At 50.7% G+C, this 71,019-nt stretch overlaps 1 protein-coding gene across 1 annotated transcript; it reads right to left on the reverse strand.

The window, feature by feature from the left end:
- Nucleotides 1–3,829: 3,829 nt before the first annotated feature.
- ALX4 (ALX homeobox 4) lies at nt 3,830–60,578 on the reverse strand. The gene is made up of 4 exons (XM_007946520.2): nt 60,122–60,578; nt 16,456–16,766; nt 7,946–8,074; nt 3,830–4,159 (listed from the first exon to the last, which is right to left on the reverse strand). The coding sequence occupies exons 1-4, from the start codon at nt 60,576–60,578 to the stop codon at nt 3,830–3,832; spliced, it is 1,227 nt and encodes a 408-aa protein (XP_007944711.1).
- Between the last annotated feature and the right edge of the window lie 10,441 nt (nt 60,579–71,019).

Genomic DNA, 71,019 nt, shown 5'->3' on the forward strand with positions numbered 1-71,019 from the left:
GCCCTCTACTCCTGTACCCTGGGAGTAGTGATGGCATCTTAAGGGTGGTAGCAGCACCTTAGTGTTAAGCCTTGGCATGCTGACATTTCTTCCCTGCAGGGAGGAGAGGCTCTCAGTGTTGGGGAGGCCGCCTACGGATCCGCCAGCTACCCCTCACTTCACGTTTGCATTGCCGTCTCTCTTGAGAATGTAGGCAAAGGAAATCCTCACCTCTTTTAGCTTATTTGGTCAGCAGTGAACCACATAGCAGGCAGATTATCCTCATCACCTGCCTTCATGAGACTGAGCTCCTGAGGAAGCAAGACAGCCATGGGAGAGATGTCCAGGCTGCTTGGTCCATAGGAGCTGCTTCAGTGGATGCCTCCTGCCCTAGAATGTAGGAGGACGGGGCCTGGCCACCAGCTGCGAAGGAATCAGGGTCCACCAAGGTTCTCTTCCCAGAGTGAAGGCTGGGGAGAAGAGGACAATCAGAGAAGAGTTGGCGAGTGGATGGACGTGGATCACAGGGCGCTCAGCACAACACCAGCTGCCAAGAGGCCAGCCAAGGCTGCAGCCATCAGGGCTGGGACAGGCTGTCCCAGCTGCACGGTTAGCTTTGCCTTGGGTCAAACATAAGCCAGGACAGTCACTTATCCACTTGGGAGTGGGGTCTTTTCATCTCTTGTGAAGGGGTTGGACTAGCTAGAGGGTTTCTAAGCTCCCTTTCAGCTCTGTGGTTCTAGGAGTCTTAGATTGGCAGCAGGCCCTAGAGGCTGGGACAAGAGGAAAGAGGACAGGCCTGGGATAACTACCTTTGGAGAGATGAATAAGGATGTGTTACACCTGTACGTTTCACATACCCATTCTTGGCTGTGAAGGCCACAGAGCCTGCTTCTACAAGAGGCTTTTTCTTCTCAAGCTTTTGGGTTGAAATTTGCCAGACTTGGGTCTACTGTAGTCAGAAAGCAGGCACATAGAGGAATTGAGCATCAGGGGTCCCTTCCAGATGAATCCACTTAAAACTCTCTCCCGTCCTTCCTCTTTGAGGGAGTGGGACCTATCTTGGTTCTCTCTCTTTGTACTAATTCTCTCCTTGGTAAGAAAATACCTCTGAAAGTTGCTCCCTTGTCCTTCCCCAGCCTCTACTGCATTTAAGAAAGAAACTGGTGGACCATCCCTGCCTCAAGTTCTTTCTTCCTTTCCCTTCCTATATTTTGGGGAGTCTAAGTTATTTCAGTGAACTCCAGAACTCAAACTTCCTGAGAATCATTCCAAAATCCTCAAATAAATGGAACACTTAAAGCCAAGCCTTCAAGAACATTTAATTCCATGTCCAAGACCTTTTTAACCTCTATAAGATCAATTTTAGAGCTACAGTACACAAAGAAGTCTGACTCTTGTTAAGGGAGGCCAGTGCCAGATCCCTCCCTACTCTTGTTTCTGGAGCTTTACTTGCCATGGGAGGCAGCTAGCCTCCAGATGCAAGCTCCAGGCAGAGGTGGGCACCTGGATTCCCTCTGAAGCCTTGAACAGCTCAAGACAAAGGGTCTTACTCCTCTCCACCATGATTTTGATTCCACCTAACTTAAGGGACTGTTCTGGGCCAGGAACCTGAACCTGGCAGACCTCCACACTGAATCAAAGAAGAAGGAAGAAAAGCCAAGAATTTCTCCCCACAGGAACCACCTGGAGGACTTCCCAGGGGTCTGGAAGACCTTTCTCAGAGAACAGTAATTGTGTGCTACAGGCTTAGGTAAGGGCTGGGACTTGGCACCACAACCCAAGCTGTAGGTTCCAAATCAGGCATATATCTGAGGGGGAGCCACCCCTAGAAGCAGGCTACTGAGGGAAATGTGGCCTCAGGAGGGCATCTTGTCAGCCATTTCTGTAACACAGCAACTGACCCCAAGAAGCTCAGCCCCATGAACCCTTCCAAAGGCCATCATGAGCTTGAGAGTGTTTGAGATTTCTAGTCCCCAAGGGAAAAAATATAAGGGTAGGCTCTCTAAGAACATGCAAAAGGCTACAAGAACACTCTCCTCTGTGACTGGAGGAACACAGACACCCGCCCCCCCATCCACTGTGGGACACTGTGGCAGGGATGATGCCGGGTCAGAGAGGGCTGAAGAGGGGAGGGAGTCAGATTGAGGCCATGTAAGAAAGACTGTCTTGCCTGGAGACATGGGCACTTGTCCTCTAGCAAATCCTGCAATGCTTTGGCCCCTCTACCACTGTGACCCTAAGCACTAGCTTATGTGCTCTGAGTTGTAAGGCCTTCCATTCCAGGACACTGCTGAGCAGCCCCAGTGAGTGGCCAGGGCAGGGCTGCGGAAGGGACAAGCATCTCCACCTCCTCCTGGAGGGGCCTGGCTGGGCTCGAACATGGACTGCACAGAAAGCAAAGCTGCCCAGACCTCCCACTTGGAGTCTGGGCTTCAAACTGGTTCTTCATGGTTCAGTCATGGCTGAGGAAGCTAAACTGAACAGATCACAGTTTTTTCAATTTGGGTGAACTGGAGCGATAACTGGAATGGGAAAATGGCAGGTTGAAGCCCTGCTAGAAACTTAATCTCCCTCTTAGAAAACAAGGGCAGCATATGTGTTGCATAGCAACCAAATCTCTTGCCCATGGGATTTTGAGCAGAGTCAGAAACAACGGTGCCCTGCTCAAAGATGGCAGCCGACTGCACCGCTTTGATTGTGTGTCTCTCTCCACAGTCCTGCCAAAATTGAATCTCACACATCAGGCTTCTGAGAAAGCTCATGACACCTCTTCTGAGTCTTCCATTCCAAGGCTTTGACCCATAATTTTTCCCATTCTGGTTATCACTCCCCATCACCCAAATTTTAAAAATTCGAGTCTGTTCCAGTTTCACTTTGTCAGCCATGACTGAACCGGTTCAAACCAGTTCAAAGCCCTGCCTGAAGCCTGTCACACCTGCCCTCTGCTGGATGGCTGGGGGAGAGCGGAAGTGTGTGTTCCCTGACCCATCCCACCGTGCAGCTACCCCTTCCTGTCTCCTAGATGTTTTTCTTTTTCTAGCAGCACATATGCCCCTTGGGGAACCTGTTCTCTCAGCCTCCTTCAAGGTCTGGCTCCTCCCCCAGCCAGTGTTCACCCAGAACCAGAGTCTCTGGAGTTCGAGGGAGCTGGCACATGTCTTCTCTGGGGACTGTCTGTCCTTCTAGATGCTGGATGGCTGCAGATTCTTCAGCAGCAACTCCTCTCCCTCTGGGTGTATCCAGCCCAGGCGGCACTGTTGCCACAGTGCCTCGTGGGTGAGGGCGAGGCATCGCCTTGGCCTCGGTTCTGGCAGGTCGGGTTCCATGTGCTTTTAGGAAGAGAGAAGGAGGAGACAGGGCAGGAGCAGATTCTGGAGCAGCCTTTTCTTCAGACACACTGTCATTGGCCTGGTGACCAGGGACCACACAGAAAAGGGAAGATGGGTATCACCAGATGTTGGTGCTGCTGGATGGGGATGGGAATCTAACTTTGACCCAATGCTCACACTGGGCAGGGTGAGGAGGAGTGGCGAGGAAGGGTGTTCAGCTTATAATAGATGCAAAGTTGCAAACCATGGCCACCTGGCTCTCTCCGCTGTCTTCCCAGGAGCAGGGCTCTCAGGACCCATCACCAAGGAGGGGCAGGGGCCCACTGCTCCCTTCCTGCCAGCAGTCCATGGGGCCTCAGACTTGGGGCGGCTGAAAGTGCTGAGGATCAGGCCCCTGGGCCAGGCAGGCCAGGTTCCTAAGAGGAAAGTCGAGTGGGAGGCTGGGGGCCTGGAAAGCATGGGTGTGGCCAGTGCCCCGAGGTGGGGGAGGGCACAGGGATGGGGCAGGAGGGGCCCTGTCATGTGGCCCAGGAGATGGCTGCGCTGTGCTCCTTGGCCTTCATGCGGAGGGCCGCGATGCTGGAGGTCTTGCGGTCCGGCTCACCGTTGAGCTCATAGCCGTTGAGGCCCGGGCTCAGGCCAGCGGCTCCAAACAGGCTGCCCACATGTGTCTGGCTCACATGACTGCCGGTCCCGGAGACGCTCAGGAAGTCGGTGACACCCCCGGCCCCAGAGCCAGGGGGGTGGGCGTGAGGGGACATGCAGGCAGGCACTGGGTCACAGGGGACCACACAGGCTGGCACAGGTGAGGCAGCCCCATTGTTGCCAATCCAGGACGGGTTCTGAATCTGGGGAGAGTGAAGGGAGAGATGTCACCACCCAGCTGGGGGAGAAGACAGCCCTCTAGTACGTAAGGGGCTCTCCCCTTCCCTCAAATGACCACTTCTCACTAAAGAGCCTATCATTATAATGACCCCACTCTTGAGCATTTACATGGGAGGCTCACAAAAGCTTCATGAACACCAGACACCCCTAGAGGGTATGGCTTTATGCTTTGGTGGTGCCCTGTTCCCAGGGCCAGGCGGTCAGCAAATGTAAAGGGAGTTTTAAGGACTAAACTTCTAACTTCATCAACCAAAATAAATAAATAAATACACTGCCATCGAGTTGGGTCCGACTCATAGTGACCCCTCCTTGAGTTTCCAAGGCGGTATCACTACGGAAGTAGATTGCCCCATCTTCTTTCCAAGGAGTGGTTGGTGGGTTTGAACCGCCAGCCTTCTGGTTAGCAGTCAAATGCCTTAAGTACTACACTAACAGAGCTCCTCAACTTCATCAAACCAAAAAAAGCCAAACTCACTGCCATTGAATCGGATTCGATTCATAGGGACCCCTCCTTAGGTTTCCGAGGCGGTATCACTATGGAAGTAGATTGCCCAACCTTCCTTCCAAGGAGTGGCTGATGGGTTTGAACTGCCAGCCTTCTAGTAAGCAGTCAAATGTCTTGGGCACTATACCACCAGAGCTCCCTCAACTTCATCAAGGGTCCAGTAAAAGGATTGCCCAGGGCACAGCTAATCAGCTTAGTACAGCTGGAGCTGCTCAGCAAGGCCCTGACTCCCTAATTTCACACACGGTGGTAGGCTTTGTCTCTCGTCTATGGAGTCCTGAAGGGCAGGACTGGGTCTTAGGCACTTCTGACTCCTCCACCAGGCCTAGCACATAGTACCCACTGCCATCGATTCTAACTCATAGTGACCCCCATAGGGTTTCCAAGGCTGTATATCTTTGGGGAAGTAGATTGCTTCATCTTCCTCTCTTGGAGCAGGTGGTGGGTTTAAACCACCAACCTTCTGGTTAGCAGCCAAATGCCTTGCCCACTGTGCTACCAAAGCTCCTAGTGCACAGTAGGTACTTGGTAAATGTGAGCTAACCTGAACTCTGAGCTTCGGCATCCGGACTGTGGGGCTCTGCATTTGCAGGTTGTGGTGGTGGCAGGGGTGGAGGGTGAGGTGGGTCGTAGTGGTGCCAGGGGTCAGGGGTGGGGGGTGAGGTGGGTTGTGGTGGTGCCAGGGGTCAGGGGTGGGGAGTGGGGTCTCAATTCTCCCAGGAGCCAAGGTCAGTGGCTGTGGTTCCAGGGGCTGAGCCCTTAAGCATTCAGAACTACCTCACAATGAAAGGAACCCCTGGGTGGTGCAAATGGTTCAGGCTTGCCCACTAGCCAAAAGGTTGGTGGTTCAAACCCACCCGGAGGCACCTCCGAAGACAATCTGTCTTCTGAAAGATGAGTTTTGAAAGCTCTGTGGAGCGGTATTACTCTGACACATGTTCACCACAAGTTGGAATCAATTTTCTGGTAACCAACAGGGCTTACCTCCCTATGGAAGGGGCTGCCTCAGGGAGTGGCAAGTGCCCAGAACTGAATGGATGGAGGCCCAATCGATGCCCTAGGGCAGAGGACACTCGGGTATCCAGTAGGGAGTTCAACAGCTTATCTTCCACCTGTGCAACTGAAATTCCTTCTCCCTCTCCAGCTCAGGACTCCAGGCTTCCTTTTTCCTCCACTCTCTAAGCATTGATGAGGGGTCGACCTTAGGTGTGGAGCAGGGTGAGCTTTGAAGAGGAGTGCCATCCTATGCCTCTCATATACTGAAGGGCTTATCGCAACAGACTCCTGCTGGCCTGCCTTGCCCACCTGCAGGCTGCACTCTGGGAAGCCGTTTAGGAACAGAGTTGTGTACAATGGTGCCCCAAGTCCAAGGTACATCTTAATGGCCACAGAAGCTGTTTGCAGGTTGGCATTCCTCTGCCCTGGTTTAGGGAGTGGAGGTGGTTGGCTTTCCATACACCCCCTTTGAAGAGATCTGGGGCTGTGGGTATGAGCTGTCAGCCTTCTGGTTAGCAGAAGGGCTACAGGTGAGGGGAAGGAAGGTAGCTCTGTTTCCTCTGTTCCCTCCAACTTGTGAACACACGCAGCAGAGACCAAGGGGGGCGGAGCCAGAGCTAGAGATGAGGGAGGGCAGAGAGGGTGGGGAGCATGGGGAGACAGAGATGAAAGCATGTAGCAGGAGCCAGTCCAGATGGTGCGTGTACCAGACACCTCACATTCCTCAGCCTCACCTCCAGGCCTGACCCCCGACCCCCTCCACATGAATCCTGGGAGAGGGAGGTGCAGACCTGGTCTGGGTGGGCCGTTTGCTAGCACAGCACCGGGGCAGGGAGAAGTAGAGGAGACTTAGGGATGCCTGTGCAGCTGGCTGGCCTTGTGCAGGGCCGGGTTTGAGGCCATGCCAGGGTGAGGCTGAGCAGGGAGGGGACAGCCACCTCTGCCCAACGGTGGAGAGGGGTCAGGCCTGGATTCACCCAAAAGTCCATCTCTTAGTGCCCTGGGTGTCTGACATTACTAACAGTATTTCTTGTCCCTTTGCATCTCACTGAGGATTCAAGTGCCATCAGAGCAGGGGACTGGTTGACAGACATCTAGGAAGATGCTCTAAGGGGACAGGACGAGATGGGACATGGAACCAGGGAGAGCGGAGAGCCTGAAAAGTAGCCTTTTTGAAACTGTATAATCCACAGAGCACTTTATCTAATTTAGACCTTCCACTGTCCACCGGTGAGCTTGCATTGTGGTGGCTTGTCTGTTGCTATGATGCTAGAAGCCACGCCACTGGTATTTTGAATACCAGGAGGGTCACTCATGGTGGAGCTTCCAGACTGAGACAGACTACAAACAGAGACTGGGAGATCTACTTCTCAAAATTAGCCCATGAAAACCCAACCAATGAATACTGTCCAACTAGACTCAAATGTGCTAACGATCATGACAGTGACAAAGGACCAGACGGTGTTTTACGGGTCAGAGTTGACTTGATGGCCGCTAATAACAACACATGTAGACCTTACAAACCCACTAAAACCCACTGCCATCAAGTCGCTTTCAACTCATAGCGATCCTCTAGGACAGAGTAGAACGGGCCCCCATGGAGTATCCAAGGCTGTAAATCTTTACAGCAGCAGACTGCCTCATCTTTCTACTGCAGAGCTGTTGGTGAGTTCAAATCATTGAAGCCTTTTGGTTAGCAGCTGAATGCTTTAACCACTGCACCATCAGAGCTCTTCACAATACCTTCCAAAAGAGTTGTGCAGATACGTTTAAATGTCCAATTTACAGATGAAAAACTAAGGCTCACAGAGCTTGTGACTTGCCTGAAGTGAGAAAGACTTGGAGCTGGGATGACAACCCAAGTCTTAGGACTCATACTTCCATGTTCATTCCAACTTTGCTACCAGATTTCAGGAGTCCCTTTCCTAGGAAACATTCTCTTGAGTGTTTCCTGCTTGCCTGGAGGTCCCTGGCCTTAAGCTTGTGTCAGTTCTGATGCCCATCGTAAAACTAGCTGAATGATGGAGGAGAAAGCCATTCTTATTGCATTTTCTAGGGTGGTGGGAAAGGAGCCCCAACCTCCCCTTCCCTAAAGTTCAGTCAAGCCTGGGCCAAAAATTACACTGGACAGGAGTAGTTCATGGCCTCCCACATTCTGGAGCCATGAGTCCCCTCTGAGGGAGTCTAGGCCTTACTGTGGTACCCACTGTCAGAGTGCTAGGGGCTGAGGATGAGAGGAGGCACTCACCTGGGCGTAGTTCTCAGCTCGGGTGAGGAGGGGCAGCTCATAGGCAGTGGAGAAGTGGGTTCGAACCTGCTGCATCTGCCCAAAACGCTCCCTCTTCCTCCACTTGGCCCGCCGGTTCTGGAACCAGACCTACAGGACAAAGCAGATGTCTTGGGGTCCAACCTGACCTAGGAAACTTTCGAGGCCTTACCCTCAAGGCCATGCAAACCTTGTCCTAGAGCCACCCCTGATCTGAAGGGCGTGTGTTGGTGCTGGTGGGGGGAGAGAAAAGTGTCATACTCTGTGTGGTGCTCCGGAGCTTCCAGTCTGGAATCATCAATGCTGAGAGTCAGGAAGGTAGCTCACCACCAACCACTGGCATGACCTTGGGCCAGTAACGTCATTTTTCTAACCTTCAGAATCTAGAGCAGACAAGCTCTACACACATAAAACAAGCCACTGACCATCTTTCTAGCCATCATCTAACCAACCCTAGCACCAGTGCAGATTTACCTGCTGGGTCACAGATTCCTGTTGAGAATCTGACAAAAGCTATGGACACCCCTCCAGAATACTGTTCTCCTAGACAACCACATACACAGTTTACTAGAATGTTCATGGCTTCCTGGGGCTTATCAACCCAGATTCAGAATTCTGACTCAGAACCTCGAGGTGTTAAGATGGGTGAGGCCCTGTGGAATAAGGGGTTCAGCTTATCAACAGAGGCTGTGGCAGTCTGCGAAGGCTCCATGGAGGAGAGGATGGGAGCTGGGCCTTGAAAGGTTGGCGGGAAGGAGGAAATCAAGGCCTGAGCTTAGAAACACCAAGGCTCATTCAGGGGACTTGAGGAGGCCATGCTATTCAGTTTTAGAGAAGTAACGCAATGCAACGCACTGCCATGGAGTCAGATCCAACTCATAGCAACCCCTCCTTGCGTTTCCGAGGCAGTATCACTACAGAAGTATATTGCCCAACCTGCATTCTGAGGAATGGCTAGGGGAAGAGAAAAAAGCATGGACTCTAGAGTCAGATGGTGGAGGGCCTCAAATGCTGAGGAAGTGGTTTGTCCTCAGTGCTATCAATAGAGGCAGCCCCTTGCAAACTCTGGCCAGATGTAGAAGAGGACTGAGACCCACCTGCCACTGAGCATGGGTGGCTGGGATAATGACTTCTAGGAACTCTAACCCCAAATACCAAACCTACTACCATCAAGTCAGTTCCAGCTCATGGTGACCACATGTGGTACAGAGCAGAACTGGTCCATAGCGTTTGGCTGTAATCTTTATGGTGAAGAATATTGACTATGCCCTGGACTGCCAGAAGAACGAACAAATCTGTCATGGAAGAAGTAAAGCCAGAAAGCTCCTTAGAAGTGAGAAGTGGCCAGACTTCATCTCTCTTACTTTGGTCATGTTATAAGGAAGGGTCAGTCTCTGGAGAAGGACATTATGCTTGGTAAAGTAGAGGATCAGCAAAAAGAGGGAAGACCATCAATGAGATGGATCAGCACAGTGACTGCAATGATGGGCCCAAGCATAGCAAAGATTGTGAGGATGGTGCAGGACCAGGTAGTGTTTTGTTCTGGCTCATAGGTCACTATGAGTTGACACCGACTTGATAGCACCTAACAACAACAATCTTTATGGAAGCAGATTGCCAAGCCTTTCTTCCTCTGTGCCACTGGGTTTGAACCACCAACCTTTAGGTTAGTGGTCGAGCGCAAACCATTCACGCCACCCAAGACCTACTGGGACCTCTAGGAGAGGAGACATCTCTGAGATAGGTATGTGTGCTGGGCAATTTGGTGGTGGGTAGTGTTGGGGCCTCTGGCTTTGCAAATGTATTTCGGGCAGGCTGAGAACTTTCCCAAGGCTGGTGGGCAAGAGCTGGTTGTGGAACCTGCTACCCACTTCTATGACTTGAGTTAAGGCAAAGTGGTGATGGGGGTGTGGGAGGGTGAGAAAGGGAGAGTGAGGAAGGACCAGCTTCCAGGCCCGGTATGGCTTTAGGTTGAGTCAAAGACAACCCTGGAGCCCCGCAGAGGATGATTTCTCTCAGCCTTGTGTAGACCTGCTGGCTGACCTTGCAGACTCAGATAAAAGTAGGTACATCCCCCAAAAAGCACTCTGATAGCAGCCTTATGGACCAGGAGCACAAGCAGTGTCAAGATGTTGGCTGCAGAGCCACCAGGAATCTTGTGAGGTGCTTAGCAAGGCTGAGACATTGAGCAAACATTGAGTAGGCTGACTGGTGTCAATCCCTGCTCTGCCAGTGAATGCACTTGCCATCCATTGTGACCAAAGCCACTGCAGAGGCAGAGTCTCTCTGTCTCTCCACACTCCTCTGACTGGGACCAGCATGAGGCGCAGAAGGACCTGGTCCTGGGGAATGGATGGGCCAAGCAGCCGACCAGCCTTATTGGGTTTCTAGTTAAGCTGGGGGTTCAGAATTGATCATGGGCTTTACCAATGGCCTCAGTTTCTGCATCCATAAAATGGGGCCATTTTCTGGACTGCCTCATGTGGGTGGAGATGAGCAGCAGGTGAGATAGCTGGGAAATGATGGTAGAATGTTTTCAGAATACTTCACATGGTTTAAGAAGCCCAGTGACTCAGTGGTTAGCTCAGCTACTGACAAAAAGGGCAGCGGTTCAAACCCACCATCCACTCTGCGGAAGGAAGATGGAGCATCTATTTCTGAAAAGATTTATAGCCTCAGAAACCCAATGGGGGTCGCAATGAGTCAGATTTGACTCAATGGCAGTGAGTTTGTTTGTTTTCACACTGTTTAAGGAGCCCTGGTGGTACAGTGGTTAAGCACTTGGCTGCAAATCAAAAGGGTGATGCGTCAAACCCCCAAGCCACTCTGTGAGAGAAAGATATGGCAGTCTGCTTGTGTCAAGATTACAGCCTAGGAAACCCTATGGGGTGTTTCTACTCTGTCCTAGAGAGTTGCTATAAGTCAGAGTAGATCCGGCAGCACATAACCATAACACACTGTCCATTTGTAGTTCCTGAGACCCTTCTCATTGCATTTTGTTAGAGGAGAGATGTCAAAAATGATGGGGTATCTGTGTTAGTGTGGGCTGCCTGCTAGTATGTTCTCCACTCTTGTTCTAATTCCATGTTCTTCCCTCCCTAATCCTAAATAAAAGGAGCTCTGGTGGCATTGTGATTAAGGCATTGGGCTGCTAACCAAAAGGTTGGTGGCTCAAACCCACCAGTTGCTCTGCAGGAAACAGAAATATTTACAGCCTTGGAAACCCTATGGGGGTCGCTATGAGTCAGAATCAACTCGCTGGCAGTGGGTTTTTTAATCCACGTGTGGGATGGGCCTGAGCCATTTCTTCCCAAGTCACCCCATCTTCTCACCCTACCTTTAGTATACGACACGCAGCCTTCCTGTGTCCCCCTAGAGATCAGCCTTCTCTTGGGCTTGGGGTCCCAGCCCCTGCCCCAGAGCTTCCTGGGCCCCCCTTCCTTGGGGGTTTCTGGGGTCCAGGCCCAGGCCGCCCACTGGGAGCCAAGGGTGGATTGGGTCTCCTCCTGTGCGACTGAAATGGGATCCCCCTTTATCAGTGGCCTGGAATGGGGGGCTGGGGGCAGGATGAGAAAATGAACGAGGGAAGCTTGTTTTCATTTCATGTTTAATTTCCTGCAGGCTTAGCTCAGCCTTTCCGCTCCTTCCTCAGCCTCCCAGGGTTTTCTGGGGGGAGGGGGCTGAAGGAGGGGGAGGGGTGAAGCCCACTAGAGGCATCAAGATAGATGGCTTCTTTCTTTCTTTCTTTCTTAGGGGGCGGGGAGAAGGCAAGAAAAAGTTTCTGTGGCTACCACTGCAGGGGTCTCCCTTGAGCCTCTGTAGGTTCCTGGTCCTGGTGTGGGGGTGTGGGGGTGGGAGGTGCCACTGCAGCCACCAGGACAGAGGGCCCAGACCCTGGCGTGCAGGGAGGGACACAGAGCGGAGAAGGAGGTGGCCCACTGTCCAGTGAAGGGGTCTAGAATGGAGGGCGGAGCAGTTGGGGGGGGGTTGTTGGAATGTGATGGGGGGCTGAGGCTGCGTGTGAGGGAGGAGACCGTGGGGAGAGAGGGAGACCTGGGGTTATCCAGGGAAGATGGATGAACAGGCGGGGGAGAGGTGGGCAGAGATAACACTGTCTTTGGAAGGGAGTGAAGGAAGGTCAGACTGAGGGATTTATTTGAGGGCTGAAGATGGAGAGTGGAAGAAGGCAGCCCCCTGAGGGGAGCAGCCAGCTGAGGGGAGTAGAGCTACCTCCCTTCACCCCCTCCTCACAAGTTCCTTTGTCCTTGAGCCTCGCCCTTACATAAAGCCATGGCTTTGGAGCCCAGCTTTTCTGCCCAATTCAAGTCTTGAGCTAAGTTAGCCCCTCTGGTCTTCTGTATCATCACCCAATAAATTGGGTAGGGGTGAAGGTCTCCCTGGGCCCCTTGGTGCTCGTATTTACAGTGTGGAAACTTGGAGTGCCCTTACCAGCCCTGCCAGGGACTTCCATTTTGAATTCCTGAAGCCCATCGAGGCTCTGAGGGTTCCTCTCCAGATGTACCCCCAGTCCCCACAGCCCACCCCTTTGCTTCAGGGCTTCACAGCCCTTGCCTGGACCACTGTGCAGCCCTGTGAAGGACTAAGGAGCTCTTCCATTCTGAACATGGCGCCCGAGACCACCCTGGTCCCAGGCCACCCGGGCCTGGACACACTCAGCACAGGCCTCTCTGAGGACCAGGCTGTGCAAGGAACCAACTGTCTTGGTGGAGGCCTCGCTAACCGCAACCCATCTGGGGCCAGGGCGGGGTGGCCCAGGGCGGGGAGGCCTCTGTCTTATTGTCTTCAGACACCAGCTGTGGAGATTGGAATCCCAGACAGCAGAGAGAGGCCCCTGCAGACCCCTGGAGCTGGGCCAGACCTCAGGGTTCTTTCCAGGAAAAGTCCATCTTGGGCCCCCCACCCGCCCTGTCCCCGTCACCACTCTATGCCAGGCACCTGGCTTCCCACCAGCCGAGTGGGGGCCCTGAACAAGCTCAGCAGAGGCAGGCAGGGGGTTCCATCACGACTCCCACCCCCAGGGCACTGCCAGGCCCAGGGCTCAACCCAGAGGTCTGACGCACATGCAGATCCCACCCACCCTGCTGCCTTTAGACAAAGAAAAGTCTGAACAATTTGGCACATGTCCTGGTACGGCAAACTGAAGTCAAGTAAGCACTGGACTGGGACTCAGGAGTCCTGGCTTCTAGTTTCCGAGGTGCTCCTGAATCACTGCTAACCTGGCTGATCACTGTCCCGCCCCCTGGGCCTCTTCCTCCTCATCTATCAGCTGAGAAGACAAGGTGAGCCTTTCCACCACTATTATTCTGTAACTCTATGGTCCTCCCATTAGATGATGAGATATGCAACATGTCAAGGTTTCCCTTTCTTCCCTGGCTGCCAGGAAGCTCAAGGTTGAAGTATGAGCTCAGTGGTAACTATTATCCTTTGCCTAAATTGTTGATATAATGGCTTCCCCGCTTCATGACATAATTCTCGTTCTTAGACTAAAATAATAAATCTTTAATTTATCAGCTGCCTCAACTTCTTTTTGGAAGTAGGCATGTGTGTGTGTGTGTGTGTGTGCATATGTGCACATGCACATACTTCTTGTTGTTGTTATGTGCCGTCAAGTTGGACCCGACTCATAGCGACCCCTCCTTGGGTTGCCGAGGCAATATCACTATGGAAGTAGATTGCCCCATCTTCCTTCTGAGGAGTGGCTGGTGGGTTTGAACCACCAGCCTTCTGGTTAGCAGTCAAGTGCCTTAGGCACTATGCTACCAGAGCTCCCACATGCACATGCAGAAAAGACCATTTTAAATGTGAGATGATGACTGAAAAATGCCACAGTTGCCCTGGTGCCATTTCCATGTTTGTCCTGGGAGAGCCATCCTTCTTTCAGTCCTAAGTGAATTCTAGTCTCGCTGGCAACCCCATCCATTTTGCATGCAACACACACACACACTCACACGCACATACACTTGTGTGCACACACATATGTGCTCATCTGCACACATACCCACAGATATGCACTCATGTGCACATACATCTCAACAGAAAATAAACTGCATTTTTCCCACACACTTACACAGCACCTCCAGGGATATTCCAGGACCAGTCACCTCCTTTCCCATCTACTCTTGTGTCTCATCTCAAATTCATTGGCTGGGGCTGAAGCTAGATCCTAGGGTTCCTGTCTGGACTCTGAGGCACATGAGGTCACATGACTATTTATCAAGTTGATGTTACGTGCTGTCAAGTCAATTCTGACTCACAGCAACTCCAAGTGAGAGTAGAACTGCCCCATAGTTTTGTTTTTTTTTTGTTTTTTCCTGTAATATTTACAGGAGCAAATCACCAGGTCTTTCTTCCAGGGAGCCACTGGGTGGGTCTGAACCACCAACCTTTCAGTTAGCAACTGAGTGCTTGACCATTGTATCCCTTCTCAAATGACACAGCTGGTATGAAAGGGCTTCTGAAATCTCAGCTGCCTGGCCTGCTCTCCTCAAACAAAAGTTCAGGAGGCCCCAAGAAGAATGAAGCAGGAAGGCTGCCCTCAGGGAATTTACAGTGAACTTACATGGAGGTGTTCAGGCAATGCTACTAATGACAATTCTTCATATGTTGGTTTCTTGCTTATTGGCCTGAGAGCACCTTGAGGGCAAGGCCAGGCTGTCCTGGTCACCTCTGTGTCCCCATTTCAGACCCTGCCACCCAGAAGATGCTCAAGGAGTATTTCCTGGATGGATGATGAGTGGATGAAAACTAAATGAATGAATGAATTCCTTTCTGCATCTCCTGTACAGTCTGTCTGTCCCTGTGTGCCTCAGTTTCTCTGTTTGTCTCCCTATCCCTCCCACTTCTGCCCCTCCCACACCCAGGGACCCCAGACCCCCAATATGCCAAAGCGGCTACAGGACTGAGGTAGCAGAGGTTTGGGATGATGACACATTCACTGGCAACTACCAGTCCTTTTGACATTAGCCACGGTGGGTGAAGAGGTTTCTGGGCTATATTACAGAGGCCTCTGGATTATTAAACAGAACATGGTTGAGGCTGACAGGACTTTTTTGATGCCATAGAACCACCTGCTGAGGATTCAGCAGTGGACTAAAGCCACAGTGCCCTCGGGGCCTGAGTAGCACCGGGGCTCTTTGTCCTTCCACTGAGTGGCCCCAGACTGCTGAGCTGTGCTGCTTTTTAAAAAAATTCCTCCTTATTCCCAGCCTGTTGCTTCCCTTGGATCACTGGAAGGGAAAAAATACTGGCATATAGCAACACCATAACCGCTATTTCTAACATGCTCTGGGTCGAAAAAGCAGATGGAACACATCTATTTTGAGGTGGAAGTCAATCTCCTGTGAACACCGTGCTTGAGCGTTGTGACCTATATTTTGGTGACTCAGAGGTCTTGGCTTCTTTTCTAGTTCTTTTTTTGTTGTGATTTCTTACGGGGAGGGAAAACACACCTCCTTGGAGAAAGGAGGACAATCAATCCACAAATATTGATGGGTTGCCTTTGCTGTTCTTGGAGATGGCCTTATCTAGTGGGGGTGGGGTAGGGAATACAGTGATGAACACAACTCTGTGGCCTGAAGGAACTCACATTCTAGTGGGAGGAGATAAACACATAAAATAACTTATCCACCACCACTGTCTGCCAGTTTGTCAGGCTATTGTGGCTTGTGTGTTGCTGTGAGGCTGGAGGCTATCCACTGGGATTTCCAATACCAGCAGGGTCACCCATGGTGGACAGGTTTCAGCGGAGCTTCCAGCCTAAGACAGACTTGGAAGAAGGAAGGGGTCATCCACTTCTGAAAAAACTGGCCACTGAAAACCTTATGAACAACTTCAGTCAATCATAAGTTTTATAAAGAAGACAAGATAGGACAGTGTGTAGAAGGTGACCTGGTTTGGTTCTGTTGTGTGGTATTGGTACGGGCTATGAAGGGTTGAGTTGTGCTGGACTGGGTTGAGTTATATTGGGCTGGGTTTTTCAGTCTTAGTCAAAGTAGTCAGGAAGATCTTTTAGAGGAGGTAGATTGAGTTGAGACCTGAAAGTTGGAGGAAAAGGCAACCATCCTGGGTAGAAAGAACAGTTGGATTGTTTTATTACTGCCCATTGGTTGCCATGGATGTCTGTTGGTCCTGTTTCCTCTGTGAGATGGACCTTCTAGTGCAGAAACCAATCATCCTTCTCCTTTGTGGAAAGGCCTGGATGCCTACACCATGCAGAGCCCCAGAATCATAGCTACCAGACTTCCTGCCCCTCCACTAGGGCCCCTCCTTCCTTTTCCCTCGCCCCGTATAGAGCACAGTATTAAAGCAGACAAGAGCAGAGTTGCTTTGGTTGAAGCAGGGGCATGGAAAGAAGCCCCATGGGATCTCATTGGCGTAAGCTGAAGAAAGCCTAGGTGATTGATGAGCCGTCAGGAGATCCCAGCTCCAGCAGGCCGTGCTCCACCCCCTGCCCCGAGGTGGCCCCCACTGACCTGCACTCGGGCCTCAGTGAGGTCCGTCCTCATGGCCAGCTGCTCCCGCGCATACACATCTGGGTAGTGGGTCTTCTGGAATACCTTCTCCAACTCCTCGAGCTGGTAGCTGGTGAAGGTGGTGCGGTTCCGCCGCTTCTTACCCTTGTTGCTCTCCGAGTCAGCCTTCTCCAGCGGGCTGGGGAGGTCGGCAGTGGCCCGGTTCTGGGGGCCCTTCACCCCAGCCTCCTTCACACTGAGGTAGCTGTTGTCCATCCCCACAGTGTCAGAGTCGGGCGGTAACTCTGGCTCACCCAGGGAGCTCTCTTTGGCTGAGGGGCAAGGAAACAAGGTCAGAAACCAACAGCTGGACTAAGCAAGGGGGGGGGGGGCAAGAGAGCTGTCCTCTTCTTCTCCCCTCCCGGAGGCATATTGGATATGAGGTCAGGAGACTCGGTTCTACTCTTGGCTTGCCATTCAGGTCTGTGTGACTTTGGGCAAGTCCCTTCCTCTCTCTGAGCCTTCCAGCACCAATGATATGTGAATCTGAGTCAGCCCAGTCTGACTTCTATGACCTTTAACCTATATCCCCTTGCCTCTAGGCTCCTCGCTCTAGAGGGAGCCCCTTTGTAGAACTTCTCCTCTGGCCAGAGAGGATGCTGACCCACTGACTCTGACTCCCTGGACGGAAGAGAAAACTTACTGTGCACCTATGTCTGATCCAGCTGGGCTGGGGATGGGAGGCATACAGGAGAAGCCAGCATTGAGGCCGACAGAGATGTCCTTCCTTTCCCGTGTGGGGTCCAGCAGGAGCTGTGCAGTCTGTGCCCCAAGCACCCAGAGCTGAGGGAAACTCATCCCCTTGCCCACTATCCCACCTCACCTATTGCCCAACAGATGGCTCTTTCTTCCCCAAGTTGGGGAGGTTGACGCAGAAGTCACATTTCCCTTTATAAGCAGCATCCTCTCCTCCAGGTTAGGATTTTGTTTCCTAGGGAAATGACCAGGTACTGTCCTCCCCAGGGACGCTGACGTCTGGGCCCTGATGGGTTTGCATGAGCACATCACATAGCCTGAGCCCCCAGACACCACTGACTGACAGAACGGAGCTCTGCCGACTGCTTTGTACAAGCTCAGAGCTGAAAAGGACTAGTCTGCCCATGCAGGCTAAGGATGATGAGGCTGAGGCAGGGGCAGGGAAGGAGCTTGTTCAAGTTCATGTAGCCCGGTTAGTGTCCCAGGCAAACACACTAGCCCATGGTAGAGAGGTGTACAGCATGGGCTCTGGAGGCAGGTGGGGTGTAAATCCACATCTATGATGATCCCAGCTGTGTGCTCTGGACAGACTTCACCTCTTTAGGCTTGGGTGGGAATATTCATCGGATCTTCTTTATAGGGTAGTTGTAAGCATTAAAGAAGCTAGCAGATATATGTAAAGAGGACACTGGGGGTTCCATGGTAGAATTCTTGCCTTCCACACCAAAGACCTCGGTTCAATTCTAGCCAATGCACCTCATGCATAGCCACCACCACCTGCAAGTGGAGGCATTTCACACCACTATGATGCTGCAGGTTTCAGCAGAGCTTCTGCTCTAAGTTGGACTAGGAAGAAAGGGCTGGCAATCAATCTGCTGAAAGCTGGCTGTGGTGGTTATGTTTGTGTGTCAACTTGGCTGGGCCTGGTTGAGGGGCTGGGCAGTTGTTGCAGTCTCATCAACTCCATGGTGGGATCTACCACAAACAGCTGAGTAGCTGCTTTGGGTATGTGGTCTGTTTCCCATATATAAGAAACAGCGTTGGGAATGGTCTCTAGCTTATGGCACGCTTGGACCCTACATGTAGCCGTGTCATTGTTCAGCCGCCTGCCATGCTGACCAGGGGACTTAAAATGGACTTAAATTAATGGCCTACCATGTGGTTTGGTAACATCGGGACTGTGCTTTTTTACTTGTCAACCTTGGGCTTGGCAGCCTCAGCAGCCAGCAGCTGTCTGAGTGAAGAGAAGCCTCTAGCTCCACTGGGCAGGAACTGGAGGCAGAGCTGAAGCCCAAGGCTGAGGGGCCTTCATCCAGCCCCTATAGCTTGGCACTTTGAACTTGGACTTAAAGCCTCCAAATTGTAAGAATAAACACCTGTCTGTTAAGGCCATCCCATTTGTGGTATATTCTTGTCAGAGCGACACTAGGTAACTAGAATACTGGCCAACAAAAACCCTATGGGTCACAGTGGTCACAATGGTCTGACCCCCAACCAATCATGGGGACAGCTCAAGATTGGTCAGTGTTTTGTTCCATGTGGATGGGGTCACCGTGAGTTGGGGCTGACTCAATGGCAGCTAACAAAAACATCTATGAAGTGCTTAGCACAGTACTGGATATAGGTTTCTGCTGTTATTGTCATTCTCAGCTCTGGTACGGACTTGCAAACCCACAGGCCTTTTAGCATAAGGCACTCGGACCCTAGAGCATCTCCCAGCACACACGGGCATCTGCAGGGGTGTTCGTGAGGCACTGGCCCAGGTGTCTGGAGGCTTGGCTTTGAGTCCCCCTCAGAACTACACTTCCCAGTCTTTGACTTGTTGGCTGAGACAGCATCCATGGTTAATAATAAGAAGCGTGCAGGAGCATTTTACACAATGTGCACTAGCTCTGATTATCACAGCCACCGTCTGTGGGCATGTGAACATGAACCCTCTGAGCCTTGGTTTCCTCTTCTGTAAAACAGGCCCAAGTGACTGGCATTAAGCAGCAGGATCATGCCTTGAGGCCAGGTCTCCTGACTCCGCCAAGATTCTGCAGGCTGGCTCAGGTTCGCTCTCATCCTGGTTTTCTGTCTACACTGGGGGCTCCCATTTTGTTGGGGAGGCTGAGAAGCATGCTTTGCCCATAATTCTCATCCCCCTCTCCTAGACTCTCAGGGAGGAGTGTAGAGATCAGTGCCCAGAACAGGCCTGGAAGCAGCTGGGCCTTTCCTGGGGGCACTGGTAGTGTGGATGCCCCCAGGGGTGGGGCCAGCTCCCAGGCACCCGCACGCACCCGGTGTGAGCCAGGCACATGCAGACAGCCAGGGCTTCAGTGACAGCATTATGCAAACTGCAGCTGGCAGTCGGGCCAAGAGCTTTCAGCAAAGATATTTATCTTCTTGGCAGACAAGTAAGTTTTATGTTTTGGGTTTTTTTTTTTTTTTTAAGGAAAGAAATCCCACCCAGCCTCACCAAAAATAAACATCCCTGTTATGTAACTTCCTGGAGGCCAGACTGGGGGAGGCAGCCCCTGCCCCCTCCTACTCTAGCTCTGTCCCCCAAGCCCCATCCCATAACCCTGTGGACCCTTGGCTGTATCCCCTGACAGTGTCTTTGAGATCAGCCTGGGATTGGGACCATGCCACACAGGACTGGGGCAGGTAAGGTGAGCTGTCTGTTGCAGAAACCAAGAGCTAGTAGGGGCCAGCCCAAACTCTTGTTTTAGCAGTGGAGAAACTGAGGCCAGAGAGGGGTGGGAACATGCATTAATCGGCGACAATAGTCTCTCAGTTTCTAGGCCTGTTCCCTCTCCTTTGGTCTTGGCCTTGTTTTCCCAGGGAGAGAGGCAGGGCCAGAAGGGAGCCAGGGATCTGATACTGAGGGGTCCTGCTCTGCTTATCCTGCAAGGAGAGGGGCTAGCCCCTGAAGACGAGGGAGCAAAGATGCTCCATGAAGAGGTTCTCTGTGTTAAGTTTGTTCTCAGCTTAGCCTGGAGGGAGACAGCAGGCTTCCAGTCTTTCAAGGTGAGCAATGGCGACTGGGGGAGGAGTGGGGAGGGAGCACAGGGTGGTACAAAGACCACCAGACAAGAGTTAGGAGTGTGCTTTCCACCCCAGCCCGACCATGTTCTGCCCATGACTCCAGATCACTCGCTGTTGATGCTGTGGGGTGCTGCTGGGTTGACTTCAACTCATAGCTCCCCATGTGACCCAGCAGAACTGCCCCCACAGGGTTTCCGAGGCTGTAACCTTTGTCCGACTTGATGGCACATAACGACAACACCACCAATCTTTACAGGAGCAGATCACCAAACCTTTCTCCTGCGGAGTCGCTGGGTGGGTTCAGCCTTTCAGGTAGCAGTCAAGTGCTTAACTACTGCACCACCAGGGCTCCATAGACCAGTCATTAGACCACTCATTTCACCACTCATTTCACCTCTGTGAGGTTCATCTATAGAGTGGAAGCCAGAATGCCCAGCTGGAGTGTGGTGAACAGGCAGGAATTGGTCATTGCCTTAGCCCAATGGAGTATCTACCTGCCTTGTCCTTCGTTGGGATCCGGAGTGGGGAGAGGAGAGAAAGATGGGGCATGTCTAAGAACTCTCAATCCAGGCAGATGTCAGCTAAGGGGAAAGCTTAGAGGCTGAAGGATTCTGGAAAATTGATGCTTCTGGTTCTTCGAGGAAGATGAAAGACAACCGTCCCATCTCAACCTCGATTATTAGTCATTATAATGGATTTAACTGTCCCTCCCTAAAAAATATGTTTTGTGAATTCTAACCACTATGTAGGCATACCTCGTAGATATTGTGGATTCAGTTCCAGACCACCACAACAAAACAAGTATCATAATAAAATGAGTCACATGAAATTTTTGTTTCCTAGTACATATGAAAGTTATATTTATACTATACTGTGGTCTACTAAATGCTCAATAACAATATGAAAAAGTTTGAAATATTCCAAGAAGTACCAAAATGTGATACAGAGACATGAAGTGAGTACAGGCTATTGGAAAAATGGCGCTGATAGACTTGGTCCACGCAGGGTTACCACAAATGTTCAGTTTGTAAAAAATACAGTATCTTCAAGGTGCAATAAAGCAAAGCACAATAAAGTGAGATGTGCCTGTTCTTATGGGTGCATCTCATTTGGAAATAGGGTTTTCTCTGTTAATAAGGTCGTATTGGTGTAGGATGTGTGTTAAACCAACCACTTTTGAGATATAAAAGGAGCAGATTAGGCACAGAATCAAGGAAGCAAGGTGGGGAGATGATACCAGGCCATGTGAAGATCTCCAGGAAACCAAGGAACAGAAGCTGAAAAGAGACAAGGCCCTTCCACCAGGACCAACAGAGAAAGGCTTCCCCTAGAGCTGGTGAATTCAGACTTCTAGCCTCCTGACTGTGAGAAAATTAATGGCAGTTTGCTCGAACTACCCACTCTGGTGTTCTGATACAGCAGCACTGGATAACTAAACAGTTATCTTGCTTTAAATCCTGAGGTTAGGTCCCTAACTTGGGCAACAAAGGAAAAGTCACCACTCAACCGGTCAGAATAAGCCAAGGCCTAACAGGTGTTCAGTCCTAAGATCCCAGACTCCAGATTCATCTATTCCAACCTCTTTCCACCCTGCAATATCACCACCAAGTGCTGTCCTCCAGTCCTTGGTGACAGGTAACACACTGTTCCCTAGATGCAGCCCAAGTCTGTGGCCTATAGCTGTGTGTCATGGTCCTAGTTCTAAGCCCTCAGGCCCTTCCCCAAGATGGCCCCATGGCTGTTTGGAAACAGCTGGCACACATCTCTCAGTCATCCATCCTCCCAACTAAAAGAGCCCAGTTCCCACTGCTATCTCAGGTGATGCTGAGTTTATCAAGCCTGTGTGAGAGACAAGTGAGCGTCAGGCATGGGATGGCTGAGGGTGCCGGCCACTCAGGACCTGGGCAGAGTCAGCAGATTGCTCTCCAGCTTCATAATCCCAGGTGGATAGAAACTCGTGTCTGCCCAAGGCCTGTATGCTGGGCCAGACTCAAGCTTACTCTCCTCAACAAGACATTGAAAACAGAGCCCCATGACTCAGGTCAGGTGACTCCTGGCTAAAAGAAAACACAGTAGCAGTGATGGTTCAGTGGTAGAATCCTCACTTTCTGTGTGTGAGACCCTGGTTCAATTCCTGGCCAATGCATCTCATGTGCAGTCACCACCATCTGTCCATAATGGCTAGTGTGTTATGATGCTGAACAGAAAGCTATGGATCACAGTGATCAGCTCACGGGATGGCACAGGACTGAGCAACATTTGGTCTGTTATTTGTGGGCCTGCCATGAGTTGAAGGGTCAACTTGACTGCAGCTAACAACAACAACATCAACAGCTAACAACAACAACACAAAAAACCAATGCCTCTATGTTTCTCTTCCTCTACCTCTGGACACCTGTCCAGAATGTTCTCACCCCCTCTCCAGGTGACCTCCAAGATGCAAACACCAGGAAGCCCTCCCAGATGGATCCCTCCCTTTCTGCTCAGTCTGCATTTGCTAACTAGTATGTAATCAACCCTGAAAGTCCAGCTCCTCCTATAGAATGTCAAGTTCCCAAGGGTTGAGACCTCATGTCATTTGTGTGCTCATGACCCAGGTTTAGCGCAGTATGGGACAGGTGGCACTTCCCTGCAATAAGTGGTTGCTAAGGAACAAATGAACAATTTCTAGTAAGCCAACATTACTGGGCTCTCCCTCTGTCCCACTACTGCAGTGCGCCTACTGTGCCCCTGCATCCCACAGAGTGCCTACAGAAAATGTTAGTTGAACAAATGAATGAACCATTCCACCCAGCTAGACAAAGAAGACAGAGTTGAGTGAGACCCAAAAAGAGAGGTATGCAATAATGAACACAATTTGTACAGGATTGGCAGCCCACGCAGCAGGGTAGAAAAGATCACCGAAGGAGAAAACTAGGAGAAAGGCCAGGGAGAACCTTGGGGCTATCTTCATGCAGGGAGTAGGAGGGAAAGGAGGCAGGCAGGAGGAGAAGCAAAGGGACAAGATCCATGGGTAAGGTTCTAGAATTTAAACCAATGTCCAGGAAACCCAGCATCTGCCAAGGGGCCTGAAACCCACTCCACACCCACCATGCTGCCACACTGGGATAGAGAAAAGGCCAGCTTCCTGGGCCGAATGGGGCCCAATGACCCTCAGTACTGGAGGTGCCTGGGCAGCAAGAGAGACCAACTTAGGTCCAGGCCACCTGCCCGGGGGTCAGCCTCCTCCCACCCTCCCTGAGGCAGTTCCTGTATTGACTCAGGACTGGGTCTACATTGAGGCTCCCATTGTAGGGAGAGAGCTCTGGGAAGTGTTTGTCCCAAGACTAATGCTGTGGGGCTCAGGAAAATAGAATCCCAATCTGTGGCTTTCCAGAGGAACATCTTGATCTGGAAGTAAACCTGACTCAGGAACCAAGTAGTATGTGTACATAAGACACCAAGAACAATGCCAGAACAATGCCCACAGAAGGTACTAGATGAGGGCCCTTATGGCATCCCATGCCCTCCAAACAATCCCAGGTAAGTATTTTTCCTGTCAACCACTTCTGATGAAGTTGAAAGCCACCTTCTGTATCAGGAACTATAGAAGCTCATTCTACTTCTGCCTGAATTCCTCCAGGGATGAGGCACCCACTGCTTGGAAATGCCTGTTCCATTGCTGGACAACCCTGGCTGTTGATTTCAGCTTGAGAAATGAAAGAAAAGGAGAACCTGTCTTCTTACCTGCTGCCCATTTGCCCTGGTTCACCCCAATGGAGTCACACTAACCTAGTCTAACCTCTTCTGGATAGGAAAGCCTTTGAGAGATTTCCAAGGGTGACTGTGCTTTCTTTTTTTACTGTTATTTTAAAATAATTTCTTTTTTAAAATTGTGGTAAATATATGATAACAAAATATTAGTCATTTCAAGATTTTTCACATGTACAATTCAGTGGCATACTTAGGTTTATCTTGTTGTTCAACCATCACCATCATCCATTTCCAATTTTCTTCATCACTCTTCACAGAAGCTCAGTGCCCCCTAAGCAACGAGTCCCCCTTTTCCCTTCTCTCTCTCCCACCCCTGGTCTCTAAAACTAAACTCACGACCTTTGAGTTGATTTCGACTCACAGTGACCCCTCCTTGGGTTTCCTATAGAAGTAGGTTGCCCAATCTTCCATTCCAGGAGTGGCTGGTGGGTTTGAACTGCCAGCCTTCTGGTTAGCAGTCAAATGCCTTAGGTACTATGCTACCAGAGCTCCTTGTTATTCCAGATATTCATATGAGTGGGATCATGCAATGTTTGTCCTTCTGTGGTTGACACACTTCACTCAGCGTACTGATTTCACAGTTCACCCATGTTGTAGCATGCATCAGGACTTCGTTTCTCTTTATGGCTGATTAACATTCCATTGTATGTATGTACCATTATATGTCCATTCATTTGTTGATGGGCACATAGGCTGTTTCTACCTTTTGGTTACCGTGACTAGTCCTGCAATGATCTTTGTTGCACAACTATGAAAAGAACTGATTCCTAAATCCCATCTGGGGACAGGGTGTAGGAAACACCTTTGTGTGTAACAATGTAGTGTGTACAGAGGTACATGTAAGGGTGTGTGGCACATGCCTGCAGTTGTAAACAGTGTGGGCACATATATGCAATGTCTATGGATAAGTTTGTGGAGTGTACATCTTTGGGTGTGGGATGTGTGCCTGTGGTGTTGGTGTGTAGTGTGTGGGTGTGAGGGATGGTGAGTGTGGTGCTACAGAAGGCAGGGAGGGGTGGATATGGCTGGTGTGTGTGTGTTGCACACTGTGCATGTGGAGGGTATGTCTAAGGGGTCTGAGTAATTGTATCCTCCATGGTTTGGATTAAATCTATTTTTCCTGCAAACATCTGCTTTGTGGGGGACATGCCTCTCCCTCTATTCCTGGGTGAGCCGGCCTCACACACCCCGTGGCAGAGTGCACAGCACCGATGTAATCTCCTTAAACAAAACAGGCCAGTGTGAGGCCCTTTCATGCTATTTAAAGGGCACTGACTAAACCCACTGCTGTCCAAACAGTCTTATAGGGGGTGGGGGAGAGGTTAAAGGTGAGCCATTGATCAAGGCCTCACCACATCTCATCTGCCACTGGGCTCTGTCCAAAGTTCAAATTGGATGTCCCTATTTCGACTCCAGGCCCAATAAAGAATGTAAAAGGGGCAACCATAAGTAGGGGGACATTTCAACAAACGTGCATGGAGCATATCTGTGTGCACTGGGGTAAGCAGGTTGGTGTCCCTGCCCTCAAAGATCTAATCATCTACTGAGGAGTGTGGGGCAGAAGTGCCAGCACTCAAGCCAGTTACACAGGAGGTGACACTGGCACTGCCATTCGCCAACACGCACCAACCATGGCTTTCAAAAATACTCTTAAAACAAGGAAGTCTGAGAAATTCACAGACCAGAGGAGACTAAGGAGATAAGATGACTAAATGTAAGGTGGTGCCTGGATGGGGTCCTGAAACAAAAAAGGACATCAGGGCAAAACTAGTGAAATCTGAATAAAGTTTGGGGTTTAGGTAGTAGTAATGTGAAAAAGATACTGGCACCCCCTTTGCCATGAGATCAGAAGAACTGGATGGTGCCCAGCTACCACCACTGAACATTTTAATCAAAGATTCTATAGAAGAATCTGAATCAAAAGGGGGAAAATGAAAAACAGAATTTCAAATTTTCCTGGACTCCAGACTTTCTGAAGCCATGGAGCTGAATCAACCCCTGAAACTGTTGCCTGAAATAATTTTTAAACTTTAAACCAAAAATATTCCCTGAAGTCTTCTTAAAACCCAACAATAGTTTAGTTTACCTAGTAAAGAATGCCTGCTTTGAGCACTGTGCTCTTGCAAGATCTACCTCTATGGGATCAAACTGACAGCAGCAACTGGGAAGATGAGACAGGAAACTTGGGGGGCAGTGAGTTCATGTGAATGGGGGAGGAACGGCTCCAAAAAGGAGGAAGAGAATGACTGCACAACTCCAAGAATGTCATCAGTGCCACATGTAGAAATTGTTGTCTGTTCTGCCACAAGAACAACAATGAAACAAATTACATAAAAAAAGATGTTGGGAAAAGATTCCAACAGACCTTTCACCAAAGAAGGTATCGAGTTGATTCGACTCATAGCGACCCCTCCTTGGGTTTCTGAGGCAGTATCTCTATGGTAGTAGATTGCCCAACCTTCCTTCCGAGGAGTGGCTAGTGGATTTGAACCACCAGCCTTCTGGTTAGCAGTCAAGTGCCTTAGGCACTGTGCCACCAGAGCTCTCTAAAGAAGATATACACATGGCAAATAGGCATGAAAGGACGCTTGGCAACATTATGCGTGATGGAAATGCAAATTAAAATGTAGGTAATAACACATCTACTACAACAGGAATTTTTTTTTAATTTGATAATAGAGAATGATGGTGAGATGTGGAGCAACTGGAACTCTCAGATGTTGCAGGTGCGAAAACAGTTGGCAGTTTCTTCTACAGATACCCACACTTTGCCCTTATGACCCAGAAATCCCACTTGTAGGAATTACCCTAGAAAAATGAACAATTTATGCTCAGGGGGACTATGTTTCTACCAACTTTTTTTATGATCATTGTTTGGAAACAACCCAAATCTCCTTCAATAGGTGAATGAATAAACAAACAATGGTATATCCACTCAGTGGAATAATACCCAGCAACTTAAAAAATAAACAAACTAAAACCATTGATACACACGAGAACACGGATGAATCTCAAAGGCATTCTGCTCAGCAAAAGAAGCCAGTCTCAACATGTACATATCATATGACTCTATGGACTGCATGACATCCTGGAAAGGCCAAAACCGTGGGGATGAATGACAGATGGCTGGTTGCCAGGGGTGGTGGTGGTTTACTACTATTTCCTTGCTCCTGACTCATGTCTGTTCCATGCCCAATGGAACGAAACACTACTCAATCCCGTGCCATCCCCGTGATTGGTTGCAGATCGGACCATCGTGACCCGTAAGGTTTTCATTGGCTGATATTTGAAGCAGATGGCCAGGTCTTTCTTCCTAGTAGGTCTTAGTCCAGAAGCTCTGCTGAAACCTGTTGAGCAGCATGCAAGCCTCCACTGACAGAGATGCATGGTGGCCGCACATGAGATGCCCTGACCAGGAGTGGAACCGGAGTCTCCCCCACAGGAGATGAGAATTCCACCACTGAACCACCCACGCCCCCTTGCCAGGGGTTGGTGCAAGGATTACAAGAATCTATACATCAAAGTGTCGAAGCTCATAAACCTTTAAACCAGAGAAATTAATCGCACAGTGTATTATTTTTAAATTAAGAGAGTGGCAAACTATAGCTAAAAAGAGAAAGTTACATTTAAATGTATTAAAGAAAAAACAAACAAATAGAGAAAAAGTGTGTATAGCTTCACTCAGAAATCCTACTCCTAGCAATTTATCCTAAAAAAACAAAAACAAAAATATATATACACACACACACACACACATATATGTGTGTGTATATATATATGTATGTGTGTGTGTATATATATATATATATTTACACTAAAAAAACAAAAACAAAAACATATATATATATATATATATATATATATGAATGGACAGAAAGAATTAACTGAGAAAACTTTCGTCTTGGCTTTGTTCATTCTACAGAAAAACTGAAAATAGCCAAAATGTCCAGCAACAGAGGATTGGTTAAACAAAGGATGATCCTTCCAACTTTCTCATCTCCTTATCCCTCCTGATGGCCTTTATTCTGCACAGCCTCCTCCTCGGTACTCAGCACTCACTGTTTTCTATTTTTCTCTCTTCTCCCCTCCATAAAGCAGAGAATAGACCCTAATATGTTCACTCTGTTCACCCATCATGTCCAATGCCCAGTACAGTGGCTGGTACACAGTTGTTGTTGTTGTTTGCCGTCGAGTCGGCCCCGACTCATAGCGACCCCTCCTTGGGTTTCCGAGGCAGTATCACTACGGAAGTAGGATTGCCCAACCTTCCTTCCGAGGAGTGGCTGGTGGGTTTGAACCGCCAGCCTTCTGGTGAGCAGTCAAGTGCCTTAGGCACTATGCTACCAGAGCTCCTACACAGTAGGTGCTCAATAAATACTTGCAGACCCAATCAATGAAATTAATGTTGTAGAAGAATAGTGTTTCAGTACTGGGAAAGAAGCTCATGTCAACTTAAGTAAATCTCTGAAATGAGGGTGGGGAAGTACCTGTTCTGAGGAAAGCCTGGAAGGTTGTATGTCACAATGTCCAAGGAGTTACCAGTGATGGCAACGTGGGTGAATTTCTCTTCCTTCTTCTTGCTGGTCTGAAATTTTCTATCTGCTTTACAAGGAGCAGGTGTTGCTTTTTATCATCTTAAGATGCTACTTGGAAGCAGTGATTTGAGTCCCAAATGATGTCTGGGCTGTGGGATTATGGGAAAGAGATGTGAAACCAGAGAAAGGCCTCTTGTGTGGTGGGAATGAGCTGCTGGCCTCACAAACGCAGCCCCCAGGACCCGGAGGCCTGTTGGATGCTGCGGACTCCCAGAGCCTGGGCCTTGTCCAGACCTCTCTCTAATCTCCACAGACGCCTATTGTCAGCACTCACTCCCCTGCCAGCATCTCCACTGGAAACCCTACCACTCCTTCAAACTCAACATTCAGAATGGAAGGCCTCACTCCCCAGAGCCTCCAAATCTGGCCCACTCTCCAGCACCCCAAGCAAAGATCTGGGAGCCGTTCCTCAGCACCCAGTGAGTCCAGTCCCTCCGTCTCCCCTTCTTCCCTCTCTCTTGCATCTTCTGTTGCCTGTTGTTGTTGTTGTTATTTGCCGTCGAGTCGGCCCCGACTCATAGCGACCCCTCCTTGGTTTTCCGAGGCAGTGTCACTACGGAATCACTAGGAGCTCTGGTAGCATAGTGGCTAAAGCACTTGAATGCTAACCAGAAGGCTGGTGGTTCAAACCCACCAGCCACTCCTCGGAAGGAAGGTTGGGCAATCCTACTTCCGTAGTGATACTGCCTCGGAAACCCAAGAAGGGGTCGCTATGAGTCGGGGCTGACTCGACGGCACATAACAACAACAATCACTACGGAAGTAGGATTGCCCAACCAGCCACCTACTGGGATTCCCTGTTTTCAGGCTACTACCCTCAAGGAGGCCTGGTGGTGCATCGGTTAAGCTTTTGGCTGCTAACAGAAAATTTGGAGGTTGGAACCCTCCCAGTGGCTCTGCAGGAGAAAGAACTGGTGATCTCCTCCCATAAAGATCACGGCTTTCAAAACCCTACAGATATGAACTGTTGAATGTAAAAAGAATCTGCTTTGTAAAATTTCACCCAAATCTCAGCAAGAAGTTAAAAAAAAAAAAAAAAACCCTACCAGGCAGTTCTAGTCTATCACATGAGGTCACTGTGAGTCGGAATTGACTCGACAGTACCTAACAACCAAAACAAAAAGCCAAACTCACTGCCATCGAGTAGGTCCTGGCTCATAGCGAGCCCTCCTCAGGTTCCTGAGGCGGTATCTCTACAGAAGTAGATTGCCCAACCTTCCTTCTGAGGAATGGCTGATGGGTTTGAACCACCAGCCTTCTGGTTAGCAGTCAAATGCTTTAGGCACTAGGCCACCAGAGCTTCCTACCTAACAACAACCCTAAAATACAATCAGAGAGAAATGTCTAGGAAACCACAAATCTGCTCATAGCACAACTCTCTCTAAATGTGTTCATTTGCTTCCCAGAGCCCTTGGTTGCACTGCCAGATAAAATACAGGATGGTCAGTGAAATGTGAAATGCACAGAAATAAATACTTTTCTTCATATATCCCAAATACTCCCTGGGACATACTCACGCTAAAAATTATTCAATGTTTATTTGAAATTCAAAGTTAACCAAGTGTTCTGCTTTTTTTGCACCCCCTCTACATCTGGCCACAATACACATCAAGCACACAGTGGCCTTCTGGGTCCTGAAGGTAGGACTGGTGAGCCTGCCTCTCCGGCCACACATCCTCCCAGGCCCCACACGGACCCTCACCTGCTTCCTCTTTCCTGAGCAATGCACACGTGATTCCAGCCTTCCACATTTCTGCTTGCTCAGCACTCTTCCTTCTGACTGATAGGCCCTTCTGCTCCTTGTGCATTTGGCTAAGTCCAACCAGCACTTGTATTTCTTTTTTCTTTTTTTCTGTGACTTTTTTCTAATTACAACTAGTTAACTATTTCTATATGGATTTTTTTAAAAATTAAGAGAAGCCAAAAGAAGAACCATAACACACACAATACACCGCCCCCCAAAAGGTGTCCATGTTTTCTGTAGTGATTTTAGCCTAACACTATGTCATGTGCATCTTCCCTAGATTTCTAACATATCTTTTTTAATGGCTGCATAGTATTCCACCATTTGGACAAACCCTAGTTTGTTGCATCAGTTTTCTACTGTTGGGAAGGAGTCCTGGTGGCACAACAGTTAAGCACTTGGCTGCTAACTGAAAGGTTGGCAGTTCAAACCCACCCAGTGGCTCTGTAGGAAACGAGACCTGGCAAGCTGCTTCTGTAAAGATGATAGCCTTGGAAACTTCTTATGGCATTCTACTCATAGTGACAAGGGGTCACTGTGAGTCAGAATTGACTGAACAGCACCCGACAACAACAATTACTGTTGGGCACACATTTCTAACTGATTGAAATTATAACAGCTCAGGGACATCCTTGCAGTTAACTCTCTCCATACCTTCATGGTGATTACTTTGGAAGAACACCAAGAACTAGAAACATCAAGTTAAATCATAGGCACGTTTTAAGGCTTCTTATAAGTTTATTTTCATATAAGGTATTTTCAGTCACCTCAAATGCATGCAAAAGCTGCACACTGAATAAGGAAGACTGAAGAGATTATGAATTATGGTGTTGGTGAAGAATATTGAACATACCATGGCCTGCCAGAAGAACAAACAAACCTGTCTTGGAAGAAGTACAGCCAGAATGCTCTTAGAAGCAGGGATGGCGAGACTTCGTCTCGCATACTTCAGTCATGTTATCAGGAGGAACCAGTCCCTGGAGAAGGACATCATTCTTCATAAAGTAGAGCGTCAGTGAGAAAGAGGAAGGCCCTCAGTGAGATGGAGCAACACAGTGGCCGCAACAAGGGGCTCAAACAGCAACGACTGTGAGGAGGATGTCGGACGGGGCAGAGTTTCACTCTGTTGTAACAGGGTCACTGTAAGTCGGAACTGACTTGATAGGCACCTAACAATAACAACAACATAAGTTTACGGCCAAACTGTCTTCCAGAAATGCTCCTTTCTTCAGCTATCAGCAGTATGCCATGCCTCCCCAGGGCCAATACCATCATTGTCAAGTCTTCTCTAATTTTCGCCACTGTGATGGATGAAAATAGTATCTCATTTTAATTTACGTTTTTATTACTAGTGAAGCCAAACCTTTTCTTTTTGTATTTCTTCTTTTGTGAATCTCCTCTACTTGGCTTCCAAGGCTCAGTGAAAGGGTTCCCCCTTCTCCCAAGCTAGGCTCATCTGTAGTAAACACTTACTACCTTATTATCCTGGGTGATACAAACAGTTAATGCTGCTAACTGAAAGGTTGAAGGTTTGAGCCCACCCAGGGACACCTTGGAAGAGAGGCCTGGAGATCTGAAACGTCAGCCACTGAAAACCCTACGGAGCCTAGCTCTGCTCTGACACACCTAGGATGGCCACGAGTCAGCTCCATGACAACTGCTTGTTGTTGTTTTAAAGGTGCTGGCTTATGGGCCTGCCCCTCGCTAGACTGTGAGTAATTCAGAGCAGGGTCACTCCGATCCACTGCTGGGCTCCCAAGCCAGGTGGGACTTGGGCTTGGGAAGGAGTTCCGGATATACTTATTGAATTAACGTAATCAGCTGAGTGTGCAGGAGGAGGGAGTGTGGAGATTCCCCCCGGGCACCTCTGCCTTTCGTACTGCAGGCACCTCTGTGCGCCCTGCTGAGGGTTACAGAAGGGTGCCTGCAGGAAAGGGCCAAGGGACTCGGCTCCAGACCCAGGAGGGCCTTGGTTGCTCACACTACTTCTCTGGCTGCAGCGTAGGGGCGGGAGGGTGGTCCTCGAAGGATGAGGGGGCTCACGGAAACCAGCAGGGCATGGAGGACCAAAAGGGGCCCTGCTGCTACTGCAGCCCTGGACAAACCCTTTGGTTTCTCTGTTTCCTCAATCCGACAGGTGTTGCCTGAATCCTTGATAGCGAGGGGTATAAGAAAGAGTTTTGGAGGGGGCACAGGCCCGTGAGAAAGGAGCCCTGATAGTGCAGTGGTTAAGCGCTTGGCTGCTGACCAAAAGGTCAACAATTAGAACCCACTAGCTGCTCTGTGGGAGGAAGATGTAGCAGTCTACTTTTGGATTTACAGCCTTGGACACCCTATGGGGCAGTTCTGCTCTGTCCTATAGTGTTGCTATGAGTCAGGATCGACTCCATGGCAACAGGGACAGCCCTGCAAGAAGCCAAGACTGGGAAGAAATCACCAGGCCCTGGGACGTGTTGCTCACCCAAGGGCTGGTTCCCTGGTCCCCACATTAAGGTTCTAGGGTCCAACGCCTAGCTAGCCAAGATCAAAGATGCAGTTGCTCATATAGGCCACCAGGAGGCACTGCAGTTTCAATAAAGTTTTCTGGGCCATAGTTGATACCCCTGGGACCTAGTCCCCAAGAGAGTTTCTAGAAGTTTGGTTGGAGATTCAGGTCCTCCCTTGAAGGATCTACCAGATGAGCAGTTATTCAACTTTACTTTGTGTCTGCCACTGTCCTAGAATACCAAGGAAGACAGACATGGATGACGTGGGCCTCTGCGGTCCTTGGACACTCTCTTTCCTCCCTGGCTCTCCTTACTTCTTGGCTCATTTCAATCCTCTCATAGATGCCACATGGTGGCCTTTATTAACCTCCTCATTTTACAGATGGGAAAAATGGGTTCAGAGAAAAGGGACCCACCTCGTGCCACCATCAGCTGAGTGGCCGGCCTGGGACCTGAGCTCTTTTATTGCCCAAAGCTGCCTCCTTTTGTGCAAAGCCCTGCAGATTCCTTGGTCCTTCAGCTAGACCACGAGCCCCTGAGAGCAGGAGCTCAGGCTGGGGCAGCAGGTGCTTGGGAAACATTAGAATAACAGGAAACGTCAGGCAGAGCCTTCTCACCGTACCCTGCATTTTGTCCAGTTGCCCCTCCACAGAGCTGATGGATTTGTTACCAGCTTGCTGTGGGTTCTTCCCAAGGGAGGCATCAGCAGAGGCCGGGGCTGCAGTCTCCTCCACCCCTCCCCCCATCCTCAGACAGAAGTTCTTCCCATTCTTCTCACGTGGGGTGGAGGGGTCTTTCTCCCGGTCCAGGGTGGGCTTCCCAGAGCCAGGGGAGAAAAAGGAATTAACACTGAGTTCTCACTAACACCTAGGAAATATGCTTGGCATTTATATAGGACTAAGACATCTGTAAGGAACCCTGGTGGTGCAAGGGCTAAGCAAGCACTCATCTGCTAACCAGAAGGTCAGCGGTTCAAACCCACTCAGCTGCTCCTCTGGAGCAAAGACTTGGTGATCAGCTCCCACAAATATTACAGCCTAGGAAGCCCTATGAGGCAGTTCTACTCTGTCTCACAAGGTCGCTATGAGCCAAAAGCAACATCTAGTAGACCAACACTACTATGACTACTGACTCTTTATTTTATTTTTTAAAAAAATAGTGAAAACATACATAACAAAATATATACCATCTCAACCATTTCTACATGTACAACTCAGTGACACTGATTATCTTCTTCAAGTTTTTCTTGCTATCCTTTTTCAAATCACTTGGTAAGTGACTCTTTAGAACAACATGTAAAATCCTCCCATTTTATAGCCCAAACTGAGGCCAGAGGAGATAAATGACTTGTCTAGGAATATAAAAGTGGTAAGAGGCAGAGATAAGATTTGAACCTCAAGCCTGGGGCACTTCCACTGGACCTCCTGAGGAAGGTGCCCAGTGTGGGATTGGGGTGATGAGCAAGAGACTGAGTTGAGGAGAAAAGAAAGAAGATTTGCAGTCACAGGAGAATGGCCCCTCTTAGATGCCTCTAAGTCAACCCCTCACGTCCCACCTTCAGTGCTGGCCCTGATAAAACTGGCCTACATAGGACAAACTTCCCTGAACATATGGAACTGCAAATGTAGACCACAGCCTTGTTTTTAGGACCTACACACTGAAATACTCAGGAATAAGGGCTGTAATGCTTGCAGCCTACTCAAACAGTTCAGAAAGAATATACACACAAAACCAAAATCCAAAACCAAAACCAAACTCACTGCCATTGAGCTGATCCCAACTTGTAGCAACCCCTCCTTGGGTTTCCAAGGCAGTATCTCTACGGAAGTAGATTGTCCAAGCTTCCTTCCGAGGAGTGGCTGGTGGGTTTGAACCGCCAGCCTTCTGGTTAGCAGTCAAATGCCTTAGGCACTACACCACCAGAGCTCCTGTATATATACATATATAGCTATATATCCATATGAATATATGCATAACCCATTACCACCAAATCAATTGGTCCCTAGGATATGGAGAGGGAGACTGATAAAGCAAATATAGTAAAACAATCTTTGGACCTTCTGGTAAAGAGTATCTGAGAATTCTTTGTACTTATAACTTTTCTACAAGTCAGAAATCATGTCAAAATAAAAAGTTTGTTTTTTTAAGTGGAGTACTGGGAAGAAGGATGGCACAAACGATTCACACTTGACTGCTAATCTTAAAGTTGGTGGTTCGAACCCCTGCTACAGCACAACGAAAGAAATACTTGGCGATCTGCTTCCATGAAAACCACAGGCAAGAAACCTTATGGAGCAGTCCCCCTCTGTAATACACGGGTTCCCCATGGGTCAGAATTGGCTTGATGACAACGGGTTGGGTTTGGATTTGGTTTAATAGGAAGAAACCATTGTATCCAGGACTCCATCTTGTGAAGCTAGAATATGCAACAATTTGAACAGGGACTGCCCTGATGTTTTGTTAGTACACCCGCCCCCAACTCCACCACCATCCCACCATCCGCAGTCTCTATAGATGGACTTGGGGACTATAATTAAATCACAAGGCCAATGCCAACTCTGGGGCACAAATCTTACTCTATGATATCCTTTGGCAGCCCCCCTCCTCAGAAACAATCAGTGGCCAATTAGAGCCCATGAGTCTTTTAGCAGCTCTTCTAAGGCCTATTTTGATGGATGTGTTTTGTTAGTAGGGAGCTCTGGTGGCATAATGCCTAAAGCACTTGACTGCTAACCAGAAGGCTGGAGGTTCAAACCCACCAGCCACTCCTCAGAAGGAAGGTTGGACAATCTACTTCTGTAGTGGCACCAACTCGGAAACTCAAGGAAGGATCACTATGAGTCAGATCCGACTCGACAGCAAATGAGTATTTGGTTAGTTAAGGTCAAGCTGCTGTTGGAACTTAAAAGTTTTTTAAAAAGCACTTTATTTTTGAGTGTATTACAATTTTAGCTTTCCTGCAATGTGTCCAAGTGGGAGAGGTTTCCATGTAAAGGTTAAAAAGACATCACACTACAGCCTTTGTCTTGGCCTTGAGCCTCCACAGCCAACTTCATCCAGGCCTGGGTCCCCTCCATCCCCCACCTTTATGCTCAGGGTCTTCTCCCCACACATTATCTTGACTTGCATCCATTCACTCATTTATTCCTCCATTCTTTCATTCCTTTCCCACATATCACTGAGCATCTCCCTAGAGCTTCCCCACAGGAGAGGAGTCACAGCCTCAGGGAGGGGACAGGAAACTAACAAGCGTGGTCAAGTGTTCAGGGGCCCAGATCACTGCAAGATCTCTCCATCAAGGGCACAGTGGGGCCCACAGGAAGGAGTGGTCAGTTCTGGCTGACAAGGTCAGGGAAGGCATTGGCAATGGTGCATCTCTTGAACAGAGCATTGAAAAGCAAGGAGGTCTTGACCTTGACCAAGCATGTTACACTTTATGGTAAAACAAGACCCCTGCCCAAAGTGTGCAGGTCCTACATTACCAAACAAGCCAGGGATCTCCACCCAAGGCTGGTTATAACATGACAATTACCTTTGTATTTGTATAGCATGGACCCATCTGCTATGTCATCTGAGTCTCACGACATCCCCATGAGATCAATACTGTTACCTCCATCTTACAGATGGAGAAGCTGAAGTCCAGAGAAATAAGTTGCCTGATGTCACATAGCTAGGAGAGAACAAGCTAGGATTTGAGCCCGATGGTCCAGCTCCAAGGCCAGAATATGGCCTATGGCCTAGCAAGGCAGTGACTCATTGGTTTCCTTACATAGACAAGCCCTTGGAGGGAGGACAGGAAGGCTTCCTCTTGTCATATGTGGACACAAGTGAGTCTATCTCAGGACTGTTGTTGTTAGGTGCTGTCAGGTGCTGTCAAATCATCTCTGACTCATAGCAACCCTATGCACAGCAGAATGAAACACTGCCCAGTCCTGTGCCAGCTCCATGATCCTTGCTATACTTGAGCCCATCACCGCTGCCTCCATGTCAATCCATTTCGTTGAAGGCCTTCCCCTCTTTTGTTGACCCTGCACCTTACCAAGCATGACATCCTTCTCCAGGGAATGGTCCCTTCTGACAACATGACCAAAGTAGGTGAGACAAAGTCTGGCCATTCTCACCTCCAAGGAGCATTCTGGATGCACTTATTTCCTCCTGGAAAGACCTGTTAGTTCTTTTAGCAGTCCACGGTACTTTGAGCATTCTTCACCAATACCACAGCTCAAAAGCATCAATTCTTCTTTGATCTTCCTTATTCATTGTCCAACTCTCACATGCATATGAGGTGATGGAAAAAACCATAGCTCGTGTCAGGCACACCTTAGTCCTCAAGGAGACATCTTTGCTCTTCAGCACTTGAAAGAGGTCCTTTGCAGCTGATTTGCCCAGTGCTATACATCATCTGATGTCCTGACTACTGCTTCCATTGGTGTCAATTGTAGAATCAAGCAATGTGAAGTCTTTGACAATTTCAATCTTTTCTCCATTTACCATGATGCTGCTTATAGGCCCAGTTGTGATGATTTTTGTTTTCTTTATATTGAGATGTAATCCATACTGCAGACTGTAGTCTTCAATCTTCATCAGTAAGTGCTTCAAGTCATCCTTACTTTCATCAAGCAAAGTTGTGTCATCAGTAATTCTTCCTCCAATCCTGATACCACATTCTTCTTCATTCCAGCTGCTCGGATTATTTGCTCAGCATACAGATTGAATAAGTGTTGGGAAAGGATACAACACTGACACACTCCCTTCTTCAGTGTTCTCTTTTTCTGTTCAAACAACAGCCTCTTGGTCTCTGTACAGGTTCCTTATGAGTACAATTAAGTGTTCTGGAATTCCCATTCTTCTCAAGGTTATCCACAATTTGTTATGATCCACACAATCAAATGCTTTTGCATAGTCAATAAAACACAAGTAAACATCTTTCTTGTATTCTTTGCTTTGAGCCAAGATCCATCTGACGTCAGCAATGATATGCCTCGTTCCATGTCCTCTTCTGAATCCAGCTTGCGTTTCTGGAGGTTCTCTGTCAATATACTGCTGCAACCATTTTTGAATTATCTTCAGTAAGATTTGATTTGCATGCAATATTAATGATATTGTTCGATAATTTCCACATTCTGTGGGATCACCTTTCTTTGGAATGGATACAAATATGGATCTCTTCCAGTTAATTGGCCAGGTAGCTGTCTTCCAAATCTCTTAGCATAGCCGAGTGAGTGCCTCCAGCAGGGCATCCGTTTGTTGAAACATCTCACTGGGTATTCCGTCAATTCCTGGAGCCTTTTCTTTGCCAATTCCTTCAGTGCAGCTTCAACTTCTTCCTTCAGTACCACTGGCTCTTGAACATATGCCACCTCGACCAGTTCTTTTTGGTACAGTGACTCTGTGTAATCCTTCCATCTTCTTTTGATGCTTCCTGCATCATTCAATATTTTGCCCATAGAATCTTTCAATATTTCAATTCTAGGCTTAAATTTGTTTCTCAGTTCTTTCAGCTTGAGAAATGTTGAGTGTGTTCTTCCCTTTTGGTTTTCTAACTGCATATTTTTGCACATTTCATTATAGTAATTGGCTTTGTCTTCTCAAGCTGCTCTTTGAAATATTCTGTTCAGCTCTTTTATCTTGCTTTAGCTACTCTTCGCTCAAAGGCAACTTTCAGAGTCTCTTCTGACATCCATTTTGGTCTTTTCTTTCTCATATTTTTAATGCCTTCTTGCCTTCTTCATGGATGATGTTCTTGATGTCATCCCACAATTCTTCTGGTTTTTGGTCATTGGTGTTCAGTGCATCAAATCTACTCCTTAGATGGTCTCTAAATTCAGCAGGGCTATATTCAAGGTCATATTTTGGCTCTCATGGACTTGTTTTCATTGTCTTCAACTTCAGGTTGAACTTGCATATGAGCAATTGATGGTCTCTTCCACAATCAGCTCTTGGCCTTGTTTCAGCTGAAGATATTGAGCTTTTCCATCACCTCTTGCTACAGATGTAGTCAATCTGATTCCTGTGTACTCCATCTGGTGAAGCCCACGTGTATAGCCACCATTTGTGTTGTTGAAAGAAGGTACTTGTAATGAATAAGTTGTTGGCCTTGCAAAATTCTATCATGCGATCTCCAGCATTATTTCTGTCACCAAGGCTAAATTTTCCAACTACCGGTGATTCTTGTTTCCAACTTTTTTATTCCAATCACCAGTGATAATTAACACATCTTGGTTGCACTTCCAGTCAATTTCAGACTACAGAAGTTGATAAAAATCTTCAATTTCCTCATCTTTGGCTTTGGTGGGTGGTGTGAAATTGAATAACAGTAGTATTAATGGGTCTTCCTTGTAGGTGTATGGATATTATCCTATAACTGACAGCACTGTACTTCAGGACAAATCTTGAAACATCCTTTGTAATTATGAATGCCACACCATTCTTCTTGAATTTGTCAATCCTAGCATAGTAGATCATATGGTTGTCTGATTCAACATGGCCAAAACCAGTCCATTTCAGCTCACTAATGCCTAGGATATCCATCTTTTGTGTTCCATTTCATTTTTACAACTTCCAATTTTCCTAGATTCATACTTTGTACATTCCATGTTCCAATTATTAATGGATGTTTGCAGTTGTTTCTCCTCAATTTGAGTCGTGCCATGTCAGCACATGGAGGTCCTGAAAGCTTTACTTTATCCATTTCATTAAGGTTGGTTCTACTCTGATGATATAGCTCTTTGTTGGTCCTATTTTGAGTGCCTTCTGACTCCAGGGGTTCATCTTCCTGCACTGTGTCAGACAATGTTTCTGAGTTATTCATAAAGTTGCCCAATAATGTATGAGACAGTGTTTCTCTGCTATTCATAAGGTTTTCCCTGGCCAATTCTTTGAGAAGTGGATGGCCTCTTCCTTCTTCCTAGTCTGTCTCAGTCTGTAAGCTGCACTGAAACTGGTGTACCATGTGCAACCCTGCTGGCGTTTGAAACACCAGTGGCACAGCCTCAAGCCTCACAGCAACATTCAAGCCCCACAGGATGACAAACTGACAGATAAGTTCGTCTCCCTTACCTGTTGGAAACTTCTTCACCTTCCCCTTACATAATTCCTACCTGGATCCTGATGCTTTGTGGTCCCTGGGCTACTCCCTCCCTTTCCTGGCTCTGGGGGGCTGGGGCCTGCCTGCCTCCTGCCCTTTACCTGGATTCTGCTGCATCCCATTTCCAGGGGGCAACTCCAAATGTCTACATGGGAGGGGCTGGAGGCAGTGATCTGGCTGAAGGAGTCCACTGACAATGTCTTTTTTTGTTAGTTGCCATCGAACCGACCAACTCGTGGCAGTCCCATGCATGCAAAGTAGAACTGCTCCATAGGTTTCCAAGGTTGTGCTCTTCCAGAAGCAAATTGCCAGACCTGTCTTCCAAGGTGTCTCTGCATGTGTTTGAACAATGAACCTTTTGGCCAGTAGTTGAGCGCTTCACTGTCTGCACCACACAGGGGCTCTGATACTATGTGTAGCTAGAACTTTATATAAAACAAGGAAATGTCCATTTTCCCATTAAAGAAATGGGGGGAGGTTAAAGGAGGTTACTAAGGAAGCTCCCAAGCCTCTCGGTGGCCCTGCCACTGGTATCCTTGGGAAAGTGACTTGGCCTGTGTGTGCCTCAGTTTCCTCATCTGTAGAATGAGGCTGACAACATCCACATCCCAGGATGGTTGTGAGGTCTGAATGAAGCCGAAGGCATGAGCACGTACCCCTACCTGATACACAGCACACTATCATTGGGAGCACTCTATGTATCGACAGGAGCACTCTGACGTATTGACGGGAGTGCTCTATGATGTGTTGATACACTTGTCATAATTTGGGGACAAGTTAGGGCTTTGCAAGAGCACAGGCAAAGCCACTCCACATGCAGATGCCTCACCCCACGCCCCATTCCTTCTCCAGGGCATTCTCTTCAGTTCAAGTTTCCCCACCTCCAGCTGCCCAGGAGAGGCTTACGAACCTCTGTCCAGAGGAGCTCCCCAGGCTCAGTGCTTCTGTTAAGGGTGGCAGAAAAATTTGGAAACAAAGAGTGGCAATGGTTGCACAACTTGATGAACGTCATCAACATCACTGAATTGCACATGTAAAAAATGTTGAGACGACACATGTTTTTGTTATATATTTTTCTACCACAATTAAAAAAAAAAATTAATTCTTTTAAAAGTAGCTCCCAGGGTCCCCCTCAAATCAAGGCCCATGTCTCAGAAGGAGACTGCACACGGGGTGGGAACATTTGGAACCACTGTGAGAAACCAGATGCTAAATATAAATTTACTTTGTGACATAGATTTTTTTTGAAACCTTTAGTTTATCCTAAAGAAAGACTCTTAGCCTCTTACTTATGTCAATACGTTCTCATCTATGTTAGGTTGCAACTGAAAGGTATAATTGTGAAAGGAGGATCATAATTTTAATCACTGCATTGAGAGCAGCGTGGCTTCCACAACCTCCTGACAGAGTTCAGGTCAGAGGGCAACCGCTTATAAAAACCTCACTCCCACTTCCACTCTTGGCAACATCTGGAAGACTTTCTCACAGAGCCACACCAAGGTTTAACTGTTCACAAAGAATTTGCTTGGTGTGAGCATCCGGCCGCCCTCCATCCATCACACCACCTGAAAGATATCTGGGGGTAGGGAGTGAGGAGACGGTTCTTTCCAGAAATGTGCTACTGCTGCTGCTGCTGCTTCTGCAGAAGTTTTACATAAAGTAACCTCAATGAAAGAAGCCCTGATGGCACAATGCTTAAGTGCTCAGCTGCTAACCAAAACTCAGCAGTTCAAACCCACCCATGACAGAAAAGGCCTGGCAATCTGCTCCTGTAAAGATTACAGCCTAGGATACTCTACGGGGAAGTTCCACTCAACAGCAACTTCAGTGACTCAGGGCCATGCCAGGGCCCTTTCTGCCACAGGAACCACCATTCATCTTTCCAGTCTAGTTTTAGCTCTTGCTGGAGCTCTGGTAGCATAGTGCCTAAGGCACTGCTAACCAGAAGGCTGGCAGTTCAAACCCACCAGCCACTGCTTGGAAGGGAGGTTGGGCAATGTACTTCCATAGTGATACTGCCTGGGAAACCCAAGGAAGGGTCGCTATGAGTCAGATCTGACTTGACCGCAGTGAGTTTGGTTTTTTTTTTTTTTTTTTTGGTTTGGTGGATTCGTCACCCCCTCCTCTGAGCTCCCCGCCCCGCCCCTTTTCTCCCGGTTGCCCTCAGGTCCACTCTACTCCTGGCGACCCCATGTGAGCCACAGTAGACCTGTGCTCCACAGCGTTTTCGGTGACTGGTTTTTCTGAGGTAGATCACCAGGCTTTTCTTCCAAGGCACCTCTGGGCGGATGTGAACCCCCAACGTTTTGGTCAGCAGCCAAGCCAGCTGAACATCTGCGCCAGCAGGGACTCACTCTGAGTGGAGATGACTCGACAGCACCTAATATCAGGGACTCCCTGAGTCCCCCTAATGGCCTCTAGTAATTAAATCACAAAGCACTGTAAGATCAAATTCATGGTAGCATCCACCCTTAGGAGGAGCTCTGGTGGTGTAGTGCCTAAAGAATTTGACTGCTAACCAGAAGGCTGGCAGTTCAAACCCACCAGCCACTCCTCAGAAGGAAGATTAGGCAATCTACTTCTGTAGTGATACCGCCTCAGAAACCCAAGGAGGGGTCTCTGTGAGTCAGAGCCAACTCGACGGCAGTGAGTTTTTCCACCCCACCCGGTGTTGGCACCCAACAACGCTGTTGAAGCAAGTTCATCTTGTTTAAGTAACAGAGTTTCTCAGCCTGCAAAAGTGCTGCATCAGTCTAGAAAGGATTTGCCTCCTTCACCAAAATTAAGTGTTGTCTTTCTCCAGATTTGTTCATTCTAAACTAAAGAATCAATTACAAACTGAGAAGCAAGAAGGCTTTTACCCCCTTGCACAAGAAGGGAAGAGGAAGGGCTGAATTAACTGCCAGGTTTCGCTGTTGAAAGTTTTCTGAGGTTGATGAGTATGGAAAAGATGGTCTTTGCTTTTAAAAGTTTCCTATTTAATGCTGTAAAATGGATTTAAAAAGTCAAAATGTCTAAAAGATCATTTATATCTAAGGTTGTGGTTAGAGTTTGATAGAAATCCAGGGTTTGGAGTCAATGTGTTCACATTCTGCCCACCACAGACAATAAGACCAAGTAACTCAGCTTGCCTTCAATATTCACAATTACCATGTTGGTTTAAAATGATCCTTTCCTTTGGCTTGTCCAGATTGAAAAAGTTCAAATACATCTCTGCTTTAAAATGTAGTGTGCACCTTCTACCAAGCCCACTGACACCCAGTCAAGTCCGATTCCTAGTGACAATATAAGACAGAGTAGAACTTCCCCACAGGATTTCCCAAGTATGTCTTTACAGAAGCAGACTGCCTCATCTTTCTCCCATGGAGCAGCTGGTGGGTTTGAACTCCCAACCTTCTGGTTAACAACTGAATGCCTTAACCACTACATGACCAGAGCTCCTTACCTTCTACCAGTAACACCTTAATCCACTGCTATGTGTGACAGGTACCTACATTTGCAACTTATTGCTGCTTCTCAGGGGAATGTTGTCAGTTGCCACCGAGTCAGCTGCCAGGACCCGCACCATCCCCATGACAATGGCGACAGCGACAGCAACGACAAGAGCTTGGGAGATACGGGTATTGGGTATCGGGTGCAGCAGTCAGGGGAGATGTGGGTTACAGGGTCTGAGGGCCCGGGGGTGCCTTTCTTCTCCCCTTGATACTCCCTACCCCATGCTAGGAAGCTGGCCAGCCTCCACCCCTCTCATCACTCACCCATATTTTAAATGTCACCCAAGCAGTACAGATTCAACAACAATCTGTTTGTTTTCCGGTTTTATGCATTCAAGTCAATGGTAACTGTCAAAGCGTCTGAGCTGCTGGACATCATCAGGATTCCAGCAAAGTACCATCAATCAATCCAGCGGACACTTACCAAGCACTTACTCTGTTCTAGGAACTATTCTAGGCTCTTTGCTTCTATCACCTCAGTTAATTCTCACACTATTCCTAAAAGGTAGGAATAGTCACATTATTCCTAAAAGTTATTCCCTTTTTTGTTTTTTCAAATTTTTATTGTGATTTGGGTGGAAGTTTACAGAACAAATTCATTTTCCATACAGCAGTTCACATACACTTTGTCTCATGACATTGACTACAATTTCCCACAATGCAACAGCTCTCTTCCCACTTCCTCCCCATAGCTACCTCTTCCCCATGTCCCTCCTTCCCATGCACTCCTGCCCCCGCCCCCAGCTGTCTCCCTGTGCATACACAGCCCTTCTGTTCTCCCACGATTAATAGCTCCAAGGAGTGTTATCTATAAAAGATAGATGTTATTCTTGTACCCACTTTACAAAAAAGGAAGCCGAGTCAGAGAGGTCAGTTAAGTTGCCCAAGGTCACTCAGCTGCTGCTCAGGGAGCAAACCCAGGAAATCTGCTCACAGGTCCTGAGCTGTACCAGCCTTCCCAAATCAAAGACATCTGATTTCAGCAGCCTCTTGTAGCCAATTGTGAGATAGTTTCTATGACAGTATAAGGACACTAGAAATTGCACTTGTTAGCCCCTTCAGGGCACTCAACTGGGAAACCAGGCTCCAGGTGGCCTATTTAAATGGTGCAGGGAAGGTCCACAAGTGTAGGCTGGAAGGCTGTTCTGCACCCGCCCAGCCAGTGATTCCAAAGCAAGGAAGCTCTTTCCTGGGGTGACAGCTCTGCAGCCTCCTTCCCCACAGTGGCTGCCAGCTGGGGGCAGTCTCACGACTAGTTCCCGGAGCCCCAGCCCTGGCTATGCTGCCACTGGAGTACACCACTAAGGCAGGGCACCCAAGCAGCAAGTGCCTGTTTGCAAATCAAACAATATTTTCAAGTATGCACAGGACAGACAGTGCTGAGCTGGTGGGAGTGGACAGGGGCTTCCCTCCTGGGACTCCTCCCAGCTGTACCTGGAAAGGATTCTGGAATCAGCTAATGAAGGAAGTGGTCCCAGGTTTGGGCCTCTTGGGAGCCATTGTGGGCCCTACAGTACATGAGAATGTCCCCAAGGGCCAGGTCCTCAGAGGATGATCAGCCAAAGGGAATATGGAGGCTTCCAAACAGCCAGGGACCTTAGTCAAGGATCAGGGTTGTGACTCTGACCCCTACCCCTTCTCATCAGCCCTGATTCCCAGAAAACAAATGTGTCTCTGAGCTGAATCTCTTTGGCTGGTCAATCACTGGCCTGGAGGCACAGGGGTGGACAGGATGACCCATGAGAGTCCTAGTGGATCCTGGGATTCCTGACTTCACATAAAAAGGCCATGCCAGGTGGCACAGGGACCCTTCCGCCTGGGGCCTTGGTCTCCAGTGCACTGCTCAGAGTCCTCCAGTGGCTCCCCCAAAGTCCAAACCCCTCAACAGAAAACATACAGCCCCCCGGCTTTGTGCCTTCAGGCCTCAGGCCCTGTCTCACCAGGGTCCACCATATCCTACACTCCACACACATTCCCCCTCACACAAACTGTACACTTACTGATGTGAAGCCTTTGTTCATGTTGTTTCCTGAGTCTAGAATGCCATTTCCAGTTCCTTCAGCTAGCGAGCTCCTATTCAATCTCCAAAGTCCAGCTAAAATGTCCCCAGCCAGAAGGTCCCACATGTAAACCAAAACCACTTGCCAAGTCAGCTCTAACACACAGCTACCCAACGTGTGTCACAGTAGAACCATGTTCCATATAGGTTTTAATGGCTGATTTTTTTAAAGTAAATTGCCAGGCCTTTCTTCCAAGGTGCCTGTAGGTAGACTCAAACCTCCAACCATTTGGTTAGCCACTGAGCACATTGATCTTTGTAATACCCAGGGACTCCTCTCCCCACATGTAACACATTGTAATGATGCTGTCAGCTTCCCAAGGGCAGGAACCAGCTTATTCTCGGCCAAGTGCCCAGCTCCTTCCTGGCATGGGCATGCAAATCTGAAGGACTTGTAGGCTGGGCAGAGGACCCTTTGGCCAAGCACTTCACACAGCTTTGTCCAATTCCCTCTTTAAAGAGGCAGGAGGGAGCCCCTTCCAGGCAGGTTTCCTCCCTGTCTGCGGCCACATCAACCCCATAGAACTTGGGACCCATGATAGTGGCCTCTGGTCCTGAGTACACACAAAACTCCAGTCTCAGCTCTCAGTGCTTCACAGATATTACCTCATCTCATCCCCACAACAGCCCTGCACGAGCAGGTGTATTATCCTCCTCGACTCACAGATGAGGGAACTGGGGCATTGAGAGGTTTAGAACCCTAGCCAGATAGCATCAAATTGTCAAGAGAAACTCTAAAGCAGAGAGAAGTTTAGGGGTAGTGAGTGTAAGCCAGTGGTGGTGACAATATGGGTAGAAATGATGAGAACAGTGACACAAGGTGGAGGGTTACCAAGGCTGTACTACATGCAGAAATTGATGAATGGGTGTATGCTCTACTCTGCGTATTTTCACCAAAACGTAAAGAATAAACTTGGCCAAGAACGAGCTCCTAAGGCTGGGTTGGCATTCCCACACAGGCACATTGGAGCCTCAGTGCCAGTGTGCACCCCTCATTGTGTGGTAGGAACAGGTATAAAACAGGGTCCTGGTCTCATTGTGTGCCAGGTGAGCTGCTTGGCCTCTCTGAGCCTGGGTTTGGTTCCGTAAACTGGGGGTGCAGTTCCTCCTGTGCAGGCCAGTGGTAGGACTCAGGGATCACAGATGCCCTGCAGACAGCAAGTGCTGGGGGACAAGTGGGAGGACTCTTTAGTGTTATTAGGAGAGAATCCAGGTCTTGAGGTGAGGCCTTGGGGCAGACAGGACAAGCTGGGGCCCCAGGTAGGGTGGTGGCTGTGAGGTCAGGACAGCATCTTGGCCAGGGCAGATGGCTTCATCTGTTGGGATCTGGGAGGATCTCAGAATCCCTGGGGTGGAGCATAAGAAGAGCACCAGCAGCTCTTGGGTGGGCGGCCCTACTGTGCAGAGAACAGGGAGGAATGAGGGCCTAGAGAGGGCAGACGAGGGATGGGGCTGCAGGTGGACGGACCTGGAGCTCCTTCAGGGAATGAGAAGGCCTAAGGAGAAGAGTCAGGGAGTGCATTTGACTACAGCCAGCCCTGGGGGATGTGGGAGCTGGACCCCCAAGCCTGTGGTCTCCAAGGTGAGTCCCGGGGGAAGTGGTAGAGAGGGAATGTCAGAGTCTGAAAAGATGGAAGGCTCATCCAAAATGGGGCTCCCTGGTGCCTCTCTACTTCAACAACTCACAGGGAGTCCTAGGAGAAAGAAATTATTTTCCATGAGGATGCAAGAGAACCAGAAGTCAAGTTCTCAGACCAAAGTGTCCATCCCAGGCCCTGTTTCAAAGGGAGGCAGATGGAAGAGAAGATGGAAGGTATGCACAGCCATGTTCATCGCAGCACTATTCACAATAGCAAAGAGATGGGAACAACCTAAGTGCCTATCAACCAAAGAATGGATAAACAAACTGTGGTACATACACACAATGGAGTACTATGCAACCCTGAAGAATAACATAGAATCTGCAAAACATTGCATAGCATGAATAAACTTGGAGGCCATTATGCTGAATGAAATAAGTTAATCACAGAAACTATTGTATTAGTCCACTATTGTAAAAAGTCAAGGAAAGGTTTATACATGGAAGGAAACTTTCTTTGTTGGTTACCAGGGATGGAAGGGTAGAGAAGAGAAAATTCCTAGACAGGTTGTGGGGGGCGGGGAATATATATATGTAGATAGATAGATAGATGATATAGATATATAGATAGAGATAGAGATAGAGATAGAGATCAGTGGGTACCAGAGGGATAGGAGGGAGGGGGAAAGGGGAAGCTTTTGTTTTCCAGGCATTGAGTTTATGCTAATGGTGGTGGAATATTTTGGAAAAGGATAGCAATAATGGTGGCACAACATGGAAAATATCATGAATGTCTCTGAACTATAAATGTGAAAGTTGTTATGTTGGCAAATGTCTTGTAGTATATTGTTTCACCACAATGAAAGTAAAAGAGAAAGAGAGAGAAGATAGAAAAGATCTGTAGAGTTCCTAGCACGTTCATGTCCCATGTTACTCATTCATTCATTCATTCATCAACAAACATTTATTGAACATGTACTACCTGCACCAACCCCTGCTGCAGACTCTGTAGAAACAGCTTGAAACAAAACAAACACTTCATGCATTCTCTCATCTTCCGTGGGAGGAAGGTATTATTTTCCCCAGGTTTGGTCCCACAGAAGTTCCTACACTGTCCTGACCCAGAGGCTCTGGTATGTTTCTGGGGACTCTGGAAACTCAAGGAGTAATCCCTCACATCAACTATGAGGCACCTACATTGGATCTACCACTGTCTTCTTACGTGTCCTGCAGGTTATGTAAAAAGGTCAAGAAGCTATGCCTAAGGTCAGAGTCAGGACTAGAACTCTGACCTGCCAAGCATCAAAACCAAAACTTGATTCATGACTCCTCACCGTACCCCCAGAAGTGGACTCCCCATTGGGAAGAGTGCAGGCAGGTCATGGGCTGGGCAGTGCTGTCTGCTGGCCATGTTCATAACACCCAGCCTGGGATAGGACTACAGTGACCTTAAGGCTAATTAGGATCATCCTAAAAAAGAATGCCTTTTAGATTCTTGGAGCCCTTAACCATCAAGAACTTGCCTTCACCTTCCCAGCTGTCCCATCTTAGGCAAGCTACTCATCCCTGCAAGTCTCAGTTTTCATTCATGACTTAGGTATTATAATAGGATTATCTTATAGGGGTGTGATAGGAACTCAATGAAAAAGCACGATGTGGGGGATTCAGGGAGGGCTCCCTCAGTGTGAGTGATCACATGGTGCTATCAGCAACAGTACACTGCCAACTCTAATCCCCCCTTGACTCACACCCCAGCAGCTTCACTGCATTATGGTCCCTGCTCTGCAGATGAGGAAACCGAGGCAACGAGTCAGACAAGGCATATACTCTTAACTTTTTGCAGGTTGGACCAATCTTCTGCCACCCAAGGAGCTTCTTAGAACAATGAATTGGGCAAAGTGCTGGAGTCCAGAGCCCACCCACCCCACCAGGATCCTGGAGAACCATACACCTTCCATGTGCCTTGATCCCAGCCCCCTTCTCACTCAGTGCAGGCCTGACAACTCACAGGACCCCAGAGCCTCAGAAATCCCACTCAGGCATTTTTCTAATGGAGAGACTGAGGCCTTGAAAGGGGACCTCTGTAGCAGGGCTGTGTGTACCTTTGCCTTCCCTGCTGGTTGGGGAGCTCCCTTTGAAGGTATGGGTTTATGGAGGTGTTCCAGCTCAGTGCTGGGATGTGAACCAGATATGAACCTACATGGCTGAATGGTGGGGCTACAGGCAAGGCCAAGTAGACCCCTGGACTTTGGGGAGGCTCACACATCTGGAAGGGCACCAATGTCTCCTTTCTCACTCTGAAACCTGGTCAGAACCCCAGCATCACTACTGTTTGTAATAGTCTAGCTCTCTGGATGGTGAAAGGGTTAATGTGCTTGACTACTAACTGAAAGGCTGTAGGTTCAAGTCCACCCAGAACTACATCAGAAGAAAGGCCTAGTGATCACTTCTGAAAAATCAGCCTTTGACAGACGATGTTTCTACAAGTGTATTTGTATGATCTGTAAGAATTCCCAGGAATATAGTAGAGGTGACAAGGGACAAGGCTGTAGTCACTTCTTGGTCACAGTCAGGTACCCAGAGGGAGCAAGTAGTTGGACCTGTGGGCTCGGGACCATGGTCGCAGGAGACATCAAGCTCAATTGGCATAACATACTACACAAAAACTTTGTTCTACATCCTATTTGGTGAGTAGTGACTGGGATCTTAAAAGCTTGCAAGCAGCCATCTAGATGCAATGATGGGTCTCTTCTCATCCAGAGCAAAGAAGAATGAAGAAAACCAAAGATGCATGGAAACAATTAGTCCTGGTGACTGGTACACCATGCAATCCTCAGTCTATATGAGACCAGAAGAACTAGATGGTGCCCAGCTACCATACCACTGTCAACCACTCAGAGGGGGATCTATATAGGAGATCTTTGATAGAGTGGGAGAACAATGTGGAACAAAACTCAAAATAATAACAAAAAAAAAAAAAAAAAGAGAGAGAGAGAGAGACGGAAAGATCAGGTTTGCTGGTCTGATAGAGCCTGGTGGTCTGGAATTGAATACACTCCTGTGGCTTCCAGCCAAACAAAAGACAGGCATATCAGCTGAACATTTCCATTAGGTAGATACTCTTCTTGGAGAGATCAATCATGGGAGAATACAAGGGCTGTGTATGCACAGGGAGATAGCTCAGGGAGCAGGAGTGCATGGGAGGGAAGAACACAAGGAAAAGGTTACTATGGGGAGGAAGTGGAAAGAGAGCTGTTGCATTGTGGGAAATTACAGTCGATGTCATGAGACAAAGTGTATGTGAACTGCTGTATGAAGAATGAATTTACTCTGTAAACTTTCACCGGAATCACAATAAAATAAAATAAGATAAAAATCAGCCTTTGAAAACCCTGAGAGCACAGTTCTACTGATGCACATGGATAGGGTCGCCCTGAGTCAGAATCCTCTTTATGGCAACAGGTGGTAGAACCTTCAAAGGGCACAACATGAGGGAGTGGGAGCAAGGACAAGCATTTCCTTAGGCAGAGAATGTGGTAGTTTGGGGGTTCCTGCTAGCACTCTCTCTCCAGTCTCACATCTCTGCCCCCCACAGAAAGGAGAGGCCCAAGCAGCCCCATATTACAAATGAAGAAAATTAATGTGAAGCAGAGAGATGAGTGGGCTCTTCCAAGGGCACATGAGGGTTTCCACAGAAAAGCCAAGACTTGAACCCAGGTCTCCTAATCTCCAGAGAGTGTCCAGGGAGGAAAGGAGAAAGTCCAGGAGGGAAGAAGCAGATAGGTTTCCAGACCTCTGCCCAGAGGATATCCCAACCTTTTTAGGGAACTTCCAACTTCCCCAACAACCTTCCTGAGGTTTCGCCCACCTGGCAGTTCAGGGCAGGGGGCAAGTGGTGGCTTCTATTGAGCACTAAACCCCATGGGCAGCCCTCATGCCTCACAGCTAACCCAGGCTTCCCTGCACGGCCTGCGTCTGGGCATCCTCCATACCAGCGCCAGTCCCACCCAGTGAGCTGGCAATGGCATGGGTACTTCTTGTCTCCCCTCTGGATCTGAAGGAAGGGGCTGTCAGTGCTTTTCAGAATGCCCCCTAGGCCTGGTGTAGCATCAGGCAAAGTTTGGTGAGTAAACGGAATCAGGTGTTTCAGTCCCCTCCTCTTCGAAGCAGGACATTTGGGCCAGCAGCTGTCTGTATCTCTTCCAACACTAGGTGAACCCCACCTTGACTTGCCACCTTGATTGTGTATGTGTGTGTGTGTGTGTGTGTGGTGTACTTAGGCTCCTGGGTGTGACTCAGGTCCCAGGGCCTGGAAGACAATGCCAGCCCAGCTGTCGGCCATCCGTGTGTGGGTGGGTATGGGCTAGGGGTGGGCTGTAATGTAGTCATCTGGGCTCTGCTAACCTCTAGCTGGCATGCAGTCTTTGAAAAGAAAACTGGGGCCTGGGAGCCAGGGAGAGAGCAGGAGTCGCTCTGGCTGATGCATGCGGGACACCCACTGCCTGTGGTGAAGTTGCTTCTGGCTTATAGCAATACTGTAGGACAGAGGAGAACTGCCCCACAGGGTTTCTAAGGCTGTACTCTTTACAGAAGCAGACTGACATCTTTCTCTCGCCGAGTGGCTGGTGAGTTTCAACCGCCAAACTTGATTAGCAGCTGAGTGCTTAGCCACTGTGCTGCCAGGGCGCCTTGGCCTGTGGCCCAGTCCCTACAATTCCATCAGCATCAGAAACACCATGGGGTCTCCTCCCATGCCCCCCCATTCCCATCAGTACATGGTGGGTTCCATCTCATTTCTGAGGAGACAGAGCGGGGGATGGGGGATGGCAAACCATCCACCGACCTCTGTGATGCACAGGGCGAGTGTGCTACTTATTGGAGGCATCCCAGTAAAGGGACAGAGTGGGTGTGCAGGGATCAGATTTTTCTAAGCCTTCCCCCTTCTCTTCTCAACCTCCACCCCGCCCCCACCCCCACCCTAGCAGTGAAAGGAGGAGCTCTATCTCCAAAAGTCAAATTCACTGCTGTCCAGTGGGTTCCAACTTACAGTCTTTGGGTTTCCAAGGCAGTACCTCTACAGAAGTAGATTGCCCAGTCTTCCTTCCAAGGAGTAGCTAGTGGGTTTGAACCACCAGCCTTCTGGTTAGCAGTCAAATGCCTTAGGCACTATGCTGCCAGGGCTCCATCTAGGCAACAAATTTCTGCTGTCCAAGTGACCCAGCAGAAGGTCTCCATTTTTCCTGAAGCCTCAGGTGGCTCATGTGCTAATGAGTCCCTATCAAAAACCACACTCCTGCCATGGAGTCATTCCTGACTCACAGCAACCCCTCCTTGGGTTTTGGAGGCGGTATCATAGTGATACTGCCTTGGCAACCCAAAGAGGGGTCACTATGAGTCAGGTCCGACTCGACGGCATATAACAACAATATCTCTATGGAAGGAAGTTGCTCAATCTTCGTTCTGAGGTGGGTTTGAACTTCCAGCCTTGGTTAGCAGTCAAATGGAAAGGAGGCCCTGTGTGGTGCAAACTGTTAAGCATTGGATTATTAGCCAAAAGGTTGATAATGCGAACTCACCCAAGGGCACCTCAGAAGACAGGCCTTAGCAATCTGCTTCTGAAGGGTCACAACCTTGAAAACCTTAAGGAGCAGTTCCACTCTGCACATGGGATTGCCATGACTCAGAATGGCTCCACTGCGATTAACAAAGTGCAAGAAGATAGTGTTATGATAGCTGCCTTCCACAATGAGCCAAGGCACGGGACAGAGGGTACCCTCAGAGATGGTGGCTGAAGTGAGGCATCTAAACGACGTGGTGGGCTGAGTGTATGTGTCTACCGGCACCAAGAGGATGCCTGGGGGTCATCGGCCCTGCCCAGGATTGACCACAGGGAGCTTCTGCAACTGGATGATTCAGCCTCTTGGGGGAGCTTCACGGCTGGCGTCATAAAGGCCACAGGTCGTGATGCATGGGTCCCTTAGTCACCGTCTCTCTCTGTGGGCAACTCTGGTGGTGGAGGTTATGCCACGCTCGAGGGTGGGCACCTGGAGCTGCATACAGGTGCTCACCATCTTAAGCACGCGGCCTGCGCATGCGAGGTTCACAGGCACAAGCTGGAGAGCACGCACACTTGTCAAACAGGAGGGCACACAGCCCCGCCCTGCAACACACTTGGACAGCATGACGCACGCCCGCTGAGGATGAGCGGGGCACACACCCAGAGGCGCGCACAGCCGCTTCGTTCATGCTGTGCACACGCTCTCACAAACCTCCAGGCCTACAATCACAAGGACCGAGATACGGGGATATGCTCACAGCTGTGCTTAACCATGCTCGCAGAAACAGTGTGAATGAAACACCAATTCTTCCTCCAGTAAATATTTAAGTCCAACTGTATACGACTGGAAGGATGAAACTATAGGTAGTCTGACAGATGCTTGGTTTGTTCTCCTAAAAAAAGGACCAGCATATAGTACCAAAAAACAAACCAAACTCACTGCCATTGGGTTGACTCCGACTCACAGCAACCCCTCCTTGGGTTTCCAAGATAGTATCTCTACAGAAGTAGACTGCCCAGTCTTCCTTCCCAGGAGTGGTTGGTGGGTTTGAACCACCAGCCTTCTGGTTAGCAGTCAAATGCCTTAGGCACTATGCCACCAGAGCTCCAGCACATAGTAGGTACTCAATAAATGAGAAGACAGGACACATAAACAAAGACTGGGGACATGAGTGGCCCGAGGTGCCAGGAGCCCCGCAGTCCTGGCTTGAACCTGGCCATGTGTGGGTAAGGACATTCTGTGGTTCACCCTTTCTCCACATTTATGCCCTAGTCCCGAGCCCAGAATCTGCATTCAAGCGCAGCCCCTGGCCATGCTGCAGCTGCAGCGACAGAAGCGGAGTCTGGGGGTGTCTGGTCACTGTGCCCCTTCTGTACACCCAGGGGAACTCTTAGAACCAGTTTCCGCTGCCAGGGAAGCCTTTGTAGTCTACCTTACTTCCGATTTCTCCCAGGCAAAAATGGATGTTTGTGGGGGTGGGGAAGGCAAAGAAAGGGGTGGCCGTGGGTCCAGACTGGTACCGGTACGGAAACCCCAGAGGGGCCTTTGAAGCTATCCAAGCGCCCGCATTTCACAGGGCCGAACATTAGAAAGGACGTCCCCAAGGCCATACAGGAAGTAAAGAGAACGTGGAGACCCATCGGGACCTAACATCCTGACCGTGCGCTCTGCCCCCACACGTGCCAAGCCAGACCTTAGCATCGCGGCCCAACCTTCTCCTCCTGGCGCTGCGACCCGCGTGGTACTGTGGCTCTCGGAGAACCAACCCCTCCGCCCCGACTTGGCTGCAGTGTCCCATCCGCCTGAGGTGTGGGCACTTGGGGCCGCTGCCGCCCCTATTTTAAAATGAGAATCCGCTTTAAGAATCCCCTGAAGTGCTTACGGGTTCTGGCTGTTTCTCCAACCCGCAGCTGCGCCCGGCAGCTCCGAACCATGCGGTATCAAGTACACGCGCTGCGGTTGCAGGGAACGACAGGTATCTGGCGGGCAGCAGTGCCTCTTGCCCTTGTCAGTATCTCCCAGTCACTTCCGCCTCTTCAAAGAGCACCGCGCGCACCGCCGACACGCTTCTGCTGCAGCTGCACCCGTCCGCGGCCCCGCACCACCACCCACCCACCAGGCTCTCGTTCCTCTGAGCTTCAACTCCTTTCCCACTTTCTCCTGCGTGGTGCTGGCCCGTGAAGGGGGCACTGGGGTGGAGTAGAGCCTTTGCTGTGGAGGTGAAGTGGTACGGTGGGCGGGTCTGGTGTTACTGGGGCCCTGCGACACCTTCCCTCCGACCCATTGAGCTTTTCGTCCCCCTTTCTGGGGAGACCGGCTTCTGCCGCGGGATGCGCTGCACCCGGAGAGGTCGCCCATCTACACGTCTGTAACTGAGAGGAAGGGCAGGCCTACCCTCTGGAGGAGCAGTAACGGGGCCACTGGTAACTCAGATCGCCGTGAAGCTCACAGCCCTTACTCGCTGCGGCTAGGAGGGCTTTCTGGCCGGAGAGGGGTGCCCCTCCATCCCTCAAAAGGCACCATTTGCAAGAAGCGCTTCCCCCGACTTAGCTCTTTGCGGGGCTGCTGGCCTGGAGGATGATGTGTGACGTCTGCGGCCTCCTGGCAAAACTGGACAGTGGACTCCCTGGGCGGTATCACCCCGTAGCCAGGTCCTCGTCGCCTCCATTTCTAATCTGATAACCCGCCTTGTTACCGCAGTGAAGAGCGGGGGGAGCAAAGCCTTAGAGCAACTTCTGGGGAACCCCGAAGCTATGGTCTCACGTGTCCAGGTGGCGCCCGGCAGGCGGCGTCCGGAGGCAGCAAAACGCTCTCAGGACCCCACTCAAGAGCGGTGTCCCAGCCTAGGGCTAGGTCCCCTGTCTTCCTGAGCGAGGACTGCCGGCCGAGGCTGAGTGCCAGCAGTTCTCTGACCAGCAGTGCTCTCGCACCCACTGCCCGGCTCCGCTTTCCAGGCAGGGAGAGGCTTGTGGTACGAGCACAGCTTCCCAACTCCCCATGCCCGCCGAGCTGCCAGGGCTTCGGACAGCAGTTCTTGCCTCTCTACGCCTACAGCCTCGAGGACCCGTGTTCAAGGGTCCCCGGAGATGCCTGAACCTCAGACAATCTCGCGGGTGCCAATCTCCCCTTAGCCCTGGCAGCTGCGATGAATTTCCAGTTAATATTTCGATTTGCCACCAAAGCCAAGCCGTGCACACAGCTGTGGGAAGAGAGAAAGTGGCTCAGGTCGCGGTGAAGCTACATTCTTGGACAAAAAGTACCCCGGCGGCTCTCCAAAATGGAAGTCCTCCGGACCTTGGCGCGTTCTGACGGAAAGAGCCTTAACTTGTTTTCCTACCGCGGCCTCGCGTCCCAGCGCGGACTGCCCTGGGCTTCAGTGACTCCAGGATCACCCGGGCGCCGCGAGGTTTCTGACGCATCCTGTTGCACCCTCGCACACGAGCCGGGACGGCGCAGAGGCCACTCTGCTCAAGTAACACTACCGACAGGGAATAAGGCGAGGTCCTCGGCCCCGAAGTCTTCTGAAATGTTCTTATAACAGCTTAAAAAAAAATCCCCAAAAGATTTCATACTAAGGATGCTGTAAATATTCTCTGTCTCGATCAGAGTGGTAGCCAGGGCCATTGGTGGACACGCACGTAACAATTATTTGAGCTTTCCACTTAAAAGCGGCGTGTTTTACTGTATGTAAGTGATAATGAAGAAAAGAATTGTGGGCATCGATTGATTTAAAATAATACTAGAACCTTAATCTAGGTAGCCTTCGGTTTCTCCGTTTAAAAACGTATGCCTTGAGACCGGATTGTTCTGGCTTGGCGAGCAATTGTACCGCAGGCTGGCGACTGTGGAAATGTACGAAGTAAAAAATTAAAAGCATCTTTCTACACCAGGAAAACTGACCAGGAATCGCCACCGCCACAATGCCACTGCTCCCAGGCTCGAGTTTAGTCTCGATCATTCCACAATCACTCACGGGCTTTTCTGCTTCCTCCTGCGTCTCCATCTCTTGCTGTTTTGGGGGGTCTCTCGCTACAAAAATACGCCCCGGTTCTTTGACTAAATTCGAATAGACTCAGGCGAGTTTACACATTTCGTGGTGTGTGGATTGTGTTGATGCGCTGCGTTTAGTTCGAAAAATCATGAGCAGTTCCTCCGCGGCGCCCCAAGAGTCTCTGGCCTCAGAGAGTCTTCCCAGACCCCGGCGGCGCCGAGAGCGCAGCCATCCGGTCCTGGAGAGCAATCTGCTCGCAACGAAAACCTACGTGCACCGAACCGAAAGCGAAAGAGGAGGTAGCAGGGCTGCCCCCGGCAGCGGCCCGGCGTCCTGGGTGCTAGGCCGAGACCTGGTGCACCCGCGGCGGCTCGGGAAGCCCGGCCCGGGTTTGGGCGCGAGGTGCTGGGGTCCTGGTCCGGGCCGTGAGGAAGCGCGGCACAGCGCTGAGAAACGTCGGGTCTCCTAAGTGGCGTGTCTCCCGGAGCCTACGGGGCGGCTCTGGGCTCGGCGGGACAGACACGGACTTCGGGAAGCCGAAGCACCGACCCGGAGCCAGGCGAGACCAGGATTGCAGCAGGCGAGGACCCAGTGGGGAGACTTCGTAAAAATGCGAATGTCTCGGCATTTTGTTCATCGCCCTTTTAGCGCAAACCGGGAAGCGGAGGCCCAGGGAGGGGCTCGGGCACGCTTGTGGCCAGTGAGGATTTCTCACCCTTTCTTTGGACAACCCGGAGCAGACGCCGCCGGCCGAGACTCCAGGCAGCTTTCTTTCCCGAGCTCCCTCGGCGCGGCCCTGGCGCAGCGCTCCGGCCCGCACCGAAAGGCGCTTAGAGGAGACTTGCGGCGCCCCGAGGCTGTGGTCGGAGAGGAGGTCTCGAGTCCCGCCTCCAGTTCCACTCAGTGCACAGATCAAAGGACCAGTTTCTGGCCCGCGTACCCCGGACCCAGGAAAGAGGTTGCTGGGTCCGAGTGGACCGAGAGCAGCTGAGGCCAGGTCTGCCTTTGCCCAGCTCCTGGGAAGTCCGGAAGCTTTTTCCTTGAACTGCCTTCTCCCCCTTTTGAGTCCCCGCTGTCACAAGGTGGGAAAGACTCGTTGCCAATGTGTGCCTCAGTTTCCCTGTTTGCAGACTACCAGAGAGTGAACTCCCGTGGCCTTGCCCCCGGAGATGGCAGAGCTTCACCTCTTGGTGTCTCAGTTTCCTCCATCTGGAACCTAAAGGTCCCTCGTGGACAGGGCACCCCAGTGGAGAGATGGGAAAGAACAAACAGTGTGGGCTGTTCCGTGAGCAGCTTTGCCCTGAACTGCTTCCATCTTGGGCAGCAGGGCAGTAGAGTCCTGTCAGCCAGTGGGGACTGCTTTTCACCCAACCTGCAGCTTGTGTCCTTGCCCAGAGCAGCAGCATGGGCCCGGACTGCCTTATTCTTGGAATTGAGGGCTCACAGGTTCCAAAGAGCATAGAGGGTGGGGACAGAAATTTGGTGGAGGGAGGCTCTGGCCCTCGCCGTGGGGCTACTTTACTCCCACAAAAGACCCAGAAAGGCCCTTTTTATATCCCATGATGCAGACCAGGAAACAGGGATTTAGAGGAGTCACTAGCCTCAGGTCCCACTGTGGGTTAGGGGCAGTCCCAGGTCAAGTGGCCAGCCCTTCCCCTCATTTCCACTGGCTATGGCTAAGGAGGCTCATAGAGGACAAAGAAGGTTCAGGCTGGTGTGCAGAGGCCCAGCAAGGCACACTGAGAGTGTTCCAAGGGGGTAAGCCCTCTTTCCTTTCCCTCTGGACTTGAAGGGATCTGGTGTCTTCTAAACAAGAGGTTCGGAGATGCTAGGGCTCTCTGCCTGATCCCTTGGCCTCCTCAGAAGTGGTAAATTTTTTGAAAATATGGAAATCCAGTGCAGAGGGAAGAAAAATGCATGTGGCCCCGGGTTTGCACAATGAACATTCATGTGTCCCCCAGTCTGTGCCTCATTCTCACCCATTAGTCCCAAAAGGCAGAGACCAGGAGGGGCGTGGGTGATTCCTGGAGGGGGGACCCTGAGTCCCTGGGCCTGGGAAGGCCTGTGCCTGCAGTGAGTGTGCAGGAGGCACCTGTGTGGAGCTGTCTGTACCTGGGAGTGTCTGTGGATCCGAGTGCCTGATTTCACTCTAGCAGAAGGGTGGATAGGAAAAGCAGGGGACTAGAGGAATAAGCCACTGGATCTTTCTAGATCTGCTTTCAGTCCTCCTGTGGGTTTGAGAGTGTGTGCAAGGTCATGAGTGTGTGTATTTGGTGTTTGACCAGGTTGGCTCAGGAGGCAGATGTGTGTGTGTGTGTGTGTTGAACCCAAGTGCAGACAAGCAAATGACTGTGTATGTTTGTGGGTGTCAACATCCACCATGAGTTAGTTTGAGCCTGCAGGAGAGTGAGCTTGAGGGTGAGAAGTGGTTGCCAAGGGCTGTTTTCCTAAGGTTATTCCAGCAAGGCCTCGCTTCTGTCCCCAGGCCTACTGCTTCTCCATGAACCTGGGTCAGCACAGTCAGTGCTTCTCACCAGGGCCAGAATGCCAAGGCCAAGGCTTCAACCCGAGAGCTTGGGTTACTGCTCCAGAAAGTTTTGCCTTCCCTTCTCCATGCCTTTTTCTTCCAGCTCAGGGCTTCTCACAGAACCCAATTCTGTGGATGAAGGAAAGCCAAAGCTCCCGAGCTGCCCCAGCCTCAGGCCGCTCTGGAAAGACTTTCTCAGGTGAACGGTCGCTGCGCTCTGGCGGCCCAGGCCTGTGTCCTACGGCCGCGTCAAGGGGGCTTGGAGGTCATTTAGGCCAGCTCCCTCGGGGTTCCTGTAGGTCCACAGCGGGATTCAAAAGCTTCGCTCTTCCCACGGCCCCTCGCCGCCTAGAACCCTGCACTTCCTGCTTCCCCGCCCAATTCTAAACTATTGTTCCGAGGCCGGTTCTCTCCAAAGATCGCTGAGAGAGAGGAGCCCGGGAATCCGGGAGAGCCCTCCTCCCCGCGGCGAGCTACGCTCCGGAATCCGGGACTCGGATCTCCCCGACCCCAGGCGTCTCCCGACCCGCACCAGTGTTGCGCCGCTACGCCGCGGCTTCTCCTGCGCGCTCCAGCGACCGCGCTCAAGGCTCCGCACCTGTGAAGCTCCCACCTGCGGCGTTACCCAGGGAGCCTCCGGCCGGCTGAGAGCGAAACCTCGGCAGCCCGGAGTCCCGCTCCGGAGCGCTGCGCCGCCTGCCCGCCGCAAGTGTCCAGCCGGTCGATGCGCAGCATCAGTTTCAAATCGGGCTCCTCGGGCAATGCATAGTGAGTGGCTTGGGGAAACCGCGACAAGGTCGAATTGAGTTTAAAAGGCAAACGCTCCGCGCCCCAGGTCAGGAGATAGGAAGAAGCAGGGCAGATTCCTGGACTCGCTCGGAGCGGGAGATCTTATTTTCCTAGCCGAGTCCCGTGCCTCCCCAGCGGGACGACTCCTGCCTCCCGCAAGCCGAGGGAGTACTGATTGCTGCCGAAGCCCCGGGCCCCGGGTCCCGGGTCCCCAGCCCCGTGGGACCCGCGCGCACACTCACCGTAGCAGGGGACCTGCAAGGCCGCGTTGTGGCCGCCGCTGCCTTCCTGGAGCTTGACGCTGCCGTCCGGGGGCGTCTTGCAGGCGCCTCGCTGCAAGTAGAGATGCGGCTGCTGTGCGGGCGCCTGCGGCTGCGGCTGCGGCTGCGGTGGCGGCGGCTGCGGGGCCGGAGGCTGAGTCTGGGCCGGGAACTTGTTAAAGGAGCCCCGCGCACCGGAGCCACTCTCCATGGGGGGCGCCAGGTCTTGTTGCCCCGAGCCGTAGCAGGCCCGGCTCTTGGCGTCCCCGAAGCCCTGACCTTTGGCGGCGGCCGATAGGAAAGTTGTACCGAACTTGTCGCCGCCAGGGAATGCCCTAAAAGGAGACGAGCCCTCCCGGCTCTGCGACACCGGGCTGTAGTAGGCGTCCATGACAGCGGCCGGCGACTCGCAGTAAGAGACGCAAGTCTCCGCATTCATGCCTGGCGTGCGCGGGCGGCGGGCGGCGGGCGGGGGCGTGAGCTAGAGAGCGAGGACGCCACCGCGCGCCTTGGCTCCGAGTTTGGAGAGGCGTGGAGGTGGTGGCTGTGAGCTCCGCGGGCCTGCTTGTTCGCTCCCTCCTCCAGCTCCACGCCAGTCTCCCTCCCTCTCTCTCTTTCTCTCTCTGCTCTCTCTCTCCCCTCCCCCGTTTTCTCCTCCCTCCCCACAGCTGGCCTAGGGAAAGAACGGAGGGCTGTAAAAAGATTCAGATGTTTCGGAAAGTTAACCAGATCTCCCAAAGCCACTTAAGATTTTGAAGCAACAAAAAAAAAAAAAAAAAAAGAAAAAGAAAAAGAAAAAGAAAGAAAGAAAGAGAGAAAGAGTTTTTTCCTCCCCTGACTCGCTCCTTCCTTCTCCCCTCCTTCTCTCCCTCCTCCTCCCTCCCCAGTCTCCTTGCTCCCGCCCTCGCCCCTCCTTTCCTGTCTCTTAAAGAGATGCTACTAACAGGCTCTAAGGGGTGCGGGGGGGGGGGCGGAATTCAATTGAGGGGCGCCCCAGGGTCTTTCCAATCTTAGGCTGAGTAGGGAGGTGCCAGGACTCCCTAGGCCCCCGAGGTCCGCTGGGAATTGGCTGGTCAGAGCTTGGCCTGAGGCGGAGGACATGCGAAACGTCGGTGACAGGTTAAAAAATAATAATAACAGGTATTGACATTCAGAATCAGATGGACCGCTGGCCTCCGGGTGCAGGAGTCATTGGGACGCTTCCGCTTGAACTTGGCGGTGCAGCTGTCGGACTCAACCTTCCCACTGGTGCCTTTTTCTTGTTTCCAACTCCTGCTCACTATTCCCTTTCATTCTGGAATTAACGTAAGACATAGTCGCTCCGGGCAAGGTCGCTTTCACGTCTGTTTAGTTACACTCTCCCCAATGACTTTAAGTCAGGGGTGCCGAGGGCCCTGTGTTCACGGAACACGGGAGAAACCCTCGGCTCTCCCCGCCTCTTCCTCAAGGGGCAGAGCCGTCTGTGCAGGCTCCATGTCTGTGCCCAGCAGAGGGGACAGCTGGCTGGTTGAGAGCGAGGAGTTCAGAGAATCCCTAGCCTCGCCCTATCTTTACCTTGTCACCTGCTTATTGCGCGGGGCAGTCCTTTCCCAACCTGGCCTCACTGTCCCTAACTGTGAAATGAATGACTTGGATGTGATGAGCTGTGATTTCCCCCACCGGGGCGCGCCTCGGGCCCTCGGACCTGCCGCAGCTAGGGGAAAGCACTTTCACCCCTCATCGAGCGCCTTCCACACGGTTAAGTAGCCATTGCATCTGAAAACAACTGTGAGTGATGGTGATCGGGATCCCAATTTTCCGATGAGCAAGCCGAGGCTCAGAGTGGGGCAGTCACCTGGCCAAGGTCACACAGCTGGGAAGTAGCAGAGTAGCAGCCCATCATATTGAGGCTACTACCTCCAAGGACTGGGAAAGACGATGCCGACAGCGAAGCCTGCAATGAAAAGAGGAAGTGGCTCTCGGACTGCGGAATGGCTCAGATTGGAGGAGATCAGTTAGAAAAACCATGCTTAAACCACAAGGAAAATCCGGGGATCAAGGACGTACCTCAAGGGGGGCTGAGAGTGGGGGAAGAGGTGAAAGGGGAAAATAAAATGAGAGAGCCTGAGCGCCCTGAATCTAGGAATGTAAGTCAAGTTTGTTCGCCTAAGGTCCCCCAAAGGGGGAAAAATATCTGGGGGCTGTGCTTCTACCCCCAACCTCATCGGGGCTAATCCTCATCCCCCATTCCACCCCTTGATATCTCTTGCCCTTGCTCTGCCGCCGACCGCGCGCGCTCCCACATCTGGTTTCCATCGCCCGCTTACCTTGAAGTGCTCGTTAATAAAGATATTCCACAAACCACGGCCAGGGGCCCGCAGGCCCGAGCCCCTCCCCCGTCACCCGGCGGGACCAGAGCCACTCAGCCTCAGACTTAAACCACGTGAGAGCCTTTTGTGCCGAAGCCATCCACAAGCCTGATCATTCTCCGAGGCTACCGCAAGGGTCTGGAGACGCGCGTCACACCCATTTTGCAGATTGGTAGAGGGGGACTCGAAGAAATCAACTGATCTTCTAATGGGTGGCTCAGCGCTTAAGGCGTTTGACTGCTAACTTAAAGGCTGGAAGTTCAAACTCACCAGCCACTCCTTGGAAGGAAGATTGGGCAATCTACTTCCTAGAGATACCGCCTGGGAAACCCATGGAGGGGTCGCTGTGAGTCAGAACTGGCTTGACGGCAGTGCGGTTGGTTTTGGTTTAAACACCAAAAAGTGGGTGAGCCTGCCATCTTTGCAAGTGTTCTTGTCCAGCTGAAGTTTTGCAGTCCCTAGGCTCTGCTAAAGGAGCTCTGATAGCCCAGTGCCTAAGACATTTGACTGCTAACCCAAAGGTTGGTGGTTCAAACCTACCAGCCCCTCCATGGAAGGAAGATGGGACAATCTACTTCCATAAAGATTTACTGCCTCAGAAACCTAATGGGGGCTGCCATAAGTCAGAATCAATTCAATGGCAGTGGGTTTGGTTTGGTAGACCCTGCTAAATTTTCTCTCCTGTGCACCATTGCAAGGGTGGTTCCCATTACCCGGAATTCCCTCAAGCCCACTCCTATGCCTATGTCCAGCTGACACTTTGAGCAGAATGCATGGACGCTCCTATTGGTTCACCTCTGTCCCACATTTCGTGGCTCTCTTCTTCCTTGCATTTCCTGGGGTACCTATTTCTCTGCCCCACCGCTCTGAGGTTCTGGGAGGGAAGTCGCCCCCCGCACCTGCGCCACACAAATATTTGCGGAACAAAATATGAAGGCCAGGGTTGTCCGATTCTAATCCCTCTGTTCCTTCCACTGTACAGCGTGGCATTAAGTTCCGACCATCTTTGGTTTTCCGGAACCAAGGCCAACTGGTCCCCTTTCCATGAATCAAGAGAAAAATGACGAGAGCGGAGGTTCCTCCCGGGCCTGTGCGTTCTGAAAGCAGGAGCTAGGCCTGTCTGGTTCACCGCAGGGCCTGGCACATCTCAAATGCTCATTAAAATGTGTGTTGCATGAATAAATGAAAACGGCGTATGGTTTCCCAGGGTTTGGAGGCTCATTTTGCTAAGGAGAAGAGTTCTGAACAAGCAGGGCGCTCAGTTCGATGCTACTGGAAGCTGCTTGCAAGGCGCCCCGGGAAGGTAAAGGCACCCACTCCCCCATTCCTGGCCTAGGTAGGAGGGGAAGACTGGGAGAAGCAGGAGGCCTGGGGAGAGACTGGGGAGGGACAGGTACGATGGCAGGTACATTCGTACTACCCGTAGTCCCCATGCCACGCGCACTAAAAGCACAGAACAGCCGCACGCTTTGCGCGTCGCGTGTCCTCGGTCTCCACCTCTTGCTGTTATTAGCTGTTTGGTCGTTTAATCATTATTCAGTCTTTTCCTGGTCACCCGGGGTTCAAACCCTAAGCATTCTTGGAATCGACTCTGGTTGGAGAGCCCCAGGGGGCCTTCTACCCTTTTACTCTGTAGATGGAGTAAGGGAGAAGGAGCCTGTGCCTGCAAGGTAGAACGTGCGGTGGGTTTGCCTGCGTCCGCGGGAGAACATTCTGGGAGTGACGTTTGAACTTGGGAGTGGAAACTCACGCATTCTTTTCCAACTCACCTTTCCAGAAAAAGCAGTAATAATAAGTGCAGCTGGTTATTTCTGAGTGAGTTCAAGCATTCGTTCCTCCATCGGTCCATCCATTCACCCCTCCATCCATAGCTGACCACAGAGCCGCTCCCACGCTGTTCCCCCGCGAGGGTGCAGTACACCCTCTCAGCGGTCACGACTCAAGCGGAAGCTGAGTTCTAGCCTCGGGCTCTGCTTCCCAGGTGAGTTCTCTTGCCCCTCCGCTAAGGATCCTCATAGCTCGCAGTTTGCCTCGCGGCGCTGTCGCCGCCTTTGACACGCCAGGCGGTATCAATGCACACTCGCGATGTCACTGCGAAGGAGGAACGGGCCCGCGGGCGGCGGTTCATTCTTCTGCTTCGGGGCCTGCGTCCCCAGCTCCCAGCTGGTGCACCCCTAGCTACCCCCACCCCTTTCTTGCTCAGTCCCTGAGGGGCTCAGCTTCCCTCTCTTAGGGCCAGTCCTGCAGCGGGGTGAGGCTAGGGTAGGGGTGGCCGGGAGCCCTGTTCAAGGCACCATCTTCAAGGCACCCAGCACTCAGCACCGTCTCCTGGGGGAGGACCCCCCCAACCATGCTCTGCCACATCTGCTCTGACACGAGCTCCACATCTGTCGATTTTCTTGATTTATTGTCTTTCTTACTAGAACTGAGTCGATGGCCACTGTCTCCTTGGTGCCAGTGCGGACGATGGAGGACAGTGCTTGCCACTTAGTCACTGCACGGTAAATCTCTGCTGATTGGAAGATGAACGAAAGAATCGTGAATGAACGAATGAATGGTTGGAGGGTAATTGCGTAGTCCCTGTTCAGGGCTGGCTCAGCTGGGGCAGCGCCCACGCATGCGGGATTAAGTTGGCTTGAGAGTCCCCAGCGGAGGAAGTTACATGGAAGCGACAATGCCGAATCACCCACTTAGGTCCAAGACCCCCTCCCACTCCTGCCAGGGGTCAAAGAGTGCCGCTCAAAGGGCGCCGGGAGCACGCCAGCTCTGGAGTCTGGAGGACCCACATACATTGACCTTGCCTGATCACAGCACGCCTCAACTTCTGCCTGAGTAAAATGGGGCGCATACACCCACCTCAGTGAGTCTGTACACCACTTGAGCTCTTGTGGCCACTCTGTAAATAGCAGGAGGCTACTCAGAAGTTTGGGACCTCGGAGAGGTTAGGGGCCCTGGTGGCACAGTGGTTAAGCTGCTAACCAAAAGGTGGGTTTGAACCCACCAGCCTGCTCTGCAGGAGAAAGAGGTGGCAGATCACAGCCTTGGAAAAATTAAAGATTTACAGCCTTGGAAATTACAGCCTTGGAAACCCTATGTGGAGTTCTGCTCTGTGTGAATTGGAATGGACTTGATGGCAGTGGGTTTGGTAGAGGGGGTGGAAAGAGCGAGACAGGAAAACTGCAGGTCAAGGAATTTACACATCTTGCGTGGGAGGCCCCCCTGCCCTGTAGACTTGGACAAAAACCTCACCCTCTAAACAAAAACATAATAATAGCACTGGTCTATCGCATGGCTTTTTACATGCTGGCCAGTGCACATTCAGATCTTTGCACACAACGTCCACTCACAGCGACCCCATGTAACACAGTACAACAGCCCCATAGGGATTTCCAGGGGAGCTCTGGTGGCATAGTGCCTAAGGCATTTGCCTGCTAGCCAGAAAGTTGGTGGTTCAAATCCAACAGCCTCTATGCAGAAGGAAGACGAGACAATCTACTACCATAAAGATTTACCAGGTTGAAACCCCACGGGGGTCGCTATATGTCGGCATGGACTCAATGGCAATGAGTTAGGATTTTTTTTTTTTTTTTTTTTTTGCTTAGTCTTTACAGAAGCAGTTCGCCTCTGGGTGGGTTTGAACCGTCAATCTTTTGGTTGGCAGCTAAGGGCTGAACCACATTTGGTTAATCCTCAATGATTAAAACAAGGAAAGCAGAGAAGTGAAGTAATTGCTCACGGTCACACAGCAAAGTAGACTGCTGGCGGGGATTCAGTCATGTTATTTGACGTCAGAATCCATGGTCCTAACCACTGCGCGTTCTCAAGCTCCCTGGAGCCAAATCAAGGCCTTTCAGAATACGCCGAAAAGCTCCCACATTGCTCAGTGCTGCCGGGGCGGGGAAGACAGATGACCAGCCAATGACTCCCAGCGCTGACCAGTCCTGGCTGCCCAGGCGGACCCACCGTGCCCTGCCACCTGGGGGCGGAGACACTGGCTTTGGCCTCTCGGCCCCCAGCAGCTGCAGACCCTACCCCTGTCTCCCGGAACTCGCCTTCCCAAACCTGCTCCAGCACCAGGCACTGCCCTAAGGCCGGCCGAGCCCCTGTCGGACAGAGGCCGGGAGAGAGGCTCTGCGCCCTGGTCTCCAGGCGTTCCGAACCGCGGCGAATGGGGCCCGAACAGGACGGGTCAAAGCGCACCAGGCCTCCGAGCAGGAGGGGCAGGGGTCCCTCTGGCGATCTGAGCCCGCGGGTGGGCCTCATGGGAGGAGGCAGGTTTAAGTGATTAGCCATTCCTGGAGCTCCGGCGCCCGCCCGTGGGCTCTCGGCTGTCGAGCTCGGGAATTCGAGGCTGGGAGAGGCTTCAGAGGGCATTCGCCTCCCTCCCACCCCCAAACGATGTTTAAAAAAGCCAGGAGGCAAGGAGGTCCAAAGGAAGCTTGCATCGGGCGCACCCTCATTTAGCTGGGAATAGCGCGAGTCGAGGTGCAGAATGAACGAGACTGTTCTAGAGAGCTTTAGTCATTCGCAAGCTGCTGGATTTCAAGCATGTACCCAATTAAGTATTTGAGGGCTGGAGGTTAAAAAAAAAAAAAAAAAAAAAGCACACCCCAGCCACCCATATTTGCTTCCGGGATCTGCCTCTTTGCTCTTGTGGCTCCAGGCATCCAGTACTTTTTCCTGTGGTTGGGGTTTCCCCCTGAAGGTGCAGTTCCCCGGCCCCCTGCCTGCAAAGGTAAAGCGCAGAGCGCCGGGCATAGGGCGCGGAGAGAGAGGCTCTGAGGGCCTGAGAAGTTGGGACCATGGGCAGGCGAGCGGGGCGGGGGGGGGGGGAAGACGGGGGACGGGGACCTGGCTCCAAAGCTCGTGGGAGGAGGTCTCCACTCTGTCGATGCCGATCGCCTTAATTCAGGTTGACCCTGGGAGGAAGTCGTTGGATCCGGAAGGGGTCTAAGCTTGCCCACCTCTTGCATATCAGTTACAGCCCAGGCGAATTTAGATAATTTAAATTCACAGATAATTCCCAAATGCCAACTAAACACGCCCAGCCAGGTGTTTGAACCGTAGCCCCTGTGTCTTCTGTCTTCTCCTTGTCCCTTCTCTCCTAAGGTTTCAAAAAGGGGCTGGAAAAGATTGGCAGTGGGAAGAAGTGGGTCAAAACAACCATCTCACATACACAGGGGGCCCAAGGGAGCCCCTGGACAGAAGGAAAATCTGTTTCCTAAGCTGCTTGCCAGCAGGGGTGGCCCGGCTCTGGCTCACCTTTGGTTCTAGGGAAACAGGAGGACCTTCCTACCCCTTTCTCAGCTGAAGAGGTGGAGGCTTCAGTAGTGGAAGGGAGGGAGAGTTGGTGGTTGGAGGGGATCTGAGGACCCCACGTATTGCATGTGCCTATCTCTGGTGAGAGTGTTCAGACTTTTTAACAGGGGGTCAAAGAGGTCTTTGGCCCCCCAGAAGGCCAAGCCTCACTGGCTGGATAGAGCTGGCCCCTGGGACAAAGGAGGGCTCTCCTCAAAGTCCTCTCTGTTCCCTCAGAACTAGACCTCACTCCACTCCTACCCCTTTCACTCCAAAGCTGAGGGGTCTGCTTGCCCACCCTGGAACTGCCCAAATGATAGCTTTGAGGGTCTCCTTTCAAGGGCTGTAGGGAGCTCTGGTGGCACAGTGCTTCAGGCATTTGACTGCTAACCAGAAGGTTGACAGTTCAAACCCACCAGCCACTCCACAGGGAAAGATGGGAGAATCTACTTCCGCAAAGATTTACCTTCTGGAAAACCCAACAGGGGTCGCTATGACTCAGAATCCACTTAATGGCAGTGTCCCCCACCGCCAAGGGCTGTGGCATTCCTGTCTGGTAAGGAGGTGGCATTCTCACCTCACCACCCAGAAAGCCAAGCTGGGGCCAGGGAGGGGCAAAGGGACAGGCTTTGGTGGGGACGGGAGAGGACTGGCTTGATTCTCTCCCACTGAGGTGCCAGGTCCTGGATCATCTTCTCCTTTCCTGTCTCGCCCCCAAGTCCCTAATCCCACAGGCCCACAATCTCAGCATGGCCCTGGCCTCACTCAGCTCCCCTCACGGGGTGGGGGGGGAGGGGGTGGGGTAAGGGAGGGGGCATGGCCCATAATTCCCTCTTTCTTCCTTCTCACAACCCAGTGCCCTCTGCCTCCTAGCGTCTTTCTCCTCCCCCACGCCTTGCCCCAAGGGTTTGTGGGCAGCCATTGGTAGCTGTGCTGACCCCAGTTCCGACCTCCCTGCCCCGCCCCTAACCCCTTTGTCCTCGCTGGCAGTGGGAGGAGGTTTCTGGATCCTCTCTAGGACACCGCAGGGCTAGGGAGTCTATCTGTAACAGTGCCATCAGAACTGGAAAAGGTTGGGGAGGGAAGAGGCAGCAAAATGCCCAGGCAGCATTTTTTTTTTTTTTTCTTTTTTCATGGTAAAGAGCCTATCTTTAGATTCAGGTTCAAATCCCACTTCAGCAGCTTACTGGCTGTGTAATGTCAACCAAATGACTTCCTTCCTTTCTTCTGCAAAACAGGGATAATAACAGTATCTACTTCATAGGATAACTGTATGGTCACTTACACTGTTTTCTAGTAACAGGAATGTGTGCCATCAAGTCGAGTCTGACTCATAAACTCAAACCAAACCAAATTTACTGCCATTGAGTCCATTCCAACTCGTAGCGACCCCATTGGGTTTCGGAGGCTGTAAATCTTTACGGAAATGATTGCCCTATCTTCATTCCATGGAGCACCTGGTAGGTTTGAACTACCAACCTTCTGGTTAGCAGTCAAATGCCTTAGGCACTGTGCCAAAAGAGCTCCTTACGTGACAGAGTAGAAGGGCCTCATAGGGTTTCCTAAGCTATAATCTTTATGGGACAGATCACCAGTTCTTTTCTCCTGAGGAGTGGCTGGTGGGTTTTAACTGCTGACTTTTCAGTTAGCAGCCAAGCACTTGATCATTGTGCCACCAGGGCTCCTGGGAACAGCAATAACCACCCAACTCAATGGCAGTGGGTTTACACATTTGAGACTCTGTTGTTTTAGACATCACAGCCCCTTTTTAAAAGTGACCGCTTCTTAGGTTTCCGAGGTGGTATCTTTATGGAAGTAGATTGCCTGGTCTACCCCTCTGGTAGCATAGTGGCTAAAGCACTTGACTGCTAACCAGAAGGCTGGCGGTTCAAACCCACCAGCCACTCCTCGGAAGGAAGGTTGGGCAATCCTACTTCCGTAGTGATACTGCCTCGGAAACCCAAGGAGGGGTCGCTATGAGTCGGGCCGACTGGACAGCACATAACAACAACAACAACAACCCTCCAAGGGGCAGCTGGTAGGGCTGAACTGCCAGCCTTCTGGTTAGCAGTCAAATAAATGCCTTAGGCACTATGCCACCAATGCTCCCATTTAAAAGAGACCCAGAAATGATCAATTGGGGTTCTAGCCCTTCAACTGCAGGGAAAATGGGTTATATTCACCCTCCTCTTCTGCCCACAGTTCCGCTAGCGGGTCAGGGTCCTTTCAAAGCTCCAGGAGGGAAAAGGCCAAAGGAATTAGTAGCTCCCACGGCCCTGCCCATCCTGTGGGTTGGTGCAGGTAGAGGCGGAGGGTGTGTGTTGGGGGGGGGCGCTGGTAGTTTTAGGGGAGGAGGGCTGCTGTGACCTTTGGTCACTGCTCTGCTCCATCTTGCAATTTAAACTGGCTTTTTGTTGATTCCCACTGTAAGCTCACTTCTGCTCCGTGGAGTAGGGTTTATGTTCCCTGTTCTGCAGCCGGAAAGGGAAGCGCAGAGTGGCTGCGCTCCTTGCCTGAAGTCACACGGCTAGAAACACCTGGTGTCGTTGCCCCAGCCGCCACAGAGCTCTGGGGCCTGCGGATGCCCGCGGCGTCTGGCCTTAGCACCGGTTGCCTGCACTTCTCGCACCCCCATTCATTTACAGCCTGCCTTCAGGGAGGGAGCGTTCCTTGGCCAGCACTTGCCGTGGGAGGCTGCCAGGGGGCATGTCGGATCCTCGGAATCCGGAGGTTTGATTGGCAGGGAAGAGGAATGGGGGTTGGAAGGTTGGGGAGAAGTCAACGCCCAGGGGAATGCGGGGGAGAAGTACTTGGGTAACCTTGGCCTGCAGAGACTGAAGGAGAGAGGCAGTCACAACCAGCTCTTGGCACAGTGCCTGGCACATGTTGTTGTTGTTTGCCGTCGAGTCGCCCCCGACTCATAGCCACCCCTCCTTGGGTTTCCGAGGCAGTATCACTACGGAAGTAGGATTGCCCAACCTTCCTTCCGAGGAGTGGCTGGTGGGTTTGAACCGCCAGCCTTCTTGTTAGCAGTCAAGTGCTTTAGCCACTATGCTACCAGAGCTCCCGCCTGGCACATAGTAGGTGCTTAATAAGCGGTGGTGGTCATTCTAGTTCTGTTAACCTCCTGCTCTTACTGGCTGCCCACCAGCCTCCGCAACTCCTTCCGCGGGCTGATAGTATCAGGACGTCGGTAGACTGACTTCCATCCTCTCTCTCCTTTTTCCCCACCCG

Source organism: Orycteropus afer, unplaced genomic scaffold (assembly GCF_000298275.1).
Source record: "Orycteropus afer afer isolate SDZICR_OR568_19922 unplaced genomic scaffold, OryAfe1.0 scaffold00165, whole genome shotgun sequence".
Taxonomy (NCBI): Eukaryota; Metazoa; Chordata; class Mammalia; order Tubulidentata; family Orycteropodidae; genus Orycteropus; species Orycteropus afer.

Coding starts and splice junctions, on each gene's coding strand:
- ALX4 (XM_007946520.2), bottom strand. CDS start 60,578: ATGAATGCGGAGACTTGCGTCTCTTACTGCGAGTCGCCGGCCGCTGTC. Junction 16,767..60,121: donor CTTGCAGGTCCCCTGCTACG/GTGAGTGTGCGC, acceptor CTTGCCCCTCAG/CCAAAGAGAGCTCCCTGGGT. Junction 8,075..16,455: donor TCACTGAGGCCCGAGTGCAG/GTCAGTGGGGGC, acceptor TTTGTCCTGTAG/GTCTGGTTCCAGAACCGGCG.